Below are 72,089 nucleotides of genomic sequence, written 5' to 3'. Positions count from 1 at the left end.
AGAGATTTTTACAGAGGGAAACTGCGTGACGCATTCACTTTGATTATTTCCTCTCTATCTTAAAAGAGGATAAACTCTGACTGCCAGTAAATCCACTTCAGGAAAAATACAGCCGATTTCTTTACGGATGATAAGAGAAGCTTAGAGGAAAAACAGAACCGTGTTGACATTGTGTTTAACAATAAATGTCATCAGAAAATGTTGTAGGTGTTAGAAATCAATAAAATGGGCAAGTGATCTGATTCATTTAAGTGAATCAGTTCAGATGAGTCATCTCAATGAACAGGTTCATTTGATATGCTTGGAATAGAATACCAGCTTTATTACAGTATAGTATAAAGTACTGCATATGTCTACTAATTTTTTTTTTTTTTTTTAAATAGTGCATGAACCAGGAACGAATAGTCACTTGACCTTACCACATTTGCCACAGTGTTTGCTCTGTTGTGTATTGCACATTTAGGAAAATGCAGAACGTCATCTGGGTATTCCATGCATACAGACTATTTACATACTGTACACAGTTATGCATACTGCGTGGAATATTGTATCCCACAATTCACTGCACTCGTCTTCTCCTTGCATTTCCATCAACAGAGTAAGCTGTTATTTATTTATTTGTTTGTTTGTTTGTTTGTTTATTCATTTGGTCTGCCGATAATTTATTTTTAATACAAATTTGGATAATAAAATAAATTTGGATAATATATAATATGTTTTTATTTACAAGAGTTAATTTTTGAATTAAATTTTCCAAAAAAGATATTTATATATACTCTATATTTAAAAAAAAAAAAAAAAAAAAAAAAATGCATTGTACATTATTAACCTTAGTGGCTTTCTGAGAAAAGCATCATAAAAATTAAACGAAAAAAAAGAAAAGAAATGTTCCATAACATCCCTCTCAATCTAGTTATATCCAAATGTAGTTGCATCAAAGGATCATCTATTTGTTTCGGTGTCTTGTGTCCTGATGCCCTCTAGTGGTTTTCTAGAAAACTCCTGACACAAGACGGTACTCCAGTCTTATTTCTGTAATAACGGCAGGTATGATTTTGCAGAAACCTGAACCTGAAGAAACTGATTGGAAGGAGACTTACATGCTGATGTAACTGGCAGAGCTTTGAGTATTTGACATCAGGACCAGAGGCGGTGCAGAGACAGGGCCTGAGAGGAAAAACGTGCTCGTGATATAGGTTTTATTGGTTAATGTATCAGATATTATGATTTACCAAAAAGAAAAAGGGGGGGAAAAAAAGAAGTATATAGCATTATCTATTTTATCATTTTATAAATCAATATAATGCCTATAGATATACATCATAATCCATTAAATCTTTTCATGAATAGCTTTTACCAAAGTTATAAATATAAATGTGCATTAGTCATATAATTCTAGTGATTGACTAAATATAAATAAATAAATATATTTATGTTTATGCCATATTCAACGTGGGAGGCCATATTTGTATATATTCTTGTACATAATTATATTATTTAAATAAACTGTATATTATTATTTTTTTATTATATATTGTAATTTAGAACCAAAAATGTTGATAATTGTATAAAGCATTATAAAAGTACGTATAATGCCTTTAGATATTTAATCCAATTCTAAACCATTAAATCATCTCATAAATACCTGTTACCAAGGTTTACAAATTCACCTTACATATAGTCAACTAATCCCAATTACTGAGAAATTATAGAAATACATGTATGTGTTTATGCCAAATATATTTGTGATAATTATTATAGAAATGGTATATTACATATTATAATTTACAAAAAAAAATATTTTAAATAATTTTATGAAGCATTATAAAAGTACTTATGCCTTTAGATATGCCAATTTCTTTTTTTTAAATTAGGATGCTTTATAGCATTTATGAGATTTCAAGGCTATAACTGTACATTGCGTATCATAAAAACAAATTACCCATTACAAAGCTTATGTTCTTGGAGCACAGGAGTCCCTGAGATTGTTCAAAACAAGTGCATAAGAAGGAGTGTTTGCCATTGTCTGTCATGTTTTCCAGCAGGAGCGATCCAGACCTAAAAAAAAAAAAAAAGCCAAGATATTCCATCCCTTATTGAAGATCTTGAAACATTTTTCACAGCCTCTGTCAAAGACTGAGCTGTACAAAGAGATTTAACCTTGGTAAAAGGTGTATCTGTATCTCCTGTCTTCCTTCGGTTGAGATGAGCAGAGCACATTGGGTCGTCTGTTTGCTCCCGCTGTTCCAGTCAACCAGCAGCTTCGAGTTATTGCTGACAGACACTGACAAACTGACGTTACCTGCTGAGGACGCAAACACACACTCACACACGCTGAAATATTGACTACCTGTCTCTAAACGAGCCCCGTCTCACAACACTCACCGACACAACTCTCGCTCCGTGAAGAACAAGAGAATCCTAGAAGGAAAAAGGCGACAATAAATGATGACAAAGTCGTCATCTCTTCTTCGTGTTTGTCAGCGACTTCATCCCAGTCATGTGTACCTGCAAGTGGGGCATATTGACAGAGCAATATACCGCAGAGACCCTCGCACACTCTCTCTAGGGTACTTACCAGGCATAAATAGAGCCGGTGAACACTTGTGAGGGGATGGAGAATTATCTGGAGAGCTTTCTAGAAGATCTCTCATTCCGTGAAGTGCAGAGCGTTTCCTGAAATACTGTACAACGAGTCTCTAAAATGCTCATTTGCACACGATATTTTCAGGCCTTGCTGAGATTTTCCATGAGAGACTATGTTCTTACAATAGCTTTTTATTTTGCTAGTACGCGGAGGTTGATTATTACTCCAGACATTACAGTAAGTGTTACACTTTAACTTAATGCAACTATATTCATGTATAGACTTTGATGTGAATTTCTTTGGCTTGGGTTAATAAACAAACAACCCAGCAATCACCCCAACTCATATTTCACCAGAAAAACTCATTTTCTTCAGAAACTATATTTCAAAGAATTTTTGTTGCATGTGTGCATTTGATCCGAAAAGGAATAAAATGTGCAGTGCATTCTGGGATTGCTCTCACTCAGAGGTCCTCGCTGTATTAATTGTGGGTATGGAAAGTCTCTATCCTGTCGGTGCAATGAGTTAACGCGTGTATAGAGCATCTGCTGACACCATGGAGATCGCTGACAGAGAGGAGCGACTGTTTAACCTGCAGCTGCTCCCATGAGACACATGTGCAGCTTTTTATTTCACATTTCTCTGTGTGCGTGTGTGAATGAGTGTTACCTGCAGGTCTAGAGCTCTTTAACCTCATTCACGATGAGGGAACACCACAATGCATCATGTTCTTTTTAAACAATCAGGTTCATCTGAAAATATAACGGCAATAAAGAACATAAATGTTTTATTCATGTAACTGTGACATGAAGAGCTGCCTGGTGCTTAAAACTATAAATAGAAACATTTTAAAAAATGTTTCAAATATAAACAAGCTATTTTCTCTTTCTTTTTAAATAAATAAAAAGATAAATAAATAAGCAAGCCCTGTAAGAGCATGCATTCATATTATATAGTTACATTTATTTATCCAGTGCTTAAAATGAGAATAATACATGCAGAAATGAATAATCTTTGTTTGTTTGTTTATTTATTTATAAATCATTACACTATTCAATAATATCTGACATTATATTTAATGATTAATCATATTTAGATATTAATTGGTAACACTTTACAATAAGGTGTCATTTGTTAACATTAGTTAATGTATTAACTAACACGACCAAACAATGCATTTATTACACTATTTATTAATCTTTGTTAATGTTAGTTAATGGGAATACAGTTGTTCACTGTTTATTCATGTTAGTTCACAGTGCATTAACTAATGTTAACAAACATAACTTGTGATTTTAATAATGCATTGGTAAATGCTGAAATTAACATTAACTAAGATTAATAAATGCTGTAGAAGTATTGTTCATTCTTAGTTCATGTTTACTAATGTTGTTAACTAATGAACCTTATTGTAAAGTGTTACCCATTAATTATAATATCTAATAACATTGAATCTTATTTTCTTACAATTGATTATTTTATATAATGTATATAAAATGTATTAATTTATTCTTTTAATTGAAATTGTTTTAGTTATATTTAAAATAATAATAATAATAACAACAACAACACTACACATTTAAGAATATTCTCTCTCTGTCTCTATATTTAATTCATTTTTAGTGATATTTGTGATGTTTAATAATATTTCAATATTTCTAATTTTGGTTTTAAGTTCCTTTGCTCAAATTAAATATTAAGATCATGCTGTGCAGAATTCAATTTTGGCCAATCCAAATCTATTTATGATTAAAATCTAATTTAAGAGTCATAAAAATAAATAAATAAATAAAAATGCAATGCAAATATTCTCCACCAGCTGGCGCTCTAACTGTACACAAACATGCTAGTCAAACCCTCAAAACACTTTTACACTTTCAGCATGGATATCTAATCATATTACACTTTTACATATATCTATCTACCAATGAATACATAAAATATGTAGATCATTTGGAAAAATAGAAAAGTATGCATACAAATATAAAGCAAAGAATATGAACCAAAAAGATCAACAAAAGTGAAGGAACAAAAGTGCTTTTTACAGTAAACATTAAAAATATCTAACTACATTACACTTAAATGTATTCATAAATGTACTATTATATTAAGTAGTGAATATATGAATGTAAACCTGATGAAATATAAACAGGATCTATAAACATGATGACTCCTCATTGTTATCCAGAATAGTGACAGGATAACCAGCACACAGAAAAACACAAACCGGATGGTGATGTTAAACTAGTCAGCATGAACACTTCCTGCCTACAGCGAGCGACACGCATTTAAAGGAACTGCGCAAGAATAGCACAGAACGTGCCTCTGAATCGCACCAGTCCTATCAGTGGAACTGTGTCCGGAAAAGGCCAGAAGATTTGTAATCAGCCAGTTTCCACAGACCTCGTGTTACTGCGATGCAGCGTAATATTCAAACATGAGCTACAGGAGCCATTAATGACTTTATAGGGCTGTCAGAGTCCGTGCGTCTCCTCTAGAGAGGGTCGGAGAGGCCAAACAGGTGTGTGTGTACGTGTGTGTGTGTGTGTGTGTGTGTGTGATGATTGAAAACCACAGAGCAGCAGAAAGCTGAGGGAATAGAAATTATAATTAAAGTCAACGGGGGATGACAGGCCTTAAGCTCGCCGGAGTTAAAGGTCTTATTGGAGCTGGCTAACCGGAATCATAATAATTCGCAAATCCACCTCACTACGGATTCTTCTACCGTCTGAGACGAGCCCTAATGAATAATGGAGGAGATCACCAGCACCATCTCTCTCTCTCTCTCTCACGCACTCTCTCTGCCAACATGCTGCATTCATATATTATACAAAAATACCAGCAGTCAAAGTCCAACAAAACTGTAGACTGATGAAGATCATGTGCAAAACCATAAAAGCCACTTCATAAAAGAGGCAAAATTCAACTCTATATCTAGTTACTCTGTGGTTTCTTTGTGTAAACAGCTTAGAGATTCGTGCAAAATAAACATTATGCATATCATATTTAGATTACTTCATTAGAGGTTCTTACTTTACTAACCAGCCTGGGGTATATTATAGCTAAATGTCCTGTTAAATGTATAGTAAAAAAAGAGAAGAAAATTCAGTTAAAATACTGTGACAATGTTTTTGCTTGTACAGGATGCCTGTTATAACTGGACATTTTATTAGGTGATATACAGTTAATATAAATCAGTTTTTTTGTACCGTAAAATGTACTGATAAGCACCATAATAATACAGGTGGCACAAGTTTTTACTTTTGAAAATAAATAAATAATACAAAATTGACAGTGCTTTTCTTACAATTACATATAATGTTAAACTATTCACAGTGTTTCACTGTATAATGCAAAGTAACGTAAAGTGAATTAAATGATAAATCATAGTTTTTACTTGCAAAACCCATAAATTCATAGTATTTTAAATTCAAAACAATATCAGAGTTTCACACGACACTAGAATACTGCAATAAACATTCACTAGAGAAACTGTAGCACAAATCACCCTAATGTACATTACTGATAACAAAAAAAGAAAAAAAAGAAGAAGAAACTAAATCTAAGACTTCTGGGAATGTCCTTTTACTGTTTTTCACCATAAATTATACGGTAGTTCATGCAATGTTAAACCATTTATAGTTTTTCACCATATATGGCAAAGTAAGTCTGAGGTAACATATTTCGCCAAATTTTTTACAGTGTAATCTGACTATGCTTTTTTAACTATAGTCATTATGCAACCACACATCACACTAGCAACAGCCTAGAAACTGCATGCCAACTACCAACCTGCTATAACCCACCACAACAGCATCGAATTATGAATGAGCAGACACGGCTCATATTTTCTTCATAAAATGCAAAACTAGTTATTTGATATTCAAGGCTCATCAGACTGATTCAAACCTGTCGTCCTGTAAGATTCTCGGCTGCTGTCTGGATAACTAACGGACGAGGTCAGACATGTTTGACATTCACAGCAGAGCGGCGAAAACTAAATTAGATCACATTAGCTGAGATTTCTACTACAGCCAATTTAGCAAAGTTTCATAGAGATTGCTAATGCAAATATACCCCCTCGACCCCCGCCATCCAGAAGCGCTGAAGATTAAACTGTCGCTTAATCACCGTCCACACAATGACCTCGCTAATATTCCACGGACATATTAAAAGTTGGGCTGATTGCTTTGTGAAGGAGGAGAAAGGTTTGTTTGCACTGCAGCAGCTTTTTGTTACTGTTTCATAGCTTACGCTAATTTTTCCTGCTTCATTGTTAGAAATGTAAAGAGCGTCGCGCAGGTACGTTTTTTTATTATTATTTTGATTGAGCGACCGCCAGTGGAGAGTAACTGTCACGTTAACCGTGTTTTGCGTAGTTACGCCACGCTGACTTTTTTCAGCCAGATAATTTGTGCAATAACGAGCGGCTCTGATTTTCTCCTTACCACTGATTAAAAGTAACAGCCAATGCAATATGCTGATGCCAGCAGTTCTTAACAATCACATTAGCATCGCCATTACCCAGAGTAGAATGAATCACACACACACACACACACACGTAAAGGCTATTTTTTTATCTCATTACATATAAATACTAATTCAGCACTTATGCCCTGTATGGAGAACAGGAGACGGGACACAGAACCCAGATCATTTATAATTCAGATCAGCAGGAATTATTTAACTGTATTTGTTAAAACCATATTTTAACATTTTTAGATGAAAATCAAACTCCAAACAAATCAAAAATCAAAATCGAACAAATGATGCTTGTGTTAGTAAACCACACCACTTTTCTTTTCAAGTCAAAGTTTGGAATGTGATTCATCTCAGCTGTTTGGTTTGGCTCATAGTTTATTATGCTTTTGAGAATTTATTCTGTTTATGCATATATATATATATATATATATATATATATATATATATATATATATATATATATGGGGGCTATGGTGTCGGCTTTTAAGCTGTAAAATATAACAAGTAAATATATATATATGGGGGCTATGGTGTCGGCTTTTAAGCTGTAAAATATAACAAGTAAAGAAAGCCCCCTGCTATTAACACTAAAATTTTGATCAAAATCATTCTAGATGCTGGCTGTGTGCAAAACTACATCTGATGACAATAAAATCTTTCTGTAGGCCTGTGCCATTTCCTTTCTGTGAGTATCAAATAAAGGAATGATCTCACCATTAAAGGAGAGAATATAAATACAAAATATTAAGTACAAAATACTAATAAGACTGTAACTATGGTAGCCCGTTTCCGCCACTGAATTAAAAAATTAAAGATTATTGCGACTTTTCATCTCACAATTCTGACTTTTTTCTCAGAATTGCATTATATAAACTTGCAATTGCGAGTTATAAAGTCATAATTGCGTGATATAAACTTGCAATTGCGAGAGATAAAGTTGCAATTCTGAGAAATAAAGTCAGAACTGCGAGATATAAACTCACAATTTTGACTTTTTTTCGCAATTGCGAGTTATTTACTCAGAATTGTGAGATATAAACTCGCAATTCAGAAAACATATCAGTCTTTTTTCCCCCTCAAAATTGGACTTTATAACTCGCAGAATTGCGAGATATAAACTCGCAGAATTGTGAGATATTAACTCGCAATTGCGAGAAAAAAAGTCAGAATTGTGAGATATAAACTCGCAATTCTGTGAAAAAGTCAGAATAAAAAGTCGGGCTTCCATATATAACATAACCGTCGGGCTAATTAAGTAACCTCATTAATACTTCATCTTTCATTTCAAAATCTTACATTTGGTCTATAAATTCAATTACAATAATATGATTGTTTTTATCTATACGTTATCAAATTAAATAATTTACACACAAAAAATACAACTGCATTAAATAATGTTATGAGATTGTTTTAAATATATATATTTTTTTAAATATACAAATAAGAAATGAGGGGAAATTATACTTCTAAACGAAATTAAAACACCAGTAGGTGACGGCAAGTGAACATCTAATGAATGAGTCAGTGAGTCATTCATTCAAACGATTCGTTCAAGCAGCTGATTCAACAGATGTTTATGCATTGGCTAATGAAATTTGGACTCAAATCGATTTGTTCAAAACACTGAATCATTCAGCAATGAATCGGCAGGTTGCCCTGAGATGAGCTGTCGTTCTGCTGTTTTTCTTTGGAATTATTTTCGCTGCTGAAATAGAACAAGCAGTCTGGAATACTGCGCCTGAAATGTAGGGTAAGCGACCTAATATTATTGTACTTGCTTACTGAACTGCTTATTGACCAGTCGTTACGGTGAAAACATTGTTTGATGTTGCTTAACTAACCCCAGCAGGCACAAAACAGGCACACAACGTCATAAGACGTTGATATTTGGTAAAATTTTGGTCACGACGTCGGGTGACCAAAATTTTATGTAAATTCAACGTCTAATGTCAATGTTAAATTGATGTCCAATACCGACGTCAGCTGACATTGAGATTTTGTTGTTTTTAGATTGTGCAACCAAAATCCAACGTTAAGTCAAGATCAAATTGACATCAACCCGATTTTCATTTTCAACCAAAATGCAACGTCTGTCCGACGTCATGTCCAACGTCAACCTGACGTTACATAGACATCTGGTGCCTGCTGGGACTGTATTTTAAATATAAACACTTTATTCCAATTAAACTGAATAATTAGCAATGCGTCCTGTTATTGTAGTTTTTAACTCAAAGTCACAATACACAGTATTTGTCAGATTATTATTATTTTTTTCAAATCAAAGTTTGTAATGTTGTGAATGATTCACCTCGTGGCTGGTTGGTTTGGTTCATGGTTTATAATGCTTTAAGAAGAATGAATGGAAAAAATACTTCAAGAATCAAGGCTGCTGAAAAAGTGTGTACTTTTGGCGCCCCCAGTGTCACAAAATGGAATTGCAACAATAATGATTGTAATCAAAAATGTTTCCTGACAACATTTTAACATGAATTCACCTTTAAGTGCAGAAAATACTCTCTTAGATTTAGGCCTTTATCTCAATGTTGTGAATGTAGAAGCGTGACCAACAGCTTTCAAACGGGTTCAGAGATCGGAGGGACGTCATGGTTTTCATGAGCTCGTGAACTCGTGAAGGCGCTCTACCTGCAAGATTAAAACACGCCATTGTTTAACATTCCAGAAAGAAGCACCTGAAGATAGAAGAGAGGAGATGAGTCGACTGGAATCTATTTCCATAATTCTGCCGTGCCTGTCTGCCGGTAAGACCTCAGGTGGTTCATCGGTTGCCCCGGCCAGACCCTATCAATGCGAGGGGCGATCTCATCCTTTCTGCATCTTTTCTCATCACAGCTTGATTAAATGGGCTTCAAATATGCCTCCGGAATAACAAATGTGCAATTCCCTGAGCGCTCGCTCACAGTCCTGCCCGTGAAATGCACGCACACACACACACACACACACACGCGCACAGACAAGACACAGACAGACAGACACACACACACACACACACATGTGCAAATGCACAGAGTAGCTTTTTCTCATGACCACTCTACAGTCCTAACACACATGAATTTTTTTTTTTTATATTCGATTTCTGATTTTTGTTAAGGCCAATAAAAATGGCTTGTTTTATTTCATTGCCAAGTCAAGCATCACTATTACTATCACTCATACTGTTAGAGAATTGAACAAAGCTCTAAACCTAAATAATACACTTTGGCATGTGCATTATGCGCAGTAAACAATCACAAAGCAACCAACCAGAACACCCTAGCAACCCCATAACAACATGCTAAAAATGGCTAGTCTTGCATGGACATTTTCTTCAGAAAATAGAAAAATATAATTTTACTGATATTTTACTATAGATGTATTTACTTATTGCTTTGTATATATATATATATATATATATATATATATATATATATATATATATATATGTGTGTGTGTGTGTGTGTGTGTGTGTGTGTGTGTGTGTATGTATATGTATGTATGGGTGTGTTGATTGTTCATTATTTCATTATAAAATAATTTGTAAAAATAAAAAATATTTTGTCAAATATATATATTTATTATTAATATTATTATATATATATCTTATGGAAAAACAAGATGCACATTTACTTATTTTGTATATAAATTATATACATTTAAAATTTTATTGTACATTTTCAAAATGTTCAATATATATATTTTATTGTATTTTTAATTTACTGTAAATTAATGTACATTTTTAAAAATGTTCAAATATATATAAAATGATGGTGATTATTATTATTATTCATTATTTCCATTTTATTAGAAATTAATTTTACAAACTGTTCAGTCAAGCCAAAAGTGCTTTTTTCTATAATGTGCAAATTATGTGCATTTGCAGCCTACAGCTTTTGTTGAGAAACACGTTTGAAATCGTGTAGGTATATACAGTATATGAAGCGGTTTTAGTCCACGACACATCTGTAATATGTATGATGCATTTAATTCACAAACTTTTAATTCACTGACCATCTGTGCGACAATGACAGCGCTGCACACCAATCACTGCTCACATCACAACAAACCATTAGCAAATGATGTTGCAAATGGTCTAATGGCACCAAATGTTTGCGTTTCAGCATGCGGCTCCATCAGACATTTGTCTAATTTGAATCAGAATCTGTCTTTTATTTCACATTGGCAGTAAAATAATAGCCTAATAATCGATTAGCGCATGATCTTTAAACACTGGCGTGGCCTTAATAGACTTTTGTTTATCAGCTCTCCGTCGGTGGGGGTTGCTGGATAATTTCCCCGATAATCTCCAGAGACCCAGAAGCGAAGACGAGACGAGGAGAAAGGCAGTGCATGTTAAGAGCTGAATGTATGACTAATTAAATAAATTGATTAAAAGGGACAAATCAATCGCCTTACAGCCTGCAATGAAGATGAGGCACTTAATTTGGGTTGAACTTGCAAGGGTAAGCATTACCAGAGGAGACTGCTCATCTGCTGGAACGAGGCGATGAACTGCCTGGATGAGCGTCGCTCTCACACATCCATTTCATCCGTTCACACCGCCATAGACCACGGCTGTGATCGGAATACTGTAGTAGCGTACTATGACCTGACCTTCTGTTTCTACCGTGACAAATGAACAGGAAGTGATGTTGAGTGTGATTGTTTATCTTCCTCACTTGTGTTTTGACATTTCTATACGAAATTGAATTAAAATGCGAAATAGATTATATAAAAACAGAATATGGCATACTGCTAATCAAAATGTTTATTACCACTGCTTCACAGTATTGAAAAAAAAAAAATTTGTATACAGGGTATTCAAATATTCCATAAACAGTAAGCTACTATTCAAACGACAGACAAAACACGGCATCCCAGAATGCAGTGCACTGGACCTGACCATACATTTGACATTTTTACACTGCGTACACAGTGCATATTGCACAGTATTCAGTAATAGTAAGGTAGTGTTCAACCAAATCACACTGCATTGGACACTGTATCCCAGAATGCAATGCACCGAACCTGGCCTTAGATTTTCAGTTCTCTGAATGAAACCACAAGTGGTATCAACTTTAAATATACTGTTCTTGACTTACACTGTCAAATGTTTGACTGGATTAAAAATGCAAAGCAGATGTGACAACAATATAGCATAATATTAATCAAAATGTTTATCATTTCATAGCATTTCCTAAAAATATTCGGTAACACTTTATTTCGATAGTCCACTTTAGACATTCTACTAACAGTAAGTAACTTTGCAGCTACATGTCAACTAGCAGTCATTAGCGTATTAGTAGACTGTCTGCTTAATATCTTCAAACACTTTATTTTGATGGGTCCACAACATACAACACACTGACTATGAGAAACTTCGCTAGTATATGTCAACTTATTCTACTAACCATAGCATGCAGTGTATACCGCACAACATTCAGTAAATAGTAAGCTGGTATTCAAATCTGAATGGAACCAACCAAATCACACTGCATTGAACACTATCACAGAATTTGAACATACTTTTCTTGATTTAGGCTGTCAAATATTTGATATTTTTACACAGAATGCAAAATAGATAATAGTTGGTTATGTGACAATAATATTGCACAATATTAATGAAAATGTTCACTGCATAATGCACACCACTTCATAGTATTTTTTGCAAATAGTGCTCACAGTGCATACTGCATAGTATTTAGTAAAGAGTAAGCAATGTACTGGACCTGATCTTACATTTCTAGTTTCCAGAATGAAACTACATGTGACATGAGCTGTGATTTTAACATCTTTTTCATGATTTAGGCTGCCAAATATTTGATATTTGCACAAGATTAGATTAGAAATGCAAAATAGATGACAACTGGGAGTGTAACAACAATATAGAATAATACATATTGTAATGTTTATCACTGCATACCGCCACTGTTTAATAGTATTTTCTAAAAAATTGTACACCCAACAATCATTAATAGTGCATACTGCACAGTATTCAGTAAATAGTAAGCTAGTGTTCAATTCTGAACTTGAACTGCACTGAACACTGTTGCAGAATGCAATGCACTGGATGTAACTGCACATCTAGTTTTATGAATGAAACCACGAGTGACATTAACTGTGATTCTAAGACCCTTCCTCTTGACTTCGGCTGCCGAACATTTGACATTTTTACACAAAATTCAATTAGAAATGCAAAATAGATGTTAACTGCCATGCAACAACAATATAGCATACTGATCATTGAAATTTATCACGGCATGCTGTAGACTACTAAACGATGTTTATCACTGCATACTACGCACTATTTCATAATATTTTCTAAATATAGTATGGAGTATACAGTGCATATGGCACAGTATTCCATAAATAGTATGCTGGTGTTCAATTCCGAATACAGCCAAACAAATTCACAATGCATCCCAAATTGCAATGTACTGGACCTGATCTTACATTTTCAGTTTCCAGAATGAAACCACAAGTGAAATCAACTGCGATTGTAACATCTTTTTCTTGACTTGTGCTGCCAAATATTTGATAGAAATGCAAAATAGATGATAACTGGGAGAGTGACAACAATATAGCATAATGCTTATTGTAATGTTTATCACTGCATACTGCCACTGTTTTATAGTTATTTTTTTCTTTTTTGCGCACAGTTACATAGTATTATCTAAATATACTACACAGTATACAGTATATACTGCACAATATTCAATAACCAGAGAGCTTGCATTCAACATAGCCAAAAAAAAAAAAAAAAAAAGATTCTACATTAGATGACAGATGATAATAGATGATAACTGGGCATGTGACAACAACACAGCACTCTGCTATTTGAAATGTTTATCATTGCATACTATGTACTGGTTCATAGTATTTTAAAGATAGTAGGCATTATACTCCACAGTATTAAACAAGCAATAAGCTAGCATTCAATTCTGAACATAAGCAACTCACACTGCACACTGTATGCACTTGAATTAATTTTACAGTTTCAGTTTAATGAAGGAAACCACAAGAGATATCAGTTGCGATTTTAACATCCTTTTCTTGACTTTTCTAGGCTAAGACACAAACTTAGATTAGAAATGCAAAACAGATGTAAAGTGGTCATGTGACGACAATACTAAATAAAAATGTTTATCACTGCACACCATCTCAAAGTATTTAAAAAAATAAATAGTACACAGCATGCAGTGCATACTGCACAGTATTTAGTTAATAGAAAGCTAGTAATCAAATCCCAACAACCAAATCACACTGCAATGGACACTGTATCCCAGAATGCAATGCACTGGACTTGACCTTAAATGAACATATTACGCACGACCTTACATTTCCAGTTTTCCATTCTGCAAATAGCCCACAATTTAGCAGTTAGCTCTAGGGCTAATTGATGCTTTAACACAAAGACTTTTCAAGAAGGTTTTTACATCTTATTCGCGTTCCGCCCCGTACTGGGAGTTGAACTGTGACAATGGTAAATCAAAGACAGATTGGTCTACCGAAGCAGCCCGCCTGAGCAACTGGAGGCTAACAGTTCTAGTGTGTTTTTCTAACCTCAACATCAGATTGCTATTGGCCTTGACCAGCGTGTAATGTGTTTGGGCCTTTGGTCCCTCAACTGTTCCTTTGTAGCTGAAGTGTATCGATTGGCTGTGCGCTACCATTAAACTCAAGAAGGGTCCCAATTCTGTGTCCTCTAACTGCGAGTGCAAAGGACATTCGGGAAAAAGAGGTACAAAACTGTCTCTTACGAACCCAAAAGCGAGCGGCCGGCTCTGGGAAAAGAGTCTGTCCCTGAACTACTTTCATGAAAGAATCGCGGTCAGTAATTACAGGAGTTCAAGCGTTTCGAGTTTGACTCTTGCATTCCAAGTTCATTTTCTCTTCGGAAGAAATCATTAGCCAAATGAACGGATACAAACGGATTGTACATATATTAGAAGCGCCAAGCGTCTATGAAATTTTTAATTGCCTTCATCTCCATTATATCTATTATTAAGTCATAATGGATTTTTACGGCAGTGGATGGAAGACATTTTTGGTATGCTCGAAAACACCATAAGATATGTTAAATAAATCAAAACAGACAGTGCCAATGGATCATAATAGCACTGAGATGTTTTCAAACTGGAAAATTGAAAATAATCAAAGAATTATTAGTATTATGTCGATATGCATCTTAAAATGAATTCATGTGAAGTGAAACTACAAACCAGTGTGTTAAAGATATTATAACTCAGTGTGTTATAGAATTATAACAGATAAAGTCTAAAATCAGAAATTTTTATGAATTTTTCACTGACATAAATTTTAGGATTTTGAAAAATGTAAAACAAAGAAAGGTATGACAAAAAGAATGATTAAGAAATGTTTACAAATCTGCACTATTTAGGTTAAAAAGAAAAAGAAAAAGAAAGAAAATGTATTAAATTATTGAAAAATTTTAAATAAAACTTTTTTTTCTGATCTCAAGCTGCTGGACTGCATGTAAACTTCTGAAAATGTTTTAAAATGCATATGAAAATTATAAATAATTAAAGAATTATCTGTATTTTGTTAGTTTTGTTAGTACTAAAATAATTTTAGATGTTATGAAACTACAAACCTGTGTGTTTAATAAATGACAACAAATAAAGTCTGATATCAGATTGAAAGTCAGATATCTTTTGATTTAAACAGAAATAAACAGTTTTAGGATTTAGAAAAATGTAAAACAAATAAAGTTATGACATAAAATAAAGAATAAATATTTAAGATATTGCTATAGGTCACTAATCAAATGCAGAAAAAACAATAAAATAAAAAATATATTAAATTAGAGAAATGCAATACAAGAAGCATTTTCAGTCTGATCTAATCATTTCTAATTAAAATAAATGCATGTGCTATTCAACTACAAACCAGTATGTTAAATAAATTAGAGTCAGAGATTACATTTATTTACTGAATTTAAACATGGAAATAAAAAAAAATGTAGATAAAATGAAAATAAAGAAATAGTTTCATAAATAAAACTAAAATGTACAAATAAAAATGTTCCTAAATAAATCAATCTAATATTCTGCACTGTTTTTAGGTCACTAATCAAACCTAAGACGACCCCGCTGTGGATCAAATGGACCAGACATGTTGCCCATTTCTGATTAAAATCAGGAAATAATCAAACAATAACCAGTATTATGCTCCGCTCTTTGGTTATTAAAATGAATTCACGCTCCTTTCAGCATGCATGCATCAGATTCCACCCACCAAAGCAGTAAGTGTCCCATCCTGCCTCTAGGTGGGGCATTTAAGCCATATTTCTGATAGGTCAAAACCATATTTTACTGTAGGCACGTCACGCAGGCTCATTCTTAAGGTGGCCTTCTCCAAACACGCAGGTCGACGTATAAATGACTTGTCAGTCATCACTCCTGTGGTGATTGAAGACAGGCCAATCGGAGCCTTGGGACGAGACAGCCTCGTCACTGACGGACTCACTTACCGGCCCGGTGACCCTGTCCACTCCACCCTACAGATCTAAAGATGTAGTGACACCAAACGCTCACAGATAATTAAATATTGATTTTTGTTCTCCAGCCCTACATAAAATTGTCCAGAGCCTCCCAGCAGTAATTCTCATTTTGGGGGAGAAAGAGGTAGAAAAAGTGCGCACTGGCCGGTCAAGCCCTATTTCATGCACAGGTAGGACATCTATGTTGAGGAGTCAGGTGCGGACGTGGACGTTTGGAGGGTGGTGATCCATCTTGAGCGCTGCCCGCTGGAGCCAGAAACCATCGCTCTGCCAAAGCCTCTGCCAGGGCCTCTCTTTTCTCAAAGTTTTAAACGACCATGCGGCATATCTCCACGATTAATATTCTTCTTATCTGGCCGCCGTCCAATCTCAGGGCGAGACGCCGGCCCTCCCCGAACGATGAACTCGACGTGGGCCGGTGATTTATACGGGTATGAATATGAGCGGATGTTAATCATTTTACATTATTGTGTCAGTGTAAATAATTATGTTACCCGGAGTCAGTTTGCAATCAACTGCGGCAAAATACTGCACGATGCAATTCGCTTGCTTCATCCATCATGTAGCCGGCTACTTGGGTGCGGGAAGGAAGTGCCAAAACCGAATGGCACCTGAACAGAAGACCTCAAATGTGAGCTTTGACATTTCTCATCGAAATCTTATGAGACCGTATGAGCTGCTCTGCACTGGAGTACTGGCTTATTTATTTTTACTTATCCAAAGGAATTCTAGGAGAAACATCTGAAACCAAGTTGATACTTGAAAGTATAACTACATGAATATGATACATGAAATATAACTAGGATCTCCATTAGGTCTTTTGAGTCATGAATGAGCAATCTGTGAGCAATTCAGTTTAGATGGATTTTCCTGTAAAAATCCACAAACTTGGAGCAAATGGATACTTAAATCACACGACAAGAATTATCTCACAACATGCATCTCCTCCAAAATATTAAAAGAGATCACAATGTCTCAAACCGTACTCAGATATATCGAGACACCAAAGTCTGTATTCAATCTCGATGATCTAAACTCATTTGTGTGTATTTTTATATTTGATGTTTTTTGTATTTTAGGCATAAATAAAGATAATAAATAATAAAGAGCAATGAGATTAAATTGAGAAATTTAAATCATAAAACCTACAATAATCGCACATGCATCTCAGTATGAATTCAACAACTTACTCATTTGTGTTTTAATTTATCCAAAGGAACTTTAGGAGAAACAGCTGAAAGCTATTTGATGAAACATAAAATCACAAATGACAGCAATGAAATTAAATTGGGAGGCTTATATCATAAAAGCAACAATAATTTCACATGCATCTCAGTATAAGCTCAACAACTAACTCGTTTGTGTGTATTTTTATTTATTTAAAAGCAATTCTAGGACAGCATCTAAAACCAATTTGATACTTGCACGAAACATAAAAATCACAAAAGAGATTTAAATTAAAACCAACAATAATCACACGTCTATGTTTCAGAAGAGATCTCAATAATGTCTCAACACGAGCTCAACAACTGACTCATTTGTGTGTATTTTTATTTTTCCTAAGTATTTAAGGGGAAAGATCTGAAACCAAGTTAGTACTTACATGAAACATAACTAGGATCTCCTTTAGGTCTTTTGAGATGTGAATGAGCAACATGTGAGCAATTCAGTTTTTCTGTAATAAAACAAAAATCACAAATGACAGAAATTAGATTAAATTGAGAAATTTGTATCATGAAACCAACAATAATCTCACATGCATCTCATCCAGAGTTTCAGAAGAGATCTCAACAATATCTCAAAACTGTACTCAAATACATCAAAACAACAAAGCCTGTGATCAATACCTATATGAACTCAACAACTGACTCATTTGTGTGCATTTTTAATTTATCCAAACAAATTTTAGGGAAACATTAAAAAAAAAAAAAAAAAAAGTTGATATGTGAAACACGACAAGGAAGTCTATTATGAGCTTTGAATGAGCAACCTGTGAGCAATTCAGTTCAGCTTCCCTGTAATAAAGAAAAATCACAAATGGCAGCAATGAGATTAAACCGAATGATTTAAATGACATAACCTACAATAATCTCACATGCACAACCGACTTTTGAGCTAAGAATGAGCAACCTATGAGCAATTCAGTTTGGATGGACTTTTCTTATATAAAGAAAAATCACAAATGACAGAAATGGGATTAAATCGAGAGACTTAAATCATAAAACCAAAAATGATCTCAACAACGTCTCAAACTGTTCTCAGATATATCAGTATGAACGGATTCATTTGTGTGTATTTTTTATTTTTCCGAAGCAATTTAGGAGAAACATCTGAAACAAAGTTTATACTTGCATGAAACATAACTAGGATCTCCATTAAGTCTTTTGAGCTGTGAACGAGCAAGCTGTGAGCAATTGCGTTTGAAACGACCACAGATTTAAATCCTAAAATAACCAGAGGAGAAGAGAGTTTCAACAGAGATCTCAACAACGTCTCAAACGATGCTGAACTCAATTTGGACTGCGTGCATTTTGATTTTTTCAATGACACTTCAAGGAAACATTTGATACGCCATTCACGACCGCTTTGCATCCGTAATGTGACGTATTTACGAGTGACAAACCTTTTTGTCCTTTCAAACAGCATGTACTGATGAATCATGCACGATGAGACCACAGACATGCGTTGCAAAAGTAAATAATGTAAATTTCATGATGCCTTGGAGTCTCTGGAGCCTCGAAAGAGCAACATCTGAGCGCTAAAATTCTCCTCTGGGTTCAGGAATCAGGTGCGACATTCTGGCGATCACGTCTGCACGTCTTCAGCGCGAAAGTTTAACCGCTGTCTGATTCCAAGAGTCATCTGCATATGGATGAGGCAAAAAATTAGTTAAACAGAAGAGGCTGTCGCATTCATTAAGTTACCCCTACCCCCAGAAACACACTCACAATATTCATGCTGTTACTATGCAAATCAGTGCTAATGAGATGCTGATGATGTTTTTTAATCACAGGGGGAGACAGTGAGTGTAGGAGGGAAGGTGAGGCGAACAAACAAAGCTCCTCACTCTCTAACCTCTCGGTATCAAACAATTCAGGCCAGAGAACATCGTTTATTTGGCGCTTGGCATAAACATTTCTTTGCGTGCAAGTTCACTAGCTCCAGACATTAGAGCTTATGTAAACGCTTCCTAAATCAAGTCGCCTTTATGACGGAATCCTTCTCCGTCAGTTGCGAAAGCGACGCGCCCGCTGCGAATGAAGAGCGATGCTGTTGACGTGACGGAATTTCGAGAGACAGCTATCCATAAATTCCCAGACTTAAAGAGAACACGTCATAAAATTTAGCTTAATGAAACGTGGCAGACGAAGTGATACAGATGCACCGTGATGGTATCTTAGCATATTTTTACATAAAACCCCTCACATATCCAAGGATGACTTCGTCAAAAGCAGCCAAAACGCACACTACACGCCTGGTTTGATCAGAAAGCGCTGCTAGCTCTCAAATCTCCCGTATGTTTCACTCATCACACCTCTATGCATTTAAATAGCAGACAATCTGACATTTTGCCTGTCGACTATATCGTAGAGCATTATTTATTTACCAGGCGGAGATGGGCCGAGCTGAAAAGCAGCTCTTTATTTAGATTGAAAGCTTAAGTTCAACACATCCGATCCCAAGACTTCGACCCGTGATCAAAGCCTTCACGTGTAACATTTTCCACAATGGCGGCCTAATTAGTATTCTCAAGCGGACGATCCAAGAGGAGATATTTTTCGTTCTCTCAAACATAGCAGTGATGGAGCAGGAACGGCAGGTTTTATGTCTATGTTTGGAGAGAATTACTCATTGTGTTTTTGCTGGCGGTATGTGCAGGAGTTCGGGCAGATGGGCATTGAATACATGGCGCAGATATGGAAACAATTTCAGCCGGAGATTTGGCAGCGTCTAACACCCGTCTATGTTTCATTTGCGGCAGAAATCAGTTTTCGGGGGAATGCTTTTGTTTACTGTTTGGGAAAAAAATGTGAATTTTCTCATAATATTATCCTTTGAAAAAATAAATAAGAAAATGATTTGGGCCCCTGATTTGGGTCTGGAATTCGAGAGTTTACATGCTGCAGGTTTAAATCACAGCTTTAAGTAAACCTCCATACTGATGTTATGTGCATGTTTTTTGACTTGTTGAGATGAAAACTTGAAATATGCATTCATATTGACGCAATGCACTTCCTCGTAATGTTAGAGCTTGATGTTGTTCTCATCATTTGCATGTGAGCACACGCATGCTGCATGTCTTCAGATAAACAAAGCTGAAGTGTGTCATTTCTGCATCACTATAGAAACCCAAATGTAAGTGCAAAAATAAGGACTGTTGTTCCAAGCAATCAGCCCTTCTGCCATTGGCTGGACCAGCAGGTGGTCCCGCCCCAAACTCACCCCATTGGTTGATCTGATGTCGCTGTGTCGGGATGGTCGGGATGCTGAAACAAACAGAGCAATGATGGAGAATTAACATACAAATATTTACTCAGTATAATAAACTGAGATATGAGAAAGTATTTTCTCATGTTACTTACTCTTAGGATGAGTCACTTTGTTGTAGGTCGCTTTGAATAAAATCATCTGCTAAGAAAATATGATTATATAAATAGTGTTATATATGCAAATACATACTGAATTTAAATCATTTTATGAATGTAATTGCCAACTAAAAATATTCAAATACAGTATATGTTTAACACTTTAAACACACATACATTTCACGTGCCTGGTTTTTACAAGGACTGCTATAAGCATCTGCTAAATAAGTATAAATGTAAGTAATTTTATAAATGTAAATGACAATTATAAATAATTACAAATATATGTAATATTTCAGAATATATATCTGAATTATTTAATCACAAAAAAAGCTTTAAATGCACATTTTATGTGTCTGGTTTTTACAAGGACTGCTATAAGCATCGACTTAATTATAAATATGAAACATTTTATAATGTAAATTTAAATAAATGTTTACATATTTAAACATTTAAATGTGAATATATCTTAATTTTATCACAAACAAACAAACTTTAAATACACATTTTATGTGTCTGGTTTTTACAAGGACTGCTATAACCATTTGTCATTTAATTCATAATAAAATAACATTTATTTTAACAGACAAAAAAGCTACAAATTTTATGACCGGTTTTTACAAGGACTTGTTCGCCATACTTATTCTGTAAAGCTTTTCCTCAACTGAACATGAACATTTTCTCGTAAGATTATAAAATGTTATTTTTTCTCCTTGATTTGCACTGCTATAGATCTAAATCCCAGCTTTAAACGCACCCAAGTACTGATTTTATGTGCTTAGTTTTTTAAACAGTCTTGCTATAATGCTTTTGCGATAACAAAACAACATCTACAGGCGAAAGCAATTGCAGCCGTTTTGCTAATTAACCTGTATATGTGTACACTATATTTTAGCCATAATTTAATTGCATGCATAAAAGCACTTGTGCATGCATTATTGCTTGACTGCAGGGTATGGAAGAGGTGGCCAGCGCCTGATGGTTGTTCAGGAGACAGCATCAGAATGCAGGGTTCGTTGTCTCCGCTCTCCCCCTCTCCGCGCATAGAACAGCTGTGATGATTTCATTTACATACTAATAACCAGCCAGGACTCCGGCAACCACCGAGTGTTTGACTTTTATTGTCACTTGTGTCTCCTGCAGTTTAGTGGGAATGGGGAAGCCATGCATCAGTAAATAAGCGATAGAGAGGGGGCCGCTGTCGGCTGGCACGGTCTTGAGAGACCCGCCGGACGCCTTGATCGATGCTCTTCAAAAAATCTGGAGCTAATTCGGAAAAAAATGCAGAGTATCTCCAGCGAGCGAGGTCTGAAAGTGCACCAGGCATCTGGTTTTTAGCCGCGCTCTCTATTGTAAAGCCTCTTTTTACAACTGTCTTGCGCCTGACACCCTCGAGACGTCCGTGGATCGGGCCCGTCGGCAGTAGCACATGGCAGCCATTAGAGTAACTCAATACCACCAATGGCTGCCTCGTATGGAACTTTGATCACTTAAATCCAGCTTAAAGAAGCAGGGGCCACTTTCAAACCCCATATCGCTTTTTTCCGCCCGTCTTGGAATTTTAATTTGATCCCTTTCGGGTTATTCGCAGATCTTCGAACTCGAATTAGACGTGTGTACGTTTCTGACCAGGAGCCTCGCTGAACTCGGCACAAAAGACAAGGTGGGGGTCTGAAACCTGAGAATCGCTCCCATGTTTGGACTAGCCGGGATGGCTTTCTGCGAGAAGGAAAAAAAACAGAGTGAGTGAGAGAGAGCAAGAGAGAGAGAGTGTGAGTATTTTCACTGGATTATTTAACAAGTAACCTCGCGCTTTTAATTGAAAACATACGGCCGAGCGCACACTTTACATACAGGTTTTATTTTATGACTTTAACACGCAATAATGTTCCTACTGTGAAGACTCTCTTCCTCTTTCTGGTGCAATCCCAGATTTATTTATACGTTTAGCACCCCAATACCTGCCAAGGCCCATAAAGGATAAGATTTAAGTGTCAGTTCCAAATTTTACAGACAATTATTTTTTAAAAAAGGAAACACTTCAAACGAGTCGATAACAAAAAGAAGGCACGCGGCTCGCAGATACCGCAGGTATTGGGAGGATATATGAATATTAATGAATGCTGTTGCCAGTTAATGTCACTCGCAATTGAAGGAGAAAAGACGAGAGAGGGAGAGAGAGAGAGAGACGAAAAACAATGAGGACGGGAAATAAGAAGGAAACAAAAGGAGAGAGGAGCAGACGAGCGAATGGACGCGAGGCAGACGAGAGGAGAGGCGTCTGGCAGCTCTATTAGTATTCATATGGCGTGCAGCTCTGGAGAGGATTAATGTACTCTGATGTGTAATATTCTGGCGAACAATTAATTTGCCTACAGTTTTGTCACGCTTGAAATTTAAGTGCTAGAACCGATCGATGGTCGCAGCTCCTAATATGATCTCTGCAGGCCGCTTCTGCAGTCTCCGGTTTCATCATTTTTTTTTCTCTCTCACATCTCCTGTGACATGCACTGGCGCAAGGACACGCTAGGTTTTTTTTTTTTTTTTTACACACATGCATGCACATTTACACAGAAATACTCACATGATCTCATGCACACACCAGAGCAAATCTCTTCAGAAGTAGCAACACTACTGGTTTCATGAGTATGTTTTCACACAAGCTGTATTTTGACACGTTATGCCTGCAGCTTTAACAAAGATGCAATAACCAAAAACAATCCTAAAACACCGTATGGGAAAGTTCAATTCATTGTAGTGTGTTTGAACGGTTCATGTTCAAAGAAATGATTTGCGTGCAGCAAAATAATTACGTGTTTAAGTTGGGTGTACATTTATGTATTTCATTCCACCACCCTCAATGCTTCTATGCCAGATACATACTGATAAAAAATAAATGATTAATCACTGAATAATTATTTAATAAGATTACCCACTTAAATAGCTTCAATTTAGTCTAGTAGCTGATAAGTAGCAATAAGCAGCTTATTGTTTAAAGGAACAGTTCACCCCCAAAAATGAAAATTGTCGTGATTTACTCCCCCTCATGTCATTCCGGAAGAAAAGTCTGAGCAGAGTCCAAACAACACTCAGTTTAATGGACAAGGAAAGTCATGCAGGTTTTAATTATTTTGTTTACAAGTGACAAAACTGAAGCTATTTAAATTAGTAATCTTATTAAATAATTATTCAATGATTAATCATTTATTTTTATCAGTATGTATTTGGCATAAAAGCATTAGGGTTACTGGCATGAAATAGATAAACTCATACTAAATTAACACACACTAGCAGTTAATAGCAGATAATTGTTTTTCTGCACGGGACTCAAAAGAGTCGGTGAATCATTTTTCTTTTCTTTTTTTTGAACATGAACCACTCAAACAAACTGATTCACTAAAATGAATTGAATTGTTTGGCCCTAAATGAGGTTCAAACAACATTCAGTTTAATGGACAAAGAAAGTCTTTCAGGTTTTAGTTATTGCCACTTATAAACTATTTGCTTTGAAGCTATTTAAGTTAGTAATCTTATTAAATAATTATTCAGTGATTAATCATTTATTTTCATCAATTTGCATCTGACATAAAAGCATTAAGGAGAAAAAAAAACACACTTTTGATTGTGAAAAATAGTGTCACACACCAGCAGTTAGATCATTATTTTGCTGCACAGGACTCAAATGAGTCTGTGAATCACTTTTTGAACATGAACCATCCAAACAAACTGATTCACTAAAATGAATTTAATTTTCCCCATATGATGTTTTAGGATTGGTTATTGCATCTGCATTGAAGCTGCAAGCACAAAGTAAATTAGATCATTATTTTGCTGCACAGTACTCAGAAATGAGTCAGAGAATCTCTTTTTCTTTTTCTTTTTTTTTCTTTAACATGAACCATCCAAACAAACTGATTGACTAAAATAAATTAACCTTTGACTTTCTTTCTCCTGTGCAACACTAAACAACAAGAAAAATCAGTGGGATCCAATCAACAGTGTCATGCAGGTTTGTAATGACATGACGGATAGTAAATGGTCACAGAAATGTAATTTTTAAATGAACTATCCCTTTAACTCCTTTAAAATGTGGGAAAATTAGCAACAAAGAACCGTTCAAACAAACCGATTAACTAAAATGAATTGAACTGTTTGTGCAATTTATGTTTTTGGCATTTGACGCTCTTATCCAAAGTGACTTTCATTGCATTCAAGGCATCCCTTTCCATTTCAGTCTTTCCTCTGTGAAACGCAAAAGAAGAAGAAAAATCAGCGGGGTCCAAACAACATTCATTTTAATGGACAAAGAAAGCTTTGAAATTTTTCCTTTTTAGGTAAAATATCCCTTTAATACTACTTTAATTTATAGGAATCAGAGCGACAACAAACGGACATTCAAACAAAGCGATTCACTAAAATGAATTTGACTTTCTTTGCATTTACACTATGCATTTGGCAGATGCCTTTACGCAAAGCGATTTACATTGCATTCAAGGTATCAATTTGATCACTTCATGCATTTCCAATTCATTCATTCTTCTGTGAAACACAAAAAGACCAAACAACATTCAGTTTAACGGACAAAGGAAGTCATGCGGTCATACTGGAATCTTAGCAGAAATTACACATGCACATGCATTACACACAAACCAGTCTTTTTTGGTGACAACAAACAACCATTCAAACAAACCGATTCACTAAAATGGATTGAACTGTTTGACGTGCAAACACAAGAAACACAACCAAGTGGGGTCCAAACAACTGTCCGGTTTAATGGAGAAAGAAGGTCATACAAGTTTGGAATGACCATTTTTAGGTGAACGATCCCTTTAACTTCTTTAAATGATGGGAATCTTAGCAAGCTGTACTTTCTAGTAGGCATGTGTTTCACACAAACGGGTCATTTTCGGCGACAACAGGGGGCGTAGGTGCTTGCTTTAAGACTAGCCGGTCGACGGTGTGTCCAACAGAGGAGAATCTACAGGATTGTTCCACGGCGGTAACCCAAACCTCTCTCCGCAAGGGGAGGCAGCGCGGAGAATCAAAGAATTCCACATGTTCCCCTCCACACTTCGCTTCCCGATAACTTTCCTGATTTATGGGCGAGCAGCTGAGCGCAGCTGTGAGGTCTTTATTAAGTGCAAATCTTTATTGTGTGCGCTAAAGGCTGTAATCATATGTTTGTGACATTTTAAGAGCGGCATAATTAGTCTTCGGAGGCTCATAAAGGAATATATTCATTCTCAGCACGCATTAACAACCTGCGCAAGATCGCTTATCGCATTAACAGCCTGCGTGAGATTGCTTATTGCTTTAAAAGGCCTGGGCATTAGATAGGGACGGCGCTTTATGACACACCTCAACACACTTTCCTTTCACACATCCGTTCCAGGGTGGATTTGCAGTACAGATTGCTGTGTATTTGAGCTTTATCTTATTTTTTGGGTGAAAAGCTACTGCGAAAACCAGACAGGACAGGAGAAAATGAAAGATTAGGGTGGTTAAATTTGCAAGGTAACCTGATTTAACTCGCTCTTACGAGCGTCCAAGCACATCCTTCACATCCCGTGTGCTAATTTACGCGAGGTTATGACTTGGACAGTAAGTTTATCGCGTAAAAGTTCTGAAACTCAAGAGGCTGATAATGTTTCACAGCAGCTCTAATGGAACTGAAACTCTCATTCATAAGAAATGCCTTGTGGGAAATCTCCTCGCACCAGCCGTTTTGGCGCAGAAGAGATGTTTGAAAGTGTTTAAAGTCAACATGAAACGGCATTTGTAACCCGTTTTACTTCTGAAATGTGTCATTTACAGAATATTCAACTAGAAAAAAAATGTAGGATAGGACTGGATTTTATCGTTTGGGATTTGGTTTGATGGCGAAAAGTGGGTGCTTTATACGAAAAAGGCACTAGACCTGAATGCAAATTGCATTTGCAATTGATTGTAGAGAAATGTACTTAAATGAATGCAAAGACAAACATTTTTTTCTTTGGAATAACCTGAACTAATAACACTGCCTGTTATGGATGCTGATTTTGTTTCTCACAAAATATGATGCATTTTGTTGCTTTTGAAAGCCATTTGTAAGGTGAAGAGGTATTGCATTATCCCTTAATCACCTGAAAACACGATTCCTCTATCTTATTCTGAAGCAGATTACAACTGTTTGTTCAATTCTCAGCCGATTTTCACATGCATGTCATTATTTTATGCCTCATCCTGATTTCAGGGTTAGAATAATGGCCAGTGACAGAAGAAAATGCAAACACGACCCAGATGTTTTCTGCCACATCTGTGGGTGTTTTACTACATCCAAACAGTGACAGAAAATTACAAAGCAGCGTTCATATGTGCAGTGAATGGGTGCCGTCAGAATGAGAGTCCAAACATAAAAACATTACATGTAATCCACACCACTCCAGTCCATCAATTAATGTCTTGTGAAGTAAAAATTATTTTTAACTTCAAACCATTGCTTCTGGACAAAATATTGTTAGAGTTAATAATCCATAATAACACTTTCTTAAGTGGAAAAGTTCCCATTCACTGTTGTCCTCTCACATCAAAATCCAGCCACATATTTGTTTAGAACTGTTTTGGCTTGTAAATAGTGTTTGATCTGCATATTTCTCTCCTGATTCAGACGAGATGGTTTTTTTCACTGGAGGAAGCAGAGGGCTCATATTTTAGCCAGAAACAACAGTTTGAAGATAAAAACGTCTTAATGATGGATTTGCTTCTTACAAACATGCAGCTTTTGGCTTCTCAAGACATTAATTGATGGACTGGAGTGGTGTGGATTACTTGTGGATTATTGTGATGTTTTTATCAGCTGTTTGGACTCTCATTCTGGCGGCACCCATTCACTGCAGAGGGTCCATTGGTGAGCAAGTGATGTAATGATACATTTCTCCAAATTTCTTCTGATGAAGAAACACACTAATCTACATCTTGGATGGCCTGAGGGTCAGTATTTTAAGCAAATTTTCATTTTTAGCTGAACAATTCCTTTAAATTGAGTATTTGAACACTGCAGTTAAATGATTTTTCAATTTTTTAAAACTTTTTGTCATTAAAACCAAAACTTTAACATTTGACTGCTGTTATTTTGATAGGTGCATTAACGCTGCTATATAGGTCTTATATAATTTTATAAATCTGCATTCTTATTTTGTGAAAAAACTTTGTGATCATCATCAAATTAGATAACATTAGGCCTATTTAGCAAATGAGGGCTGCGTCATTCATTCTCAGTAAGACCAGGATCATGCATTGAAGTAAGGTTAATTTTGATTTCATGTTGACTTTAAACTGTGGGATTGTGCGTGTATGGGTGTAGCGTGCTTAAAAGATGTAATGCATCCAACTTTCTAAAAACAGAAGATGTAAATGGACAGATGTCCATCCATCCACAGGGACCATCTGTGTCCCAAACAGTTTGTCCTAATCATCACCGTGACCCTCAGTGTGAAAGACAAAACCTCAAACTGACACGAGAGATCACGGTCAAGTAGCGAAGTGCAATTATAGAAGCTCTACATGTACCATTAGCACAAGACACAATAATAGCCTTTAAAAGACACTAGACTGCTGCAATTTGTACTGAATTTAAAAGCCACAAGCCTCCGTCTCAAACAAATCGAATTTATGTGCTATTTTTCGGCTTGGGCTCTGCACAGAAGCGGGTAATCCATAGCGCTTCCTGGCACGGCGCTCGCACCGCACAGCTGACTGGCGTGTAAGACTGCCTCAAATTGGAGCAATTGAGCTCAAGCTAAAGCAATTACATCCTTTGTGTTCTCCACGGGGGACGTGACTAAACTGTGCTCATGATGAACCGAGAGGCCAAGAACGCTTGAATAACCAACAAGTAACTGAAGGTAGAGCTCCAAATTATCCACCTACATTATCTAAGTACACCAGACTAGGGATGCACTGATATAGACATTCTGGTAAACAGCTAAATTTTAGCCTGTAATTATTTCTGTACCTCAATCATGAATTAAGCATTCATACGAATACACACAAAAAAAAAAAACATTCTTTTACAAAAAGATTTTGTTCATCTTTCATTAATGATGCTCACACTAAAATTTTGGTCATGAATTTGCATCAAAACATACATTTTATAATTTAAAGCTTAAAGTTTATATTTAAAAAAAGTTGAAAATCCAGAAGGAAATCTTTTAATTAATATTCATGAGTTAATTGTTTGTGAAAACCATTCTTATACAATCAATGTAGCAATTTATGTAAAAAAATGTTTAAAAAATTATGTTGTATAAAAATTAAACAATTTAATTCTGCTCGTGTTTCATGAATGATGTTTACACTAAAGTTATAGTCAAGAATTTGCATCAAAACATTTATTTATTTTTTATTATTATTTATATTAAGTTTGCTGGCAGCTTTTTGGGAAATTAATAAATTGCATTTTATTTTAAAAAAATTAAAACATTTTTTGTAAAAGTTAAATTTAGCCACGTAAAGAAAAAACTGTAGCCAAGCCACATTAAACATTATGTAATTAAAGAAATTATGTAATTAATATTTAGTCATATATTAATAGTTAATCATTTGTTTGTATAAAAAAAAAAAATCTTAATCAAATCACTGTAGCAATTTATGTAGGAACATTTTAACAAAATGTTACATAGACATTAATTCTACTTGTTTCATGAGATTCACACTAAAACTTTGCTCAAGAATTTGCGTCACAGCACTAATTTTATTCAAGTAAATATTAAGTTCACCTACCAACTTTTTAGGAAACTAATAAACTGTATTTCTTAAAATATATTTTGACAGCAAAATTTTGTTTGGTTGCCATGAAAATTTAAAAAAATTAGCCAGCCACATTAAACAAAAAATTTAGACCAATTAGAAGAACAAGATAGAAATCATTAATAATTAATATTTTTGAGTACGTTTTTTTATAAAAACCATTCTTACAAAATTAAATCAATGTGGTGGTTTATGTAAGAACCGTTTGTGTTCCCACTACAGCTTTGCTCAAGAATTTGCATCAAACATTAATTTTATTAATTATTTTAAAAGTAAATATTAATTTCACCTACCCGCTTTTTGGGAAATCATTAAATTGAAATTTATTTCTTAAAATATATTTTGACAGTAAAATTTAGCTTGGTTGACATGCAAAGGGAAAATAACTGTAGCTGGCGACAATAAACAGCATATTTAAGTGCAAGACCAAAAAGGAAATCATGTAATTAATATTCATGAGCCAAGCTGTTTTCATTTCTATGACCCTGTGGATTGATGGCTGTTCAGAATTTTTAAAACCTGACATCAAAAAAAGAGTTGATCGTATAAATTATGACCTGATATCTGCTTTCAGTCGTAAAGATATTACATATTGGTTATCTATCGTGCAAACACAAACACATGAAGTGTATCGTCCCATGCATAACCTCACAGATCCTCCTCAGGAAGGTGCATGGCCTCACCGTCTGACACAGCGGTGCTTTAATTGCCCCGGCGAGGGAGCAGGAGTGCGGGGGCAGTAAATAAAGATTTCAGAGGGGGATAGAAGGGTGTTGTCAGGGCTGCGGGCCGCTGGGACGTCTCTCCGCTTCTCTGGTTCACTGCATGCTGGCAAAGCTCCAGACTTCATTGCATAAGACAGCAAGACATGATGTAAGTGTATCTGTAAGAGACAAACTTTATTTATACACAGGCACTCCGATAAGGTCCGTGGCCCTGGCACGACTGATTTATATAAATGCCACGTGCTGCTGCATCTTTGGAAAGGGTGAGAAACTAAATGCACAAAAATCGACAGTGAAAGAGAAAATCTGTTTGATATTTCATCTTTTACTGTTTTTTTTTTTTTACATGCCGAGAGGCTGTGTCTTTTTTCCCTCCGAATTTGTCATGTGGGAGCAAACGGTTTAACACATTAGAGGAGCGAGTCAATTGAGTCTTTTGTGAGCCATCTGGAAATACCCGACTCAACAAAGCTTCGGCTCTGGTGCCGTATATCAATGAGAGAGAGACACAGTTTCAGCTCCGCCACGGGCAAAAGACGTCTCAAATTATCAGCAAAATGGAGGATTTAAAGAAACATGAATCATTTTAGAACATGTTTAAGATACATAAATACACTGAAGCAGTTTAAAGGTCAATTAATTCAGGAACAAATAATCTGAATAAGTATTCTGAGTTACATAATTAAGGGTTTACTGCTCATAAAATTCTCTTTCGTACCTCGAACCATTTGATGGAGTTCTCAGTTATGTCTCAACGTCCATCGGAGAAAAAACCTTTGGGAGAAATAAACAGTCAAATTATAAAATGAATCTAGATGGCAGTTCAGTTCATCTGATGAGAAACGTTGACTGAAAACTTGGCAAATCTCAGCACAGTTTGATCTCTTCTGAAGCTAAATAAGAGCCCTTTTCTCAGGAGAAACATCTCAAAAGCTTCAGTAAAGCCTCCATTTGTTCTCAATTTAAGATAATTGCATTCATATGTGATTTGTCTCCAAAAGGCTATAATATATATAAATATATATATAAAAACATCTCACAATTCTAATTCTGACTTTTTTCTCTGAATTATACATTTACATTAAACAATTCTATTTTTCTGGAACAGAATTAAAAGTAAAATATGTGATTGTGACTTTTTATCTTACAATTTTGACTTTTCTTCTCAGAACTGGAAGTTTATATCTCACAATACTCAGCATTACCAGATAGATAGATAGATAGATAGATGGATAGATGGATAGATGGATAGATAGTCATATCATCCAGCAGCTTTAAAAAGAATCTGCATTGTATAAAACAATACAGTTTGCCTCAAAGCAGCTTCACATTTCTTTTAGTTTATATATTTCACCATATTTAATAAAGTTATTTCATGTTATTTTCACCAATTCTTTTGTAATATTATTCTCATGGCACCTCATGCACTAGCTGCCATCTTCCTCCAGAGCGAGTCTATTATGGGACTAAAGGTCAGGCGAGTAATTTAGATCAGGGCTCTTCTAGTCAGTTAATGGGATTGTTTGGCCAGAGCTGGAGTGTATAAACACCACGACTCCGTAAACATCTCAGGCCAGTGGCCGGGCAGTCTGTTTACAACCCGCACAATTACCAAAGTCAGAAGGGCCTCGGGTCACAGAGATGTCCTCCTCAGGCAACCCCAGCGGTCCCTCCGAGATGATGGAGGAAGTGCGTTGTGTTGCCCGGAGCCCATTTATGATTAGTATCGCAGTTGCACCATAAACCTGAATTTATTTAACTCAAAATCTAGTTTACATAAGCTTAAAGGGGTCAAATCATTTGCCTGATTTATAGAGATGAAATAGAATTCTATGAAAACATAATGTAACTTTGAGAACGCAAGGTTGTTGAGTTCTCCACAAATTGGCCACAAAATGACAGGAAGTAGAATGTGCAACGTGATGCATTCTGGGAGTATTCTTCCACCCTGATCTACAAAAAGTAATTACATATGTATACACTCTAAAGCAAAAAAAATAAAATAAAAAAATGCTGGGTTGTTTCAACCCACCTTTGGATCAAATATGGACTAACCCAGCTGTTGGGTTAAATTTTTACATTACATTTTTAACTGGTCCATATTTGACCCAGAGTTGAGTTGAAACAACCCAGCATTTTTTAGAGTGTATAAAAGTATTAAATATAAAGAAAATCAATCAAAAGTGACCGTAAAGGTATTTATAATGTTACAAAAGATTCCTATTTCAAATAAATGCTGCTTTTTAAATTTCTATTCATCAAAGAATCCTAAAAAATACAAATAAAATAAAAAAATTCCACAAAACATGAAGCAGCACAACTGTTTTCAACAGTGGTGATAATAAGAATTGTTTATTGAGCAGCAAATCAGCATATTAGAATGATTTCTGAAGGATCATGTGACCCTGAAGACTGGAGTAATGATGCTGAAATCTCAGTGTTGAATCACAGAAATAAATTACAAATTAAAAATATTTAGAAATATTTTATTTTAAATTGTACTAATTTTTTGCAATATTACTGTTTTTTTTTTTTTTAATTAAATAAATGCAAAAATTGACAAACACTGTTAAAAATAAAAGTTAAAAGAATTTCTTTGAATTTTAATTCCGCTTTATTACATTCAAATGTGAATTGCAATTCCCTCCTGTTTACCTTCAGAAAAAGAATTGATTTAAAAGGCATTATCGATTCAATCCAAAACATAAAGCAGGAGTTTCTTAAAGGGACAGTAACAAAAATAGACCGTATCATTCAGTGGATGAAGGTTTGGTTGGTTAACTGGTCATAGACTGGTGGTAGATGCTCCCTGAGTGTCTGTGACCAAAGATCCTGCAACTATGTTGCATATTTCCAGGGTTTCATGCACCAACCAAGCCTCTGCCATTGAGATGAATGAGACTGAGATCTCCTCGCATCTCATTTAATCCTAAGCATCACAGAAAAAGTGAAAAAGGCAAAATTACGCACCATAATGATGGTTTTCAGTGCATAAAACTTTACTAACATCATAAGTGGACTGGTGGGGGGAAAAAAAACCGTAATAAGAAGTGCATGATTGGAGCCCTTTAAATATTCATCTAAAACACTCGTTTCCCTTTTGTTGTTTTCTTTTAAACTCGACCCTCTGCCTATATACAACGAGAAGACAAAACCATATGGTTTGATGAAAAGTTTTGTAGAATGTGCACGGACCCTCGAGAGTGTGTGTGTGCTTTATGGCTCTGTCTCATGATTACAATGTGAGGTATAATTGCAAACACATGTGAGCCATTTCCATTCGCTGCGATGAAATCATCGCATGAAAAAAGGGCGAGAGAGAGAAAGGGCGAGAGAGCAGACAGCTCCCCCCAACATTCCTTCGTTCCCTCTCCGCAGCATCTTGAGGGGTCAGAGGTCAACGCAAGGAGATCAATGCGATCAGACACAGGAGTATTGTTTCAAAAAGCAGGAGACATGAGAGGCTGCCTGCAACAGGAATCCTTTCGGATCAAAAGGCCAGTGAGAAAGTTGACGGAATTCCTCGGATCCACCATCTTGACTTCCTAAGCAATCAGGCATTTTACAGGAACCATTTGGCTATGATCAATTCGCTGGCCTGCCGTTGCCTCCCATCCACCCTTTGAAACGGGATTAAATGCTCTAAATAGGTCTCCGCTTCTCAAAAGTGCTTTTAACTTGTGGAAAAGTGCTTTTAATCTTGTGAAACTCTATACGGTCCATTTGAGGCAAATCTGCAGACAGAAGAAAGTTGGTTTAAAAAGCTAATCATCTTCAGCGTGATATTGCTACTGACTAGTGCCTGACTAGTTGGCTTGCTTCAGATGCCTCCCATTTCAACCCAGATGATCGCACAGGAACCGGCGTATCTGCAAATGGCTGTTTAGCTAATAACAGCTTTCAAATGTGTGTTATTCTTGTGAAAATGGCTTGAAATTGAGTGGAAAGAGAGAAAAAAAAAATGCAGTTGGGAATGAAACTGAGTGTTTCTAGTAAATAACCTAATAGCAGTTAACAATTTAGATAATTACTACATAAATAGGTGAAAAAGAGTCATTTTTGCACTACTAGAATCGCCGATTGGAACTGCAAATGTTTTCAAACAGCTTTTCTGAACACTCTCACACGCCATTGGTCAGTCACACAGAAAGTCCCACCGTTGGTAGAGCAGTTGTTGCTGTGTTAGGCTGTGTGTTTATGAAATCGCAACTTCTAATAATACATTTTCTTGTGAGATCAGGTTGAGATTGTAACTTATTCTTACTTTTTTCCCTAAAAAAAAAAAATGATTGTTTCCCAAATTTCCACTGAACACATTGTACAAATTTAAACTGCAACTTCAGATAAAGATTGTGTTTTGAATATAAATGTATTTTGTCCAATTTGCAGATTCTGTCATGTATTTTTTTAACTTTATTTAAATCTGCCAGTGCAGTAAGACAAAATACACCTTAATTAGCCAGTAACTAATCATTTTTTGCATTATTTCTTCAAATTGATTGGAGAGAGAAAACAATCTGCAAAATCTGTAAGAATTTCTTTTGAAAACGGCTTGAAATTGATTGGAGAGAAAAAAGAAAAAGAAAAAAAAAGGCAAAATCTGGAAGAACTGCAGTTGGGAATGAAAACAGTGTTGGTTGCATCTGCTTTTGTGAAGATCCTTAAATACGTACCTAGTAAATAACCTAATAGCTGTTAACAATTAAGATAATTACTACATAAATAGGTGAAGTGTAATTTCTGCACCACTAGAATCAGCAAATGGAACTGCAAACAATGTCAAACAGCTTTCCTGAACAATCTCACGCTTTCGGTCAGTCACACAGAAAGTCCTGCCCTAAACTCATGCCATTGGTTGAGCAGATGTTACGGTGTTGGGTTGGTTGAACATGACAGTGTTTCAGGGAAAATAAAGCTGAAATAAATTAAACCTGGTTCACACTGCGTGATTTTGCCATCTGAGACCAATTTCAACTTTAATTGAAATATTTATACAAACTCATCTCTATGACAAAAAAACAGAAATATTTTGCAAATATACGCATTAAAGAATAAGCAGTACAGAAATAGTTTCTTCCACTCAGCCGAATTGATCAATTTTGACCAAAGTCTTAAAGAAATAGTTCACCCAAAAATGAAAATTTGCTGAAAATTCTCTCACCAATCCAAGATGTAGGAATTGGTTTCCTTTTCAGATTACTTGTGAAATATTGTGATGTTTTTATCAGCTGTCTGGACTCTCATTCTGACGGCACCCATTCACTGCAGAGGATCCATTGGTGAGCAAGTGATGGAATGCTATATTTCTCCTGGTCCCATGAAGAAACAAACTCATCTACTGTACATCATGAATGGCCTGAGTAAATTTTCAGCAAATTTCCATTTTTGGGTGAACTATTCCTTTAAGATGTATTTGTACAATGAGATATAAAAAAGACGTACAGTCTGTCATGGTTTTACCCAAGATCTTGCTGGGGTCATGTTGTTCAATCTGACAAACAACAACCATAAAAATCTCCCAGTGTGTGCCAGGCTTAAAATATAGTCCGCTCTACATATTAAGCTGGGAAAGAGAAGAGAGTATTTCAACCTAAAAACATTACACCCATCACCTTTATGCACTAATGTTTTAAATCTATTCCTGTGTGTATTTATTCAGTAAGAGGCTTTCCCTGCGGTTCCACATCTCTGCACTGACCGCTCTCATCACTCACGTTAACGTTTTTTTCGCCTCTCTCCGGGCGAGTTTAACCTCGTTCTGCTGATTCTGTCGGTGTTCTTCCTCTCTCGCTTCCGCAGTGCTATTGATCCGAGTCTTCAGCGATTGAGAGCACAAACTCAAGTGTATGAGGTAGACCCTCTTGAATGGGGCCACTTATCTTCACCTCGTTCACATCCCTCCTCATGTCTCCCTTTAACATGCCTTTCAATTTCAGACCAGTTCTTGCCTCAGGTCAGATCTCCAAGTCCTACAGTGCAAATAATAGGAATAATTCCGGTTATTTGATGTTTAAAGGAACAGTTTGCCCCCCCAAAAAGGAAAAATTTCAACATTTCTCACCCTCTTGTTGTTCCAAACCAGTATTAACACAAAAGACATTGTAAAAAAATCTTTACAAAGCTTCAAAAAGACCAAAAAACACAATAAATGTGCACTTTGTGTGAGGAGGAACACCCCAATATTTATCTTCTCTTCTTCTGAAGGACTCCAGTCTTGCAATTCGGATTCAAAAACTGTGTTGTTGCATTACACCCTGTTTGACATTATTGATGCCAAAACAACTACGTGAGATGGAAAATCAGATGCAAGCACGGCAGAGAGGCGATAATTTCAGGTCTTTTAGGTCTGTTTGTCACACATAGCTGTCATATGACTACAGAACATAGTGAAAAAGTCATATTGAGTGCTTTTATGATACATTTATCATGTATCTTGCAAAAAAAATCCTATTCTATAATGGCTAAGATGTCTAAAAATCCTTAAAACAAGATCAATTTGCTTAAGAAGCAACACAGCATAAGCAATTAAGCATTGTTTGCATTGACTCATGACAATTTGTAACTATTTTACATTTAGTCAAATTGGTGGTGAATTCTCATGAATTTGTACAATCTCATTCGGACGTTACGGAAGCACAAGTTAGATCTTAGGTTTTTTTATGATTATTATTAAAATTGTACATTTTCCAACCAATCGCATCATACAAATTCATACAAAATTGCAAATACTTACATATGATTGAGAGATCGGGTTGAGGTTGTCTTGAATATAAGTGAAGAAGTTCATGCTTAGTTTTTTAAAGATAAATTGTATGTTTTCCTACCAAACACACTGACAAATTTGGACAAAATTGCAACCTTGGAAAATACATTTTAACAGGACATCAGGTTGAGACTGTTTTGAATACAATACATAAGTTCATGCTTAGTTTTTATTACAAATCACACGTTTTCCCTGTCTTGAAGTATATAATTTCATGTTTTGTTTCATATACAAATTGTACATTTCTCACTAAACACACCATACAAAACTAAATTGGGGGGGGGGGTACATTCTCTCTTTTTGTTTTTGTTTCCTACCAATTACATTGAACAAATTTACATTTTACAAAACATTTCAATGTGAGATCAGTCCGATTGGGTGGTCTTGAATTTAAGTGTAAAATCGAATACCTTCTTAATTACAAATTGCATAATTTCCCACTAAACACATCATAAAAAGTCATATGAAATTGCAACTTCATAAAATGTAAAAAAAAAAAAACTCACATTTTCGCACGAGATCAGGTTGAGATTGTGTCTTGACATTAAATGTATATTGTCTGTAGCAGCATATTTTGACATTTATTTTTAATCTTCCACTTCACTAAGACAAAATATACTTTAATTTGTGATTAAGTAAAAAGTAATTTTTTTGAATGTTTGTATTCACTATGAACTGTTGCAGTAATAGAAAGACTCGCATGAAAAACATTTTCCCAGAAAAAAAAATCGACAGTATACAAGTTGGACTGACATGAGGCTGAGCAAATAATGACATCATTTTTGGGTGCACTGCTCCTTTAAAGTTTACGCAGTGCATCTGTGTCATGCTTTCAGTTAGAGTCGGTTATATCCAGCTCATTTTGACAAAAACAACAGGAAATGTGTTTCCAGTCACGCACTTACAAATGGAAAGCAAACTAAACTGCTTAACTTCCTAACCCGACTTCTTCAACTCAAGCACGACGGCGAAGCATGAGGAAGCGAGATGGGACGTTGGAGAAAGTTTGCGGACTGCGAGCACAGCGATAGCGCTGAAGAACGCAGATATCACGTTTGCTCGTTCAGGAAAGAGCCATTCCGCCCAGCCGAGGCCTGATAGAAACCCAAAATAGTCCGTCAGAGGCGATCATTGGTCTACACCCATCAAGCCTCAAGTCACATTTCTCCGATTGTATTTCAGGATCACCCTCTCCTGCTGTTCTTATCCGCCCCATTACTCTTTCCTGCCTTTAATAAAACAGACACAATAGTAATCTTAGAGAAACACATTCCCTGTCATGGTGACAGCCACGCAACCTCCCCTCTTTCCCTGCGAGTCTCTGGCCCTCTTTTGACAGCTACCTTTCAATACCGTAATCGCAGGGTAAGTAGCAATTTTCATTCAGCGCCACTATTCACGGGCCGCGCTAATGAAAGCCAGTACCTTGTAGGAACGGTTTCAAATAGGCTGATAGACAAGTCCTCTCCATTCTATTATGGAGACAGGCTCTTATCAGCGCGCCACAGTAATGCTCTTCCAAACCATTTGTCACCAGATTTACTCTCTTTACCCATCGCCGAACCCCAATCAGAATTCAATCCATCCCCCTCGCACTTTTGCCCGCACCTCATCTCCAACAGAAACCTTCCAACACTTCAGAGCCGATTCGGCTTCAATTTAGAGGAAAGCGTGGTGGGGCCGAGCTACGGAGAGCGTTTTGAGAAAATCAACTGTATCTAAAGACAAAGCCGCACGGATAATCCCAACCTCCCGGCCGGATTGAGTGTGTGTGTGCACGTCGGCAGCCTATTTGAGAAGCGGCTCATGCCAGCGCCGGAGACACAGTCTGCCGAGCGTGGGGATGAGCGCTGAATGAAAAGGAGGAATACCTCCGAGACCCGGGGTGACCGAGAGGTGTCTCTAATATCTGATGTCTTTATTTCCAGCCGCACAATGCCGCCCGGCGCGGGAATGAATAAGCAAAAATGGCAGATCCAGTGGGAAGCGGTCGTGTCTCCAGACGGCGAGGGAGGGAGGGGGGCGTCGTGGCTGTTGTGTGTGTTATCAGCGCTGCGCTCGCACTTCCTCGTCCCCGCGTCCGGTGGCAGGGGCCAGTCAGAGGCCAGTGTCTGAGGCCATTGTGTTGTCACGGAGGAAAAGCCCGGCCCTTCACGCCTTCCCCAAAACCCTGTGCATTTCCTGTGTCAAATTTATCATTTACCACGAAAAGCACGAAAACCAGCAGATGAAATTCTGATAAAATTTGGCTAATAGTGAAAAGCGTACCGTTGTGCTCAGAATGCACGGAAAGTCCGAACATAACTCATGCGAGCTGTGAAATCCCTTGCTAACAAACGACCACGTCAACTGACAATTTCCACCAAAACAATGGTAAATGTAAATATACCTCAAAAAACATCTAAATAGCCTTAAAACAAGATTAAATTAACAGCATAATAACATACAAAATAATCGTATATGTAAATATACCTAAATAAATACAGATTTTTTTTCATGTAAAAAATCTTTAAAAAAAAGATTTAATTACCTGCATAAGATGATAAAACATCTGATTTAACATATTATGTACAGATCTGCCACAAAATGCATTTGTATTCGAGATATAAAACAGGCCAACAGTTTGGTAAGCTAGCAAGCAAAACTATAGTATACTTGGGATATTATTTTCTGTAATTTAGATATGTCAAGAAGTTTGAACTTAATTTCATGTAAATGAGGTTTAGATATTTTCTCTGAAAAAAAATTAAATAAGGTTAAGATAGTCAAAAAGAATGTGATTCTTTTCTTTTTTTTTGCAGTTATTATTACTACAGTAAAATTGTGGTAACTTGAAATTACCTACCATTTGCATTAAAATAAATAATTAAATTAAATTAAAAAATAAAATAAATTAAATTAAACAAATAAAAAATAATAAAAATCACCATATTACAATATTATTATATATTATCACATGGTTTTATGGTATTAATAATGAATGCAGTAACTATTTGCAGTAACTATGCTATTTTAGTGGAAAATACGGTCAGCATAGTACATTCTTTATGTTTCTGTTCTGACAGTCAAAACAAGGAGTGTTGTAGTGGTCTATGGAAAGGAGAGCAAAATATATGCAGCCCTTGAGAGGGGGAGAGAGAGAGAGTGACAGAGAGAGAGAGAGGGAGAGAGGGAGAGAGGGAGAATGACAGAGCAAGAGAGATATGTGTGTGTGTGTGTGTGTGTGTGTGTGTGTGTGTGTGTGTGTGTGAGGGAGAGAGAGAGAGAAAGAGAGGTGTACTGATGAATACTAAGAGAAGAACAGCAGCGATGTGTCTTTAGTTTGAGAACGACCTTGCGGTCCATCAAATGAGACGAGACGGGCCGTTCTGAGCGTGAATAATGGCTCATTTTACAAAATGCCTTTTATTTATTCCTTAAAACGTCTTTATGTATAGTGCATCACTATTACAGTTGCGAGTTACTGATTTTTTTTTTTTGTGCTTAATTCCTCAAATTGAGTGTGCTGTTCTTTTACTAAGTGATCAGACACACTCTATTCACCTGCTGGACCAGAAAACAGTTTAAAAAATCCCACAAATTTACTCTGAAGGAAGGACTGAGTCATATCTTTGATTTGACATATCAACACAATAAAAGCTACTCAGAACACCCTAGTAACCACATGGCAACACACTAAAAGCTACTCAGAACACCCTAGTAACCACATGGCAACACACTAAAAGCTACTCAGAACACTTTACCAACCGTACAGCAACTCGCTGGTAACCACTCAGAACACCCTAGCAACCACATAGCAACACACTAACAACTATTCAGAACAAAGCAACCACACAGCAACACACTAAGAACCACTCAAACCTCCCTCTAACAACCACATAGCAACACACTAAGAACCACTCAGAACAACCATGTGGTAACACACTAACAACTACTCAGAACTCCATAGCAACACAATAAAATCCAGTCAGAACATCTTAGCAACCACATAGCAACACATTAACAAGCACCCACATCAGTGTTGCCAAGTCCACAGTTTTCCCGTGGAACTGGGCTACTTTGTATACGGTTGTTGGTTGGTTGTTTTTTTAGACCCCCACCCCACCCTCCTCCACCCCACCCCGTCGACCGAAGTGGAACTGGAAGGAAGAACGTGATTTTGGAGTGATTCTGATAGCCATGAGTGGGCTTTTGGTCATGACTGGGTTAGTTTTGAGTACCAGTTGGGCTTGTTTTGTTACGCAGACCTGGCAACCCTGACCCCCAATCCCCTAGCAGATTCCCTGAGTTTTGCCAGGGAATGCATTATTCACTTTTCATAAAATGAAAAAACACACATATAAAAAGTAGCTGCGAGAGTAATGTGGAGGTGTTTCTATTCGGCATGTGCATTTTTCATTTTTCTGATGAATGTTCTATAGGAGATATTTAGGCGTGTGTATTTTCGACAAAAAGAAAACGTTTCTCGTCATCCTTCCCATGAGCGGCGTCAGATGATGGAGAGGGGCCTCCTCTCCACGGCACTGTTACTAGGGAACCAGAACTGGACCTCTCTCAAGTTTCTCTAGACACTGCAGAGCTCAGGGAAAGAAAAAAAGCCAGTGTTTCCTTTGGCAGCAGCACTACTTTTTCTAACCTTCCCAGAGTAAGAGAGACGAGAGAGACGAGCAGCCGGGTGACCCAGGGAGGGGGAGGAAGGGCAGGCCTGCTTTTCCACCCTTTTCCCCTGCTAGAGTTCGGAAAAATGTCTCTCCTGTCCACATGCGTTCCCCCCCTCCTCCCCCAAGGTGTGCAGCCCCCCCCTTTCTACAAAACCCCGGCCTGTTCTCAGAGGAACAACGACCTCATCCAAACCACATGTCTTTACACTTTCACTGCTTCGAAAAAGAGAACGACACTAAAAACAGACAATCAAGGATGGAAACGGACTCCTTACAGGCAAATCAGGCTCATTCCTTATGAGAAAATCTAACAATATCCAAGAACAACAGAAATGAGAGCAAAATGAGATCTTTTTCAAATCTCAACTGCTTCTCCAAGAAAACAAACAGATGGAATAGAGAGCAAATGGAAGCATTTTTCTCCTCTGAAAAAGATCCCAGTAATTTCATATGAAGACATTTTTGAACAATGTCTCAAACGGTGCTCAGATTTGCCAAGTCTGTAATCAAAAGGTCTCAACATGAACTTGAAGACAAAAATTTTAATGACAATTAAAAACAGACAATCACTCCTTACAGGGAAATCAGACTCTGCTCATTTCTTTTTAGAAAACACTTGGTCACAATATCTATATAAGAGAAATGAGAGCAAAATGAAATATCTTTCATATTTCAGTTGATTCTCTTCTACGGCAATGAGAAGATATGCAAAACTAATGGAGACCTTTGCCTAAGATTTTTCCAGTAATCTCACAAGAGTTTTAGAGGAGATCTCAACAATATCTTAAACGGTGCTCAGTTGTTTCTCCAAGACAGAAATGAGATGAAATGCAGAGAAACTGGAGACCTTTGCTTAAGATTTGTTGCCTCCAGCTTACAGTGAAATCAGATTTAGCTCATTTCATATCAGAAAATGGTGGTCAAAATGTTTTTGTAAAAATATTACAAATGAGATCTCTTTCATGTCTCAACTGCTTCTCCAAGATAGCAATAAGATAAAATGGAACAAATGGAGGCCTTGCCTTAAAGGGTTAGTTCACCCAAAAATGAAAATTAGCCTGCACTGTAAAAAAAATTCCGTAAAATTTACGGTGAAAAACCAGCAGCTGTGGTTCCCGGAATTCTACCGTAAAATATACAGTAGCAACATTTTAGGTTTTATGGTTTTAACTTAAATTTACAGTTATACCGTAATTTCATTAACTTATATAATGTTAATATACCAACCTATTGAAGTACTGAAATCTGTTTTGAACCTCTGAAATACACTGATAACCGCCAAATGCAGGTGGTGATGTGAAAGTCACATGATGATAACATAAATAATAACATATATAGAAGGTTCACAGTGTCATTCACACAAACATTAAACACCATCATGGTGAGACTCATTAAACTGAAATATGCAATAAACATTAATTTAACAACATTAGATGTAACATACAACCCTAATAAACATAACTGATAAGAAAAAACTAAGAAACCTAGTTATTTCAAAGAAAAAACATCAAATTCAAACAAAATTTGAAATGCAATGCAGGGAATTCTGGGAACGTCAATTTACGTTTTTTCCCTGTAAATTTTACATTCCTTTTCACTTCCAAAAGCGGTATTTCACCTTAAAATTGTCTGAAATGTCTATTACAGTTTTTCACCGTATATATTAGGGGAACTTACCGTTAACTATTTAACAGTTTTTTACCTTTAAAATCATGGTCATTTTTTACAGTGTGTGTTTGACTCACCCTCGAAGAATCCTAGGTGTATGTGACTTTCTTCTTTCAGACGAATCCAATTGGAGTTATATTAAATTGTCCTGGCCCCTCCAAGCCTTTCAATGGGGCTAAGTGGGTGTTTGATGTCAACAGTTCAGAAGATGTGAAATAAAGTGCACGCATCCGTATTAAACGCCCCTCACACGGCTCCGGGGGATGAATAAAGGCCTCCTGTAGCGAATCCATGCATTTTTGTAAGATAAATATCCATATTTCAAACATAATAAATACTTTTCTCTCACTAGGCCTATATCTAACTGTCATGCGCAGAAGCCGTTCCAGCGGATGACGTAGGATGTTAGTGTTGCGTGATTCGTGACGAACGTGGAGAGAGAACAAAACAAAACGCCGGTCATGAATTAGAAGTACAAAACGAGGATTTGTAAAGAAAAATGTCAGAGGATTTCGAAATAAGCAAATAGGAGACTGGTTTTCCTTTGAGAAATGCAGGAGCAAAGGAAACAAAGCTAGCAGAGGCGCGCGCACGATGCCTACGTCATCCACCGGAACGACTTCCGCATACCACAGTCAGCGGAAGTGAGAAAAAAGTGTTTATTACGTTTGAAATTTGGATATTTATCATAGAAAAATGCATGGATTCGCTACAGGAGCCGTGTGAGGCATGTTTTATTACGGATGCGCGCGCTTTATTTCACATCTTCTGAACTGTAGACAACAAACACCCGCTTACCCCCATTAAAAGGCTTGGAGGGGCCAGGACAATTTTTAATATAACTCCGATTGGATTTGTCTGAAAGAAGAAAGTCACATACACCTAGGATGCTTCGAGGGTGAGTAAAAAGCAGGCTAATTTTTAAGAGTTTTCTCAAGATCTGAGATCTCAACAGTGTCTCAAACGGTGCTGAAATTTGTAATCAAAAGATTTTAATATGTACTCAAACACAAAGAAAATGGAATGACACTGAAAACACAATCAAGAATGGAAACAGACTCCTTACAGGGAAAACACATGATCACAGTATTTAAGAACAGAAATCTGAGCAAAATGAGATCTTTTTAATAACTCAGTTATTTCTCCTAGACAGCAATGAGATTAACTGGAGAGCAAATAGAGAACACCGTTTAAGATTTTCCTCACATGTGCCTCTGAAGAGATCTCTAAAATGTCTCAAATGGTGCTCAGATTTGCCAAGTCTGTAATCAAAAGATCTCAATATGAACTCAAGCATTTCTCATTTAATTGTCAGAGAATCGAAAGCTTTTAGCTGCTATCCGTATTAATTTTAACTCTAAAACTCTAATAATTGTTTATTTTTGTTTCTCACTGAGACTTTTAGGAGAAACCTCTGAGACAATGTTAAAGGGTTAGTTCACCCAAAAATGAAAATTAGCCTGTGCTTTACTCACCCTCAAGGCATCCTACCTACCTGACTTTCTTCTTTCAGACGAATCCAATTGGAGTTATATTAAAAATTGGCCTTGCTCTTCCAAGCTTTATAATGGCACTGGGTGGGTGTTTTATTTTCAACAGTCCAAAAGTAGTCAAATAAAGCGCATCCATCCATAATAAAATGTGCCTCACATGGCTCCGGGGGGTGAATAAAGGCCTCCTGTAGCAAAGCGATGCATTTTTATTAGAAAAATATCCATATTTAAAACGTTATAAACACTTTTCTCTCACTTCTGCTGACTATCGTACATGCAAGCCATTATGCAAGCCATTCCAGCGGATGACGTAGGACGTCAACGTAGCGTAAGCTCCAGTGAGATATGCTAGTCTCGTGAGTTTGTTTACAGGAGCAAAGTAAGCAAAGTTTCATTACTTTAAGCAAAGGAAAACCAGTCGAAATCCTCTGACATTTTTCATTAAAAAAAAAACTTGTTTTGTGCTTTTAATTCGTGACTGGTGTTTTGTTTTGCTCTCTCCTCTGCGTTTCCGTGTTCATCACGAATCACCGGCGCGTACGCTACACTGTTAGACATTTCTGTAATTCCCACAGTTATTTACTGTATATCACCCAGTGTAATACTGCAAATTCCCTTTACAGTAAATAACTGTAATACCCTTTGCATCATGGAAATTTTCTGTGACGTCAGACCCCACATACAGAGACTTACTGTATTTTTTTAAATTGCTGTATACTACTGTAACGGTCTCTTTGGCGCCATTATACTGAGGTCGTTTTATTTTCCTCATTTCTTACATTTGGATTGACACAATTTGCCCTGCACCGTGTCTACAACGCCGCAACAGCTTGGGACTGACTACTGGACGTGTTACATCGCTTCTAATGATTGGAAAATCCGTTTGTACTTCGTGTCAGAAACAGCGCGAGCGATGGAGTACATCTGCACGTCAGAAATATACCGGGGCATCAGTTTACTGTCCGCATCCACTGTAGATAATATATATATATAATGGGTTCTATAGTGCTTTTTTATCGAGTCGCGCCTCGCCGCGCCACTCGCGTCCGAGGAAGACACGGAAGCAGCGGGGCAGTGCGCCGTGGAAGAGTTCCGGAGAACATCTACACTGTGTGTCGATGCACCTTACGAGAGAATAAGACCAGCAAGCAAGGTAAAAATATATGTACGCTTGACTGTGTGTTTGTGTCAGATTTTTGCACACCAGTTTACCTAACATTAGTAACATTTACTCGTCAACATGGCGGTTACAGAACTTTACCATGGTAAACTGCACTGTCGTTACAAACGACTTTTGTCAGCTTATTGAATTAAGTTACCGAATTAAATTTTTTTTAACGAGCAACGCTTATCTTATATTAACATTAGGTTAACTAATGTGAAATTTAGTTCAGGTGTTAGTAGTTAATGTTGGCCAGTAGCCTATTGAGAAAATAAAATTGTATGTTAGCTCGGTTAAACAAGTTTTATGGCTAGCTGCCTTTCTAGTTTTAGAATTAGTTTGTTATAATTTTTAATGGAATTTAAGATTTACTGCATTTTTTGTATTTGTGATTTAAAAGGCAACTGCAATGAAGCATCAAGAAAGACATGAGCAGGCCAGCCACCCTGAGACTGATAATTCATGGTAAGAGAACAACTATGGTTTTGAGAGATTTGTGTATTCTATATGAGGTTTGCCTTTTAAAAGCGTGTTATTTCTTCTACTTGTTTTTCAGAGAAGACATTTCTGTCAAAGTGGATGGTGAGCAGAGATGGTGGCCACGTTTTTGAGCAGCACCTGGGTTTTGCAGAGGGCTATGTATTTTTTGGCTGCTTGTCTTGTTTTCCCCATTATGTTTCTGTTGCCTAAAGATTCTTTGTGAGGATGAATCCAGAGGACACAACATAATGAATGAATGAATGAATTACAGTAGTATACTGATAAATCAAATACAGTTTGCTACTGTAAATCTTAATTACAGTAACTTACTGGCAACAGTGTATGCCTACGTCTTACGACAGTTAGCGGAAGTGTGCTTTATTTTACTTATTTTGGACTGTTGAAAAAAATAAAAAACACCTACCCAGTGCCATTATAAAGCTCGGAAGAGCAAGGACAGTTTTTAATATAAATCCAATTGGATTCGTCTGAAAGAGGAAAGTCATACACCTAGGACGCCTAAATTACGGGCTAATTTTCATTTGTGGGTGAACTAACCCTTTAATTTTAATCTAAAAATAATGGAAATGAGAGCAAAATGAGGTCTCTTTTCTATCTCAATTGTTTCTTCTAGACAGCAATGAGAATAAATATAGAGAAAATCCAAACAAGATTCTTTTTCTTTGAGAAAAGACCCCAGTAATCTCACGAGTTTCAGAAGAGATCTCAACAATATCTCAAATGGTCTCAGATTTGCCAAGTCTTCAATGATAAGACTTCAAAATAAACATTTCTCATTTAATTATCTAAAGATCACAATTATTTGCGCTGCTATTAGTAATTTCACAGCGTAAATATTTTTTTCAATTCTATTTAGTTTAATTTATCTCGTATAACTGTAGGAAAAACATCTGAGACTGAATTCTGCTTAAATGCAACAAGTGAGAACTCTGATCAATAAAATCTCCCTCTGAGTAGGTGTTTAATTCATTTTTAATGAGTCTTAGTTTTATAATCTTATCGTTTTATAATCTTAATTTGAATAACTTTCTAAGTTATTTTTACTTCTAAGAATTCTGACAAAATGAATATTTAAATGTAACAAATGAGATCTCCATTAAGCCTTTTGAGCGATGAACGAGCAACCTCTGAACAATAAAATCTTCCTCCGAGTAGGTGTTTTAATTGGATTTTAATGAATCTTTTTTAAAACTTCTTTTCAAATAAAAATATTTAAAGATCCCTAAAACAAGATGCATGTAATTGAGAAAAAGCGATGCTTACAATATTAAAACTTGTTTTCATAGATCCTTTTTCACTTGTTTTTTTATTTGTTTATACTTAAAACAAATGGGGGGGGTGAAAAAACACAAAAGACAAAAATGCTTAATTTAAAAATATATTCTCTGAATTTTCACTGGAAGATAAGACATAAATGCTCAATTAGATTTTTTTTTGGTGATGGTATCAGAGCACATATTGCACTTTTAGCACATCTTGAAGGAATACCAAGGCATTAGCAGTACCGGCGCTCAAAATACATGGTACAAATCCTCAGCAATACCGTGTTACTTTTGGGTGTCCAGAGGAGAGCACAGACAATCACAGCAGAGAGTTTTCCCCTAAAAGTGCTCCTTCCCCACCGCCTACGATTTCTCTGTCTCTGTCTCTCCTCTGGCTGACTGCTGCTTAACTCAGCTGCACGCTCACAACTGCAGTGGAGCAACACAGGCAGCCAAAGAAAGAAGACAATTATCCTCAATATCTGTCACTCACATGACAGCACAGCTTCTCCTAGCCACGCTTCAACAGATGCAGGTGGGGGAACAAAGAGGTTTGGGCTGCTGCTTTTAAGCAAACTCTCTCTCTCTGTCTTTCTCATTACCTGGCCCATTTGCATGCAGACTGTCAAACAAAGGTGTTGATGGGGAAAGATACGAGAAGAAAGGAGTAAAGATTCTGTATACCGCCTCTGTGTGTGTCTGTTTACGTGGGTTTGGGATTTTGCAGGCGGTATACACGCTACAAGCAAGTACAAGCGTTTTGTCGTCGCGTATCAAATGCACAGTTCCCTCCAAATCGATCACCCACAATGCATCTTTTTGCACCCACGATTCGCAAGTGAAATCCAGACCCCTGTGCGGATTTAAAGAAACATTTCCTTCGTACACGACTAGGAATCTGCTATAATGCAGTGCTAATAGACAATGAGTCATTAACTAGTTTCAATGGTTAAAAATGGTGAATTTAACCTACACAAACTTATTACCTACACAAAATTAAATGTCCCTAGTTGCATTTTCCCATGCACAATTTATCATATTTTTCCATAATGCTATTATACAGCTATGAATATATTTTACAGCTATAGCCTGTGACATGACTTGGTTTTATAGTTACTTTTACAAATTTCCTAGCAACAAGAATTGTCTATGAACGACAAAAGTGAAAATGTGATACAATCACAGCTAATCGAACATATTTGAGGCTTAATATACATTAGAGGTTCATTAAATAGTTATATAAAGCAGAGTTTTAGACACCTGAGATTGACACATAATTTCCCTCCCAAAATCAAATTTAAGTTTGAGTTTATGCTTAAAACAAAGTAACAAAAATAAATTTAATAAACAAGTTTATTTTTCTTACCCCATTGACAGCAAAAATGCACTTTTTAATGCATTTTTAAGACAACAAGACTTAATATCTTAAGTCATTTTGATTCTCAGGTGAATGCATCTTGATTTAAGAATATTTAGATATTTGTACTGGAAAACAAGACAAAAATATGAAGAAAATGCATGCATGGTACTAAAGCTACCATGCCACTGAATTGAAACTTTCAACTGGTTATGAAGAGACACATTTTTTTTTTTAATCAATTTAATCAGCCTTTTCCTTTGGATTATCATGAAGTTATTTAATAAGTTAACCTAATTAGCTGTTTTTGTTTGCTTGTATTTTTAGATTTTGAAATCCTCAAAACAAGAAACTCTGTATCATTTATTTGTATAAATATCTTTGTATCATTTATATGCATCATTGAATTTAACTTGCTAACGTGCATAATGCACAACACAGTGCAAAAAAAGCCCTATTGTTAACTGATATTCATATTTTGAATTTTCCAGTTAGAATCTTGAAACAAGATCAATTACTTGGCAAGATATTAAGACCTATATTCACATGCACTAGCGGATTTTAACATGTTTATTATTAAAAAACAAGTTTACAAATCTGACAAAGCACTCAAATTCAAGACGTTTGAGATATTTTAACTGGAAAGCAAGCCTAGGATGTTTGCAGTGCACTCTGCGCTGCTAATGTGTGTGATGCATTATGCAAATTCAAGCTACGACTGAAATATCTCCCCTTATAGTTGTTCAAACAAATTATAATCACCTGAAACGCGTTTACTGGCGTCTTGGAAGCGCACAGGAAGACAACGCTGCCATCGCAATTCTGGGCTGAATTTAGCAGGTATGTAAATATGTTTGCTCAACCCTCATGATTGGGCTGCGTACAGTGAGACAGACAACGCTCCGCGCTGCCTTTATTCATTAATGGCAGCTTTTGTTCCTGTAAACAACATGAATATTTAATCCGTCCTAAGATTCCCTCTTGGTTAATGAATGTGTCTCAACCAGCACGCCAGGCTCTCTAGGGACGCGGGCCGCCGGGAACGGTTGCTAAGCAGTCATAGCGAACGTACTTCATTCTTTCATGAACAACGCGAGCGTTCTGCACCGCGGCTCGGATCCCGCACGCATGCGTGACACGCTCCGACCCTCCGCGGCTCCCCCGGAGGGAACGCACGGCGAGAGACGCGAACGCATCGCGACACCTGACTGCGCTGATGTCACTTCCCGTGAATGGAAATCTGCTGCGCGTTAGCACGATTTCGAAACCGGTTTACGACCGAATCGAAAGGTTTGCGAGCAATTAAGGGTTATTTATTTGCACCCCTCTCTCTCCAGTACATGAATGCCACATGTTCCTCCACAGGCGCGGAGAGACAGAGAGAGGATCCGGCCGCGCACACGCATGCAGACAGACAGACTCGTAAACTTGTGCGTCTCCGCGCGCAATTGGTCCACAGGGAGAGAACAGCGATCTTATGGAGGAACCCACGCCAGACCCTGCCTCAAGCAGGCTTCCAGCTGTTGTCAATTACTGCCACTTTAACGGCGCGTTAAACACACAATGGCCAATGAGGCGCTGCCACCCGAGTCACTATTTAACTGCAACACGGCCATTAGCTGATCCTGAGGGCCCGGCGCCTGCTGCTTTACCTAGCGAGGCCCAATTTAATGAAATTAAAGCTCAACTCCCTTTAATAGCCAGGTTCCCCGTCATAAATTCATTAGCCGCTGATGAGTATCTTCCCGACCCGTTACGTTTTAACGCGAGATTTACAGTCGCCTAATGAAAACCATCAAGGGTTTAAGGAGCTCGTCTCATTAGGGAGGGATTTTTAATAGACAAACAAAGACGGGGTAATTGCCGCGGGAGCTCACGTTTTTACCGGGGGTTGCATCCGAAGGGTTTCTCCTCGTTTTTCTCGCGTTCAGAAATCAGTCTATATACGCCAATTACTTTGAGTAACGTAATGAGCGCCGCTGTTGACTCAGGTGAGCGCAAATGAAAGGCTCCACACACTACTGCCCTTCAGGCCGGGTATTAAATTTCTCTCATCTGTTTTGCCGTTGTCGGTGTGTGCGCGTTGGGGGTGTAATATATACGGACGGGGGCAGGAATGCCGCCCCCTCTTCCCCTGTACCCCAACGTCTCAAATATCCTCAATGTCAAACATGGTGGGCTCCAAAAATACCTCTCTGTGCACGGTCTCTGCTTCCACTGGATGTCCATCTATAGGTTTGTCCCTCGCAATAGCAGCACTAATGTAAAACATCATCGCTAATCTTATGCAGGCGCTTCTTAACACAGCGACTGTCACCATCTTTTTAAGGTGCTGTGGTTGTCAACTGGTGGGTTGCAGGGAAAAACGATGCTGAATGCAACTAATCATATTATAAATGATATAATATTTTTAATATTCTATATTATGCATTTTATATATTTTTATTTTTTATACATTTTATTATATATATATAAAGCCAATTAACTTAACGTTGTGCATCAAACAAACTCTACCATACCAGCAACGTGGACATGAACAAAACTGCACAAGTAAAAGAAAATAGGCCTACAGACCAGATTAATGAGAGTTCACTTAAAATGTTCACTTAAAATTATTATTCTTATTATATTAAACTGTTTTTAAATTGATGTTGTATTAATATTAATACTAAAATTCAATTAATTTAAAAAGTGTAATATTAATCATTAATATTAATACAAAAGTTGAAATTAAAGTATATTAAATTAAAAATTAAAGTATTATTAAAATTGGTATTGTATTAATATTAACAATAAATTAATGGTAAAATTAATATAATACTAAAGTAAAGTATTATTAAAATGGATAGTTTTAGTAATATTAATACTAAAATTTATGTAAAAATTCATATAATATTAAATATTAGTACAATATCCATTTTAATATTAAATGTTAAAATTAATATCATTTTAAAAAAATACATTATTATATTAATATATGCATACAGTTTTTGAGATACCAGTCCCGAAGCAAACCAGTTAAGAACCACTGTCATCGAGTGTCAACTGAATGCTAAAGCATCTGTCGTTGAGTTTGCTGTCGCCAGTGATGGACAAGATTTGTGCTTTGACTGATGACATCATGCAATATATCAGCAAGTGTTTTCTCAAAGCGGACAGTGAGATGGGACCCCCGCTGCCAACACAAGTACACCGTTTGCTGTGGTTTATCCGTTCAGTGTTCACTTCACTCATTCTGATGATCCACCTTTGCATATAAAAGAAGTGAATCACAAAATGTGATGTAAGTCTTTGAGCTTGTGACTTGCATGCTACCATCAAGATGCAACATCTAGACTCTGCTGCCTCCCAAACACACACACACACACACACACACACATACACATACACATACACGCCTCTGGGCTGCCCATCATCTTCATGTTACTCTCTCAGACGGCTAACATAAACAGATTGTCTAACTGCAATGAAAACATACTGCACCGGCCAGTGTGTGTCTGAGAGAGAGACAGGCTCTTCTTTCAGTCAGAGACGACCTGAACGCAACACACTCCAGACCACCGTCTGCAAGACCCCATCCTGCAGGAAAACACAAATCAAAATACCTTTAAGTTTATTTCTCTTACCTCACTGGCAAATTGTTTTATCTTGTTTTAAGCATAAATGTAACCAAATTTAGGAAGGTTTATGCTTAAAACAAGAAACTGTCTACTAGTGGGGTAAGAAAAATAAGCAATTTAAACAATATTAGCTATCTGAAAACAATTTTACTTCCATAGTAATTTATCCGGTTTTAAGGCTGCTTAAAAATTGTAAAATTTGACAATGAATTTTAGATGAAGAATTTTAGGAGCAACATCTGAGAAAAATACAATAAAAACCGTAAAAATGTGAAATGTTATTACGATTTAAAATAAGTGTTTTCTATTTGAATTTATTTTAAAATGTAATTTATTCCTGTGATCAAAGCTGAATTTTCAGCATCATTACAGTCTTCAGAGTCACACGATCCTTCAGAAATTATATATGCTGATTTGCTGCTCAAGAAACATTTATTATTATTATCAATGTTGAAATCAGTTGTGCTGCATCGTATTTTTGTTGGAAAACGTGATACTGATAAACAGAAGCTCAAAGAACAGCATTTATTTGAAATAGAAATCTTTTGTAAGTGACTTTACTATCACTTTTGATCAGTTTAATGTGTCCTTGCTGAATAAAATTATTAATTTCTTCGAGCACTGAATTTGGGTTATGGCATTTAACAGTTGTCTGCCTGCTGCAATATATGCAAATAACAAGCAGGAGGTTTTTGGATGTAAAATAAAACTAATTCCAACGCTGCCCTGAGGCCCCCACCAATGCATCAATCAATAGGGAGTGTGTCCTCCACAGCGCCTGAGTGAAAATCCAGACATGAGCTAATGCTGGAGAAATATACACAAAAGGCTTAGAGCGAGCAGACACACACACATACACACACACACACACACACATTTGGACAGCACTGTGGTGACGTTTTACGACTGTCTCGCATTAATAAACAAAATAAACAAATATACAAATGGTCGGGAACTGTTTTCACGAGGCATGAACCAACACATGAGGTAGTAGTTTGTTCACGCATTTGGAATAAACTGATGCTGGACGCTTTGTGTTTAATAACCCATAAATGCATAAACCACACAATAAAACTTCAATTTTTTTTCTGTATTACGAAATCTGCCAACCAAAAGGGCTTTAGCTGTTTTACAGTAATATGACCTAAAGCAACGTGTATACAAACCAGTTACAAGAACTATAGACTGTGAGGCTGCAAAATTTGCTGACATGATCACCTCAACTGCCTGATTGTTTATATTACAAAATGTAACTGTATTATTGCACAGCTCTATGAGTATATCCAACTTTATATAACATGCAAAGTAAGCTCAAGTAAAGAAATATATAGTGTAACAAATCTCAGCTTGATTGTTCACCATTGCAAAATACAGTATAATCTTTATTTTTCCCACAGCACTATTTATAAAGTTAGATATTTAAGTATATCCAAATCTATTTGAATACGTACAGTAAACTCAAAAAGCAATATATACTATAAAGCAAATATTGGCTTCTTCATTGTTTATATTGTCATAAAATGTAGCTATATTATCACCCATATCGATATTTAAGTATGGTCACATAAAGCGATATATACTCTATAGCAGTGGTCTCGAACTCAATTCCTGGAGGGCCACAGCTCTGCAGAGTTTAGCTCCAACCAGCTCCAAATCACACCTGCTTGGAAGTTTCTAGTGATCCTGAAGACCTTGATTAGCTGGATCAGGTGTGTTTGATTAGGGTTGGAGCTAAACTGTGCAGAGCTGTGGCCCTCCAGGAATTGAGTTTGAGACCAATGCTCTATAGCAAATCTCAACTGCTTGATTGTTTTCATTGTCGTAAAATGTAACTATATTAGCGCACAGCTCAGTTGGATATACAAGTATTTATAAGAATATAATTATATATCCAACTTTATTCACATACATACAGTAAACTTGCATAAAACCATGTAAATATATATAGCAAATCTCAACTACTTGATTGTGATTATCAATGCAAATGCAGCTCTATAAGTAAAGTTGGATACATAAGTATATACAGTCATGGCCAAAAATATCGGCACCCTTAGTAAATATGATCAAAGAAGGCTGTGAAAATTAATCTGCATTGTTAATCCTTTTGATCTTTTATTAAAAAAATTAACAAAAATATAATCTTTCATTGGATAATAACAATTTAAAATGGGGGGAAATATCATTATGAAATAAATGTTTTTCTCAAATACACGGAAACATTTATTGGCACCCCTAGAAATTCTTATGAGTAAAATATCTCTGAAGTATATTCCCATTCATATTCACAATTTTGAGCACTCCAGGGTGATTATGAACATGAAATTATCCAGCCATGGCTTCCTGTTTCACAGAAATATAAATAGGAGGGAAAACAAAGCCCAAATTCCCTTAATCATCCATCACAATGAGAAAAACCAAAGAATATATTTCTAATGTGCAGCAAAAGATAATTGAGCTTCACAAATTAGTGAAGTGGCTTTAAGAAAAGAGCTCGAGCAGTGAAAATTCCCATTTCCACCATCAGCGCAATAATTAAGAATTTCCAATCAACATAAAATGTTACGAAACTGCCTGGAAGAGGACGTGTGTCTATATCGTCCTAATGCATGGTGAGAAGGAGACTTTGAGTGCACTGTAAAAAGTGATAAGTTGACTTAACTTAAAAAAATTTAAGAAACCCGTTGCCTTAAAATTTTTAAGTAAATGATAATTTAAAAAAATACGTTAAGTGAATTGTCAAGTTCACTTAACTTTCTTAAAAAAAAATTATTATTTACTTAATTTTAAGGCAACGGGTTTCCTCAATTTTTTTAAATTAAGTCAACTCATCACTTTTTACAATGTGGCTAAAGACTCAGGGACCACAGCTGGAGAATTGCAGAAAATAGTTGAGTCTCAGGGTCAGAAAACCTTTAAAAAAAATTGTCAAACAGCACCTACATCACCACATGTTGTTTGGGAGGGTTTCAAGAAAAATTCTCCTCGCTCATCCAAAAACAAACTCCAGCATATTCAGTTATCAGACACGACTGGAACTTCAAATGGGACTGGCTTCTATGGGCAGATGAAACTAAAAAATTAGCTTTTTAGCAGCAAACACTCAAGATGGGTTTGGTGAACACAGGGATAAAAAGTACCCCATGTGTACAATGAAATATACTGCTGTATTTTTGATGTTGTGGGCCTATATTTCTGCTGGAGGTCCTGGACATCTTGTTTAGACACATTTATTTATGTTTTATTTGTTAGGGACAGATGAAACTGAAACAACAGTCATCCCATGCATGTACCATAGTGCTTATAGCCAAAGCTAATTCGCAACACTTGTCCCTAGGAGGGCTTTTATAAATTACAATTACAAGAATAAACAACAAGTAGTACACAAATTTATAATACTAATACACTAAACATGACTACAAGTTTGTTGATGTATCAACCAAGATTTTGTGGCTTTTTTTAAAATAATTATAATTTGCAGTAGATTTTAAATAATCAGGCAACATAAACATGGCATCATGGATTCTATCAAATACCAACAGATAAAAAAAAAAAAATAAGTGACTGACTCCGTTAGAAATCTTATAATGGGCCATGTTTGGATCTTCCAACCGTACAATAATCCAAACACAAACCTCAAAAACAACACAAAAATGGGTCACTGAGCACAAAACCAAACTTCTGCTGGCCATTCCAGTCCTCTGACCTGAACCCTATAGAAAATGAGTGAACTGAAGGGAAGAAGCACCAACATGGAGCTGTGAATCTAAAGGGTCTGGAGTGATTCTGGATGAAGGAATGGTCTCTGATCTCGTCAGGTGTCTCTAACCTCATCAGACATTATAGGAGAACATTTAGAGCTGTTAAACTGACAAATGGAGGTTTCAAAAAGTACTGAATAAAAGGGAGCCGTTAATTGAGGCCAGTGTGTATTAGAGAAAAAAAATTTTCACAATGATATTTCCCCCCATTTTAAAATCTTATTATCCAATGAAAGGTTAGATTTTTGTGAATTATTTTTAATAAAAGATCAAAAGGAGTAACAATGTAGATTAATCTTCACAGCCTTCTTTGATCATATTTACCAAGGGTGCCGATATTTTTGGCCATGACTATAAGTATGTCCAACTTTACTCACGTGCATACAGGAAACTCATGTAAAATAATATATATTATTCAAATCTCAACTGCTTGATTGTTTATATTGTTGCAAAATGTCAACTATATTATGGCATTTATATATATATATGTCACAGACATACAGTACACTCTACATACAATTGTTAATTTGTACATTATTATTCCTTATTTACTTGTTCTTTTTTATTCTTTTATTATCTGTGTTTTTGTCCTGTCACTGTCATTCTGTTGCACTGCGGAAGCTTCTGTCACGAAAACAAATTCCTCGTATGTGTAAACATACCTGGCAATAAAGCTCATTCTGATTCTGATATAGCAAATGTCAATTGCTTGAGTGTTTATATCATCACAAAATGACACATCACAAAACTATATATAACTATATTATCGCACAGCTCTATATATAAAGTTGGATATACGTATATCCAACTTTATTCACACACAGTATGCTCACATAAAACAATCTTCATTTTATATAGCAAGTTTCAGCTGCTTGATTGTTAAATGTAAACTATTAAAAGCACAGATCTATATATAAAGTTGAATATGTGTATATCCAACTTTATATAGTACACACGTAAAGCAATATATACTATATAGCAAATATGAACTTCTTAATTGTTTATATAATTGCAAATTGCATCTATATTATAGAACAGATCTATATATAAAGTTGTATATATATATAAGTATTTCCAATTTTATTTGTGCATATACAGTATATACGTGTAAAATGTAAGTATATATGAGTAGCTACATCCAATTTTATTTGCATATATACAGTATAACCTACTCACGTAAAACATAACTTACTGTATAGCAAATCTCAACAGCTTGAGTGTTTATATCAAATTGCAACTATATTATTGGCCTTCTCCGCTAAATGTGATTAAACATTAAAGATTTTCAGTAAAGTAAAATAAGATTAACTTGACTTGGCTTGAAACAAACGGTGCAGGGCTAGTTAGATTTGAATTTTAATACTTGGGGAATATTATTTTAATACATTTTTTTCAGAAATGAGGCAAAACAACTTTTCTAAACACTGCCAGCGCCTCTCCAGTGTTCCCATGTCCTGTGAGACTCAGTCGGTGTGTCGCGTCTGAGATCATCGGTGCCACACGGGTCAGGTTTATTTCAGAAACTTTAGTCCCCGTGGAAGAAATCTGAGGCATGTGCATCACCAGTGTTGTGGGTGTATTTATGAGCATGATGTACACCGAGTATTTTTGGCCTAGCATGAGGACAGAGCGAGCGCGAGTAGAGGGTGATCATTTCAGGGACGAGGAGTGGGGGCTGGTGCTCAGCGCCCAGTTAATTTTATCTAACGGCCCGAGCACAATCAAAACGAGAGATTGACTCGTCGTGAAGAAGTGAGGGCCGGTGTCAAGGATACGGAGTGAGAGCGAGCGAGCGAGAGAGGGAGAGAGAGAGAGAGAGAGGCTGTTTGTGATTAATCTGGCTGCATTGCATCACCGCCCTCCGGAGCAGCCAACTGGAGCACCCAGCGAAGCGAGCGCTGTCTATTCTGAGAGTGGAGCCTCATCTCGACGCCAGCCACGCCGTCTTATGACTGCCACTAAACACCAGTCGCTCTCGGGGTTTCAGAGCTTGGACGATGACCTCATCAGGGCCATTACACAACACTTAACACCTATCGACCAGCACACCACCAGTGCGACACATTTGTTTTAATGGCAGCGGTCTGGAACTCCATATTCGATATTAATTAGTTTGGGCGAATACTGTATGTACTGTATGCACAGTATATACTGCAGCAATAGCACGAATAGTATAGTAGAAAAGCTTACTACTATAGTACACTCTCAGAAAAAAAGTGCAATGTAGGGTTATTATTGTTACTAAAATCATAAAGTTGTTACTTGTAATAAAATATAAAAACTAAAATAATTAATTCAGATAGTCCCAGATAGTCAGATAGATTTATCCTTAAACTGTACATATAAGTACCTTTTAAAAGGGTCCCAGTGAAATTTTTGTACCTATTTTCGTAGAGCATAAAGTATAGTAGCATGCTTTTCTGAACATAATCAAACAGGGCTAAATTTAAGTAAATAAATGAATAAATAATAAATGTGCATTAATTGCAGCATTCTGGAGCTCTGTACTTGATATTAAGTAGGGTGAATATCTTTGGTTTGTGTTTAAAATGAAACGTTACTCACAGACCATTATAATTCTAGCTTACTATTTACAGTGCAGTTTACACTACTATATTTTAGAAACAGAAAATACAATTTCAAACAAACAAAATGCTAAATTATTGTCATATGACCTCATCATGCCTCATTCGAATGTTAAATTATTACTTTGGAAATAAAAATGATCATTTTCCATTTTTTAAGTCTAAATTTAAGTTTAATTTATGTTCAGTGTTGGGAAGGTTACTTTGGAAATGTAATAGGTTACAGATGAATGTAATAAGTAGTGTAACTTTTCAATTACTTTATTAAAATAATGTAACTGATTACTTTTTGATTACTTTTCTAAATTTCTAATGTTTTCAACTGTTAATCATTTTCAAACATGTAAAGCAGACGGGGTTAACCTTACAGTAGTACTACTGAACACTGATTACTGTCACACTTTCAAAATCCTTCATCACTTGAATTAAGATTATAATATTTTAATTTTAAAGGAGACATTGGATGCCAAATATCTTCATTTGCATATAAATGTGTCTTGGCAGTGTGTGAACCCAACCACCCTACAATGATAAAAAATGTAAAATGATAAAAAGCCCTTTTTTTAATCCCCCAAAAACCTAAACAGTCTCAATTATCAAGCCATTTTGATTTTGGAGTGAATAACCAGCGCTCTCTTCCACCTTCAAGACCATGACTGAGGTGAGACCCTTGTTCAAGACACCGAACCCCCAACTGCTCCCCGGGCATCGCAGCAATATGGCTGCCCACTGCTCCGGGTGTGTGTTCACAGTGAGAGAGTGAGTGTGTGTGTGTGTGTGTGCACTTGGATGGGTTAATAGAGGAAGCACAAATTCCGAGTATGGGTCACCATACTTGGCCACACGTCACTTCACTTTCACTAAATTTGTTTATGTCTGGCTGCGCAAATAATTTTGCTCCAGACTGTTTTCTGAATGAAGGACAATTCAAGGCAGGTTTTGTTAAAAAGTTAAAACTCAAGGATGGATCAGTACCCATTGTTCATGATCCAGCTGCACCTCCAGAAGTAGTAAGTCTCACACTTTATATTTTTTATGATTATTTGCGAATCGCCTTTGCTCTTCCACAGAAGAGAGGGGCGGGGTGAGCAGAGCTCATTAGCGTGTAAAGAGATATGCAGCGAAACGAGTTGCTGTGAACAGAGCTGTTTATGACAAAGTAAAAAGGGTGTTGTTTTTCACGACCACTGAGACCATTTCGAGAAGACCGTAAAGAATCATACCAACTTGTGGGACATGAGCATCCGATGTCCCCTTTGAAGCACAGCCACCACAAACTCAGACTTACTTTAAAATCATTCTGAGGTTAAATACAGATTTAAAATCATAAGATATAGTTTAATAGCTATGAGACTGTTTTTGAAATCAAATCTTTGCATAGCTATGACGGGAAACACTGGAATCTAACAATGCCTTCGGAAAAAAAAAAGCATATACATAAACCCATATAGGAAATATAAGAGTTATCGGATAAGCATGTTATAAACATATGAAACATTGGTGTTTCATATTTTAGAGCAGACACTGCAATTTCTGAAAGAAATCAATTAAATCTGTATGTGGGAGTGTGTGTGAAAAAAATCAGATGTAACCCCCTTTGTAATCCTTAACATTTTCATAAGTAACTGTAATTTAACTACAAATTTTTTCTTAGTAACTGTAACTAATTACAATTACTTTTATTTTGTAATTAAATTATGTAATTCCGTTGCATGTAACTAGTTACTCCCCAACCCTGTTTATGTGTTTATGCAAGTATGTTCAAAGGATGTTCAGAATTGTGGCTATAATTCCGGTTTATAAAACGATATACTATAACAAACATCAAATGCTTGATTTTTTTTTTTTTTTAAATTAAATTAAACTGGTTTATTTGTGATATTTGTTCTATGGTATTCATTGAAATTTCATTTAAATATCTTTGTTAAGGTTATGAATACATCAGTCATAAACAATTTTACCATCTGACACCACCTCTGTACCATGGTACACCACATGACTCCTCCAGCACTGCAGAGACAACCTGACCACCAGACCAGACCCTGGAGGAAAACCACACATGAAATCACTTTAATGTGTTCATACGAAAGAAAGAAAGAAAGAAAGAAAGAAAGAGACATTTTCATCAGGAATTGATGTATTTCTGAACAGTGTCAAACAGGACTAAATTTATAGAAGGAAGGAAGGAAGAAAAGAAGTAAAGAAAGAAAGAACTCTCATATGAACTTGCAATTCTGAGAAACAAAAAAGCTGTTAAACCCACAGTTGCGTGTTAATAACTCACAATTGCAAGATGAGCAATTCTGATTAAAAAGGTCCAAATTGTGAGAAAACAAGGGTTACACTTTAAATTAGTGTATGTGTACTTGCATGAGAAAGTACTGTAATATAAGGCAACTACATAGGGTAGGGTTAGGTTTAAGGTTAGGTTCAGAGTTAATAGTTATTACCCAGTTATTGTAATTAATTTAATATGTATGTAGTATGTGCATGTGGAACAGGACTGTAAAATAAAGTGCTACAGAAGGAAGGATGGAAGGAAGGAAGGAAGGAAAGAAAGAAAGAGAAAGAAACTCAGACAAACTTGCAATTCTGAGTCAAAACGGTAGCACTTTATTTTACAGTCCTGTTACTCATGTACATACTACATACTTGTTATAGTAATTACAATAACTAGGTAGTAACCCTGAACCTACCCCGTATAGTTACCTTATATTACTGGTGCTTTCTTAGGTAGGTACACCGTAAGTACACTGTACATGTAGTTACACGTACTGTAAAATAAAGTGCAACCGAAAAACTGTTAAATTGTAAGATGTAAATTTGCAATTCTGAGAAGAAATGTCTGAATTAATAAAAAAGGAAAGGGATTTTTTTTTTTCCCACCAGGAATTGATGGGATGATGAAAAGTGTCTCTATATGACAGGTGGTTGACATCAGCTGAAAAGGAAAGACGAAAATATTTAGAATAATGTGCATTGATAAATCATTCACAATAGGAATCAAAGAATAGAATAGAAGAATTCAGAAAATACATAGTTAATTTTAATGCGGAGTTGAAGATGCACACTAGCTTGTCAGGTTGTCCTGTTCGAGTCAAATTCAGAAGAATTTTGATGATTCGGTGTCTTAGAATTTCAGCAGTGGAATCCACACACACACACACACACACACACACACACACACACACACAGCCCTTGGCTAAACTCTAAATTAAAGACCTGGCGATGTACTATCCTCCTTTGAGGCGAACAGCTAATGAAATGGAGCCGCTGAGCCCCAGAGCGCTGGACACAGAACGACACCTGACACTCTCTGTGCTGCTTTACTGTCTGTCTCAGCGCTGCTGTAAATACCAGCATTATTGAACAGCAGTTTCATCAGAGAGTGATGATGCTCCACACCGCATGATTCAACTGTCGTTTAATGCTAGATCATTTTAGGAACACTCAAATCATTATATCAAATGTGTGTATGGTGCTTGAGTATTCGAATTTGAACTGAGGGAGCAAACAGGATGCAGCATTCCAATTAGAATGTAAATTAGATTAGATTAGATTAGATTCAACTTTATTGTCATTACACAAGTACAGGTACAGGGCAACGAAATGCAGTTTAGGTCTAACCAGAAGTGCAATAGCAGCAAGTGCATGATATACAATGGTTGAATAAGTGCAGGACAAGGATATGTACTGAATATATGTATAAATATATATAGAAAGATGGTTATTACTATAAACAGAATTTACAGGTGAATATGTATAGTGAATAAATATACAGATGGCTATTACTATAAACAGAATTTACAGGTGATATGTACTATCAATATAATATATATACAGATGGTTATTACTATAGACAAGGTGTAAAGTGCAGTGGAAGTGATTGCATATTACAATTAGGCGTGCGGTGCAAAATGCTAATGTAAACATTGATAATGTAAACAACAGTCGGCAGTGCAAATGAGCATAGTCCAATTTAGGTATGGTAGTGCAAGATACAAAAGTAAACAGTTGTTACTGTAATAAAATTTACATTCAGTCAGTAGTGCAAATAAGGCAGATGTGAGGTAGGGAGAAGAGTTAATAATATATGAGGAAGTGGATCAACGGGGTTAGAGTTCAGTAAAGAGACAGCTCTGGGAAGAAACTGTTCTTTAATCTGCTGGTCCTGGTCCGGAGGCACCTGAAACGCCTGCCGGAGGGCAGGAGAGAAACAGTCTGTGGGCTGGGTGAGAGGAGTCCTTAAGGATGCTGCGAGCTCGATGCAGACAGCGTTTCCTCTGGATGTGTTCGATGGCAGGTAGTGGAGTCCCTGTGATGCGCTGGGCAGTTTTCACCACCGCTGCAGTGCCTTGCGCTCCGCAACAGAGCAGCTCCCATACCATACTGTGACACAGTTGGTCAGGATGCTTTCTATTGCGCAGCGATAGAAGTTCACCAGGATAGCCGAGGAGAGCTGATTCTTCCTCAGTGTCCTCAGAAAGAAGAGGCGCTGGTGAGCCTTCTTGACCAGGCTGGAGGTGTTGGTTTTCCACAACATGTCCGCCGAGATGTGGATCCCCAGGAACTTGAAACTGGAGACACGCTCAACAGCCATTCCATTGATGTGGATGGTGTCGTGTGTGCCTCTTGACTCCTTCCTGAAGTCCACGATGAGCTCCTTCGTTTTGGTGGTGTTGAGGAGCAGGTTATTTTCAGTGCACCATGTGGCCAGGTGCTGGATCTCCTCCCTATAGGCAGTCTCATCGTTGTTACTGATGAGGCCAATCACCGTGGTGTCGTCTGCAAACTTGACGATGGAATTAGATCCATACACAGGCTTGCAGTCGGAGGTGAAGAGGAGTAGAGAAACGGGCTTAGCACACAGCCCTGTGGTACACCAGTGTTAAGTGTGATGGATGTGGAGCAGGTGAATCCTGATCGAACATTCTGGGGTCTGTTGGTCAGGAAGTCCAAAATCCAGTTGCACATTGAGGTATTGATGCCCAGGTCTCCAAGTTTGGCTATTAACTTGGTTGGGATGACAGTGTTGAATGCTGAGCTGAAGTCAACAAACAGCATACGTGCATAAGTGTTCTTATTGTCCAGGTGAGTGAGCACAGAGTGCAGTGCCATGGAAACTGCATCCTCTGTGCTCCTATTGCTACGGTAGGCAAACTGGTGTGAGTCCAATGTGGATGGTATAGAGTCTTTTAGGTGTTCCAGGACCAGCCGCTCAAAGCACTTCATGACGATGGGTGTGAGTGCTACAGGCGGTAGTCATTAGGGCACTTCGGACTAGAGTGTTTTGGCACTGGCACAATGGAAGTGCATTTAAAGCATGTTGGTACGGCTGCTTGGGCAAGAGACAGATTGAAGATGTCTGTAAAACCCCAGCAAGCTGCTCCGCACATGCCCTGAGAACACGACCAGGGATGTTGTCTGGTCCAGCAGCCTTGTGCACGCTGATCCGGCTCAGTGTCTTGCAGACATCTGTGGAGGAGAGTATGATTGGTGGGTGGTCAGCTGAGGGATTGAGCTTGGTGGCAGTTTCTCTGTTGTCTCTTTCAAAGCGAGCATAAAAGTGATTTAGCTCGTTCAGGAAGTTGACATCAGTGGCTGCGGGGGTGGAGTGGGTGGGTTTGTAGTCACTGATGGCCTGAATGCCCTGCCACATGCGTCGAGGGTCACAGTTGGAAAAGTGTCCCTCTATCTTTAGCTTGTAGCAGTGCTTGGCCTTTTGATGCCCCTCTTCAGGTTTGCTCTGGATGTGCTGTAGGCTTGTGCATCTCCTGATCTGAAGGCAGTGTTGCGTGACTTCAACAGGAGTCGCACTTCCTTGTTCATCAAGGCTTCTGATTTGGATATGTGGTGATCTGTTTCTGGGTTGTAACACTGTCAATGGTGATATTGATATGATCCAATACAGAGGAGGTGTAAGAGTCAATGTCTGTGTGAGCGCCACTGGTGGCTTGAGAAGCAAACATACTCCAGTCTGTGTGTAGAAACCTTTCCTGGAGTGTGGAATCTGCCCCGCAGGCCACACCTTGATGGTCTTCACTGATGGCTTCACACGGTTGATGAGGGGTGCATATTTGGGGTGAGGAACAAAGAAAGGTGATCTGACTGTCCCAGGTGGGGAGGGGTGTCGCAACGTAAGCTCCAGCCATGTTTGTGTAAACATGGTCTAAGGTTTTGTTTCCTCTGGTGTGACAGGAAACATGCTGGTGAAACTTGGGTAGCACTGACTTTAAGTTTGAGTGATTAAAGTCACCTGCAACAATGAAAGCCGCTTCGGGTGATCAGTCTGTTGTTTACTGATGGCTGCATGAAGTTCTTTCATAGCAAGCTTGGCATCAGCATCCGGGGAATATAGGCTGCAGTTATAATGGTGGAAGTGAACTCCGCGGTAGATAAACGGTCTACATTTAACCATGAGAAACTCAAGGTTAGCTGAACAATGACTCCCAACAACAGCAGAGTTTGTGCACCAAGCTTTGTTAATGTAAATGCACAATCCACCACCTCTGGTCTTACCGAGCCATCTAATGTTCTATCCGCCCGAGTGTGTGGCGTCCGCTAGCTCAATAGCGGTGTCCGGTATTCCGCTATTTAACCAGGTTTCCGTGAAGATGTAAGGAAAATGTAAGGAAGAAGAATTTAAATGAACTGAAATTCAAAGAAAAGCAAAGTTTGTCGAGACAATGTTTCAAAGTTGACTTTAAAAATGCCTTGAAGTTTGAAGTTTTTATAATCCTAATGTACAGAAAGATAAAATCCTCTTCCAGTCATCCCAATTTGAAGTCGCAATGAAACGAAAGAAGCAACAAAAATAGCAAGTAGTAATAAAAATGCAGCAAAAAGTAGCAATAAATACTTGCGACTTTTTCTCTCACATTTATGACTTTTTCTTGTAGTTGCAAATTTATATATCATAATTTGAACTTTTCTTCTCAGAATTGTGAGTTTTCCTTTGTACTATGAAAATATTAGTCCATGATCCATATAACACATCCCCTGTTGTCTTCTCACATCAAAAGCCATTTGTAAACAGTGCTTGATCTGTGCAGATTTCTCTCCTGATTCAGACAAGACAACCTTTTCCCTGAAGAAAGCAATATTATGGAAAGAGGACTCAAGTTTTTGCTGGAAACAAAAGGTAGGTTAAAAATGTCTTGATGGACTATTTCTTACAAACATGCAGCTTTTCACTTTGTGAAAACGTTAATTGATGGACTGGAGTGGTGTGGATTATTGTGATGTTATTATCAGCTGTTTGGACGCTCATTCTGACGGCACCCATTCACTGCAGAGGATCCATTGGTGAGCAAGTGATGTAATGATACATTTCTCCAAATCTGATGAAGAAACAAACTCATACACCTCAAGGTGTCATTTTTCAGCTAATTTTCATTTTTTGGTGAACCACTGCTTTAAGTATAATAGAAACAAATAAAAGTAAATCTGAAAAGATAAAATGCTGAACAAATTCGGTGCAATGGTAAAAATTTGTACTGCACAATAAGAATTTGAGAATTGAGCTGGTCGATTTTTTCCAGAGAGGCTGCCGCATAATTGTGCATAAATCAAAGTAGCATTTATCTCAATAATATTACCGATAAAGCACAATTACTGCGTTTGTTTGTTTGTTTGTTTGTGCTGCAGTCGGTGTAGGCTGTCATTTCAGTCCTCAGACTCTATTCCTCAGTGGATTCCAGCAGCTTACCGCGTTATCCTCAGGAGAGCTTCTCCAGGTCCCACTATAAATAGACCAATTAGAGCTGTTTTTCTGCAACGGGTGTGCGGTTTCTTACAACAGCCCACTCACCCACGAGAGAGGGGTCATTAGCGGGGCTGTCACCGGCGGCAGGGCCACCAGCTCACCTGCTTTTTGGGAACGTTTCAATGCAATCAAGTCATTTTAGAGGAATTACTGCGAGTTGCATGCGTGGGCATGGATTGCCTATTAATTTGTTTCGAAATGCCCGTTTTACTCGTCTATAATAGATGTGTCCCCCGCTAGTGCGAGCGAATTAATTTAGCCAGCGCTGAGGGGAGTTTTACACCCCGAGACGGTATTACTTAACAGAGAAATCTGTCTCTTCCTCCACCTCCCCGTTGCCGCAGGACATCGCATAAGATGTGCTCTCACCCAATTTGTTTGCCTTTCTGCTTAATTGACTGCGCTTGATTGCTCCTGTTAAATCACAGAGAAGCTGTGAAGGAACTTCGGCCGGTTTTATCGCTTTGTTTGTTTATGACGTATCGCGTTTATTTGAATAGCACCAGAATGAGAAACCGATTCCCAATGGGACTACAGAAATCATTCCGATTCCCTCGGCTCCCATAAGGCTTGGCAGCTTTTTGATGGTTCCATTGTGCGCCGTTTCCTGGGTGCCGCAGACTGGCGGGGGCCGTGCGGTTCTGAAGCGTAAGACAGCCGCGCACCCGGAGCCCCAGAGCCGCAGGGCTGGCTGTCAAAACCGGCTGGTCGTCTGGGATTACTCCAGATTGGAGCTCATTAGCGTCCCGCTGAGAATCTCGCGCTAAATGGTATCAAGCAGCTATTTTAGACGAGGTAATCTCGAGAACGTGGTATATTGTGGCGCTTGAATTATTTCCCAGAGATCTGGCGGTCGAGCGAGAGGTGGGAAACAAAAGGTGAAACGCGTTGTTGTTGGAATCACAGAATGCAACAGTTGAGCGTCGTCGCTGTCAACACGCCACAGCGGTGCCAGTGGATTTAGCGCTGTCTGCGGTTAAATGGATTGCCAATTGATGGGACAACACACACATCAAGGGGAAAAATAAATAAATAAATTAGAAAAATAAAGAATGCATTATTTTTAGCATTATATAGCAAAATTGCTACAGCCAAAAAAAATAAATTAATAAATAAATAAATAAAAATATATATACATATATGTGTGTGATATAAAATATTTCTTAAACTCACCATTTGACAATTAGAATAAATTCAAAATACAAAAAGCAAATCAACACCAACATATACATGTATGTATAATAAAATAAAAACAAGGACTTTTTTTAAACATACTACTGTATTATTTTTACCATTACGCAATACACTTTTTTTTTTTTTTTTACTGTTGAAGAACATTGGAATTTTGTTTTGTTTGTTTCTAAATATCTCCTGAAGTGAATAGCAAATAAAAAAAAAAAAAAAAAAAAAAAAAATAAAAATATATAATAATAATAATAATAAACATACACATACATACATACATATATATATATATATATATATAATAAAAATAAATAAATATGCATTATTTATATGCATTATTTTAGCATTATATAGCAATATTATCATACACAATATATTATATATTTTATAAATTTAAATTGTAAATTAAAAAAGAAACACCTTTTAGAAAATTATTCTCTTCAGTTTTTGCAATTAAATATTTTGTTGCAAATTCACAAAAAACTATTCGAAATATGACTCAGTCTCAGTCTACATTAAATACATGTTTACTTGCATGGTTTTATGCAGTAAACGTGCTTTTATTGGTTGCTGAAAACATGAAACCATTCAATACTAGAAAACAATAATAAACCAAAGAATAAATTTACATTTCTGAAAATGTATGTATTTAATTATATGTTTTTTTTAAAGTGCATTTAGCATTCTTTTTCTTAAACTCAGCAGTTGAGAACCACTGTTTTAGATGTTGTGCTGAAAATACAAACATATTTCAGCAACCCCAATTTTGTTTATTTGATATAAAGCAGTGGCCGCATACAGTAACATAATTGTTTCTTCCCAGAGATCTGAGCTGGGGAAACAAAAGTGTCATCAGTGGCGAGAGGTGAGACGCGTTGTTTGTGATCACAGAACGCAACAGTTGAGTGTCGTCGCTGTCAACACCATGTCGGTGCCAGTGGATTTAGCGCTGTCTGCGGTTAAACGGATTGCTAAATGATGGGACAACACATACATCAAGGTGCTTCCAGTCTCACTGGACCTCAGCCAGCAGCAGACAAGACGATGGAGCCGTGACCCTGAAACACGAGCGCCGCTAATAGTCTAATTACACCAGCTACGTCAAGAGTGCATACACGGCAAACACAAGCGCTCTCATTGGAAGAGAAAGAGAGGAAATCCAATGCTGATCCGACCACCACCTCGCCACAATATGATCCCTTTTAAGCTCTTAGGCTTGATAGGATGCCAAGTGGCCCCGCGTCGAGTCCTTCGAAATAAACTGTGCTGAAAAGACAGGCACAGCAGGGTCACCAACTTGTGTTCAGTGATTCTCAACTGGTTTTGCTTCAAGACCCTGATTTTATATATCAGACATCAAGCAGTTGCTGAATACTGTTAGTTGAAAACATTGAAATTTATTCATTGTTTTTTTTATTGGTTTCTAAATATCTAGAAGTTAATGGTTTCATGCTCTCAGCAGTCCAATAGCAATAGTAAAATATCATATATATATAAATATTTTTAAAAATTAAATTATTTTAGCATTGTGTAGCATATAGTGTGTATATATATATATATATATATATATATATATATATATATATATATATATGTGTGTGTGTGTGTGTGAACAGACAGTGGGTAACTTGTGATCAATGATTCTTAACTAATTTTGGTGCTCAACCCTGATTGTTTTAATATTAGACATGAAGCAGTAACTAAATACAGAAATGTTTGTTGTTCCAAAGATTTCAGTTTATTTATTGGTTTATTTTATTAAATGCTCTCAGCACCCAATAAAAATTTGTTTACTGCACATGCAAGCAAACCTATGCAAGTAAACCATGCAAGCAAATCTATATTTAGACTAGATATGTAGACTGGGTCATATTGTGAATTTCTTTCTTATATATACACAGTATATATATATATATATATATATATATATATATATATATATATATATATATATATATATATATATATATATATATATATATATAGATAGATAGATTAGATAGATTAGATAGATTAGATAGATAGATAGATAGATAGATATAGATAGATATAGATATAGATATAGATATATAGATATATCCACTTCAAATGCTGACATGTTGATATATGTATGTGTGTGTGTGTATATATATAATAAAATTTTGTTGTGTACATAATATATTAGTGTACTAATATACAGTGTGTACTGTGTATATTTATTATGTATATATAAAGACACACATACAGTATATATTTTGAAAATATTTACATGTATATATTTATATCCATATTTATATTATATATAAATATTTTTAATATATAAACATAGCATGTCTTTCTTAAATACATACATGCATGTGTATTTATATATACATAATAAATATACACAGTACACACACATATATTATGTACACAAAAACCTTTATTTTGGATGCGACTAATCGTTGCCCAGCTCTCTCTCTCTCTCTCTCTATCTCTCTATATATATATACATACATACACATATACATCACAGAAGTGAGTACACCCCTCACATTTTTGTAAATATTTTATTATATCTTTTCATGTGACAACACTGAAGAAATGACACTTTGCTACAATGTAAAGTAGTGAGTGTACAGCTTGTATAACACTGTAAATTTACTGTCCCCTCAAAATAACTCAACACACAGCATTTAATGTCTAAACCGCTGGCCACAAAAGTGAGTACACCCCTAAATGAAAATGTCCAAATTGGGCCCAATTAGCCATTTTCTCTCCCCGGTGTCATGTGACTCGTCGTTAGTGTCACAAGGTCTCAGGTGTGAGTGGGGAGTAGGTGTGTTAAATTTGGTGTTATCGCTCTCAATCTCTCATACTGGTCACTGGAAGTTCAACATGGCACCTTATGGCAAAGAACTCTCTGAGGATCTTGTTGTTGCTCTACATAAAGATGGTGTAGGCTATAAGAAGATTGCCAAGACCCTGAAACCCGTTTTAAATTCTTATTATCCAATGAAAGGTTAGATTTGTGTGATTTTTTTTAAATAAAAGATCAAAAGGATTAACAATGCAGATTAATTTTCACAGCCTTCTTTGATAATATTTACCAAGGGTGCCGATATTTTTGGCCACGACTGTATATATATACACACACACACACATATATATTAATATTAGTGCTGGGCAACGATTCATCTCATCCAAAAAAAGAAATATATATTTGAATTATAAATATAAATTAAATAATCTATAGAGTTTTTTTTTTTTTATTAAAAAGCTAAATTGTGCATTATATTATTTATTTTTTGGCATTATAAAGCCAGCAAAATGACTGCTGTTAAGGGAAAAATTAATGCATTTATCATTATTTTTCTTCAACTCACCAGTGCTGGTGTTCCTACCAGGCTTCTTAACTAGCTTAACCAACAAGACATCTGTGGTCGAGCACTTTTACCACATAAGACCATGATGGTTGACCAGCCTCACCAGCTTTTCTTTCCTGCAGAGAAGAAGAAACAGTTTATCAGTGGCATATGAATAACCCCACATGTCAGGTGATATAAACTCATGCATGTCCCAATATCATTTCCTTTGATCTGATACGCCTAGTGCCGTTGACTTCCCTTCAGCTCACTTCCCCCCAGTAGCGGATTGGCTTTCTCGC

At 36.6% G+C, this 72,089-nt stretch overlaps 1 protein-coding gene and 1 long non-coding RNA gene across 7 annotated transcripts in view; both read right to left on the bottom strand.

The window, feature by feature from the left end:
* The window catches only part of LOC131547699 (uncharacterized), a 4,485-nt gene extending 932 nt beyond the window's left edge, over positions 1–3,553 (bottom strand). The window contains exons 1-5 of one of the 2 annotated variants that reach the window (XM_058788298.1): positions 2,579–3,553; positions 2,386–2,508; positions 2,161–2,305; positions 1,943–2,058; positions 1,101–1,167 (exon numbers count right to left, since the gene is read on the bottom strand). In XM_058788298.1, coding sequence (XP_058644281.1) covers positions 1,101–1,167; positions 1,943–2,058; positions 2,161–2,305; positions 2,386–2,508; positions 2,579–2,654 — 527 coding nt within the window. In that variant the 5' untranslated portion in view covers positions 2,655–3,553. The remainder of the gene's footprint in view (positions 1–1,100; positions 1,168–1,942; positions 2,059–2,160; positions 2,306–2,385; positions 2,509–2,578) is intronic. The other variant, XM_058788299.1, reaches the window with a different exon arrangement.
* Positions 3,554–17,955: 14,402 nt separating this feature from the next.
* LOC131547700 (uncharacterized) lies at positions 17,956–50,852 on the bottom strand. 5 transcript variants are annotated; one of them, XR_009272983.1, is made up of 7 exons: positions 50,314–50,852; positions 45,272–45,454; positions 31,403–31,458; positions 30,643–30,842; positions 21,170–21,215; positions 21,030–21,073; positions 17,956–19,448 (listed from the first exon to the last, which is right to left on the bottom strand). It is a non-coding gene; the product is annotated as an uncharacterized LOC131547700 (long non-coding RNA). The 5 variants fall into 5 exon arrangements; XR_009272986.1 differs by lacking the exons at positions 45,272–45,454; positions 50,314–50,852 and adding an exon at positions 36,399–36,643 and having other exon boundaries at positions 17,956–18,261; positions 19,210–19,448; XR_009272984.1 differs by lacking the exon at positions 45,272–45,454.
* Positions 50,853–72,089: the final 21,237 nt, after the last annotated feature.

The sequence above is a fragment of the Onychostoma macrolepis genome, chromosome 10 (assembly GCF_012432095.1).
Source record: "Onychostoma macrolepis isolate SWU-2019 chromosome 10, ASM1243209v1, whole genome shotgun sequence".
Taxonomy (NCBI): Eukaryota; Metazoa; Chordata; class Actinopteri; order Cypriniformes; family Cyprinidae; genus Onychostoma; species Onychostoma macrolepis.
The sequence above is the reverse complement of the archived record's forward strand: the minus strand, read 5'-3'. Positions and strand labels throughout refer to the sequence as shown.